General features: G+C 45.6%; 1 protein-coding gene across 1 annotated transcript; it reads left to right on the top strand.

Moving 5' to 3' along the window:
- Positions 1-31,122: 31,122 nt before the first annotated feature.
- LOC142678164 (vomeronasal type-2 receptor 26-like) lies at positions 31,123-69,852 on the top strand. Its single transcript, XM_075847423.1, has 6 exons — positions 31,123-31,323; positions 49,559-49,964; positions 50,154-50,386; positions 56,395-56,568; positions 56,821-56,944; positions 68,936-69,852. Exons 1-6 carry the CDS (start codon positions 31,123-31,125, stop codon positions 69,850-69,852), a joined length of 2,055 nt encoding a protein of 684 aa, XP_075703538.1.
- The last annotated feature ends 2,237 nt before the right edge of the window (positions 69,853-72,089 follow it).

Here is a 72,089-nt window from a genome sequence, read left to right as displayed (position 1 = left end):
AACTTCTGCTGCCTCCTATCCTCAAGATCCCTAACTCCTTTCATGTCTCCCTGCTGAAGCCCGTGGTTCTGAACCGCTACTCCAGGACTTCTAGTTCCGCAGTGGCTCCTGGCGGCTTGTCAGGGACTTTCGAAGTAAGAGAGATGCTGACCACCAAGAAAGTGGGAGGTCGTTTTCTTTGGTGGATTGGAGGGGATTTGGTCCAGAAGAGAGGTCTTGGGAGCCAGCCTAGAACATTGATGCTCCTATCCTCGTGAAGAAGGTTCTCTCCCGCTCTGGCCCCAAGAAGAGGGGCCGTAAGAGGGGGGATACTGTAACGTCTATGACCACAGCCCGTCGTTCTGACTTACCATCTGACGGCCGCGGCCATGGACATGTGAGTTCTCGGCGGCATCTCCCTCCAGGGAGACGCCGGCACTCACTTCCTGCTTCAGACTGTCTCCCGCAGGGCGTGCGTGCCTGCGCGTGCACGGCCTTAAAGGGCCAGTGTGCGCACTATTGCAGGAGATCTGCAATCAGTCCAGAATTCTGCTGGACTATAAAAAGGGCTCTGATCATGGTGAAGAACAGGTACCAATTGCCTTTGATTTCGGAACTGTTTGATTGCATACGGGGCATAATTTTTTTTCTAAACTAGACCTGCGGGGGGCCTACAATCTAATCCGGATTTGTCAGGGTGACGAGTGGAAGACTTCATTTAATACACGTGATGGGCACTACGAATACCTGGTCATGCCCTTCGGCCTGTGTAAGACCTGTGTTTCAAGAATTTGTCAATGACATTTTTCATAATTTCCTCTATGTCTGTTTTGTGGTGTATCTCAATGACATTTAGATTTTTTCCCCAGATCCTGTAACTCATCAGAATCAAGTCCTCCAGGTTTTGCTTCGATTAAGGGAGAATCATCTTTATGCCAAGCTGGAGAAGTGAATGTTTGGAAAAACGTCTCTACCCTTCCTGGGCTATATCATCTCCGACCAGGGCCTCAAAATGGACCCTGAGAAGGTAAAGGCTGTCTTGGAATGGCCACGCCCCCAAGGCTTAAGGGCCATACAACGCTTCCTGGGATTCACCAATTTCTACCGGCTGTTCATTCCCAACTTCTCTTCATTGACGGCTCCCATCTCTACCCTCACCAAAAAGGACATGAATGCCAAGGTGTGGACTCCGGAAGCAGAAGCCGCATTTAAAACCTTAAAAAATGCCTTCACATCAGCCTCTATTCTTCATCACCCTGATGTATCCCTACAGTTTTCGTTAGAGGTATACGTTTCCTCTGTTGGTGCTGGTGCACTTTTGTTCCAGAGAGATTCGAAAGGCAAGACTGTGGTATGTGGTTACTATTCTAAACTTTTTTCTCCCGCAGAGCGCAACTACTCGATTGGGGCTCTAGAGTAACTGGCCATCAAGCTGGCCCTGCAGGAGTGGAGACACCTACTAGAAGGCGCAGCTCATCCTATCCTGGTCTTCACGGACCACAAGAACCTGACCTACATCCAGGCGGCTCAGCAGGTGAATTCTCGTCAAGCCAGGTGGTCGATGTTCGTTGCTCGGTTCCAGTTCGAACTCCACTACCGACCTGCCGACAAGAATGTGAGGGCCGATGCCTTGTCTAGGTCGATTGAGACAGAGGACACTGTGGAGTTCCCACAGAATATTATTGATCCTTCCTGCATCTTCTCTGTCAACCCTCTGCAAGTTAGAGACATTCCTCCGGGAAGGACTTTTGTACGTCTGGCAGACAGAAGAAAAATCCTTCTCTGGGGTCACAGTTCCAAGCTGGTAGTTCACGCGGGTGCCCATAAGACCCGAGGCCTAATTACCCGTCAGTTCTGGTGGCCCACGCTGCCCAAGGACATTGTGGACTTTGTCTCCTCCTGTACGGTATGTGCAGCAAATAAAGTTGCCCACTCCAGACCAACTGGTTTGCTTCAACCACTGCCTGTGCCCGATGCCCCCTGGCAACATATTACAATGAACTTTGCCACAGATCTGCCTCTCTCTGCTGGATGCAGTGTGATCTGGGTGGCGGTGGATCGATTTTCCAAAATGGCTCATTTTGTTCCCCTGACTGGCCTGCCTTCTACTGCTCGACTGGCCGATCTCTTAGTTCGACACATCTTCTGTCTGCACGGCTTGCCTCTGCATATTGTCTCGGATTGAGGGGTCCAGTTGACCTCGAAGTTCTGGAGAGCACTCTGCAGTCTCCTCGGTGTATAGTTGGACTTTTCCTCGGCCTACCATCCCCAGTCCAATGGTCAAGTCGAGAGGGTTAACCAGATTATGGAGAACTATCTGCGGCACTTTTTCTCCAGGCGGCATGATGACTGGGTGCAGCTGCTCCTGTGGGCTGAGTTCTCCTATAATAACCATACTAGTGAGCTCACCACCGCCAGGCTGTTCTTCATCGTCTACGGCCAACATCCTCAAATACCTCTTCCTGTCTCTACTATGTCCCATGTGCCTGCAGCCGACTCTACCTTCAGGGATTTACTGCAGATATGGCAACAGACCCGATTTTCTATTCTGCTGGCGGTGTACCGCATGAAGAGAAAGGCAGACACTAGAAAACGAGAGCCTCCCCAGTTTCTTCCAGGTACGAAGGTCTGGCTATCAAATTTGCTGTCAAATTTGCTCCCAGGTTCCTCCGACCCTTCGAGATTCTGCTACATATTAACCCTGTGTCTTACAAACTTCTGCTGCCTCCTATCCTCAAGATCCCTAACTCCTTTCATGTCTCCCTGCTGAAGCCCGTGGTTCTGAACCGCTACTCCAGGACTTCTAGTTCCGCAGTGGCTCCTGGCGGCTTGTCAGGGACTTTCGAAGTAAGAGAGATGCTGACCACCAAGAAAGTGGGAGGTCGTTTTCTTTGGTGGATTGGAGGGGATTTGGTCCAGAAGAGAGGTCTTGGGAGCCAGCCTAGAACATTGATGCTCCTATCCTCGTGAAGAAGGTTCTCTCCCGCTCTGGCCCCAAGAAGAGGGGCCGTAAGAGGGGGGATACTGTAACGTCTATGACCACAGCCCGTCGTTCTGACTTACCATCTGACGGCCGCGGCCATGGACATGTGAGTTCTCGGCGGCATCTCCCTCCAGGGAGACGCCGGCACTCACTTCCTGCTTCAGACTGTTTCCCGCAGGGCGTGCGTGCCTGCGCGTGCACGGCCTTAAAGGGCCAGTGTGCGCACTATTGCAGGAGATCTGCAATCAGTCCAGAATTCTGCTGGACTATAAAAAGGGCTCTGCCCTCTTGATCATTGCCTGAGCGTGGTTGTGTACCTGAAGTTTGTCTTGCAAATGGTCTCCTAGTATTTTCTAGTTCCCAGTGTTACCTGTTCCTGCTGCCTGTACCCTGTATCCTGTGTTACCGTGTCTCTGTGCCGTCTAGAGTTGAAGTTGAGCTGTGTATTCCGCTGCATCTACTGGGTTACATCCACCGGGTGTCTACCTGCTGCCAGAGCCTTGTCTTAAGCCTGAATCACCGCTACTGTCTACATTGTCACAGGTACCCTTTCTGGACTATAGTCATTGTATTGTACCTGGTTGGCCAGCTGCCTTTCCGATACGCGGTACGGCCCAGTGGGTCCACACCCCGCACTGTGACAGTGACCATATAATGCATTTCAGCATGGGTTCTTAATTTTTTTGCCAATCTCAAGTGTTTTGTCATTGCTATCTGAAAATCAAATCAAATAAGCAATAGTTAAGTAAGCCCAGCGTAATGTAGGCGCAGCCGTAATGAAGGAAGCACATGACTAGGTGTTTGGGGGTTTTAGGCTACCATGTTTTAGGCTATTTTATAAGGATTAAAGGCTTAAGTGAAAGGGGCATGGGGCAAATGTATCTATATGTGGTGGGTGGAGAGTAAAGTATATAAGTCCATGCGGGGAAGAGGCAGCCCTCTTTCCCGCTGGACAACAGGAGAAATATTTGTCCTGTTATTATATCTTAAAAAAAAATAAAAAAATAATAATAATAATAATTTTACACTTACCTGAAAATGGACACGGCGATGGAGCTAAAAATGGCCAGGATCCGTGATGCAGCAATGCAGCACGGCGCAGGCTGGCTGGATTCATTGTTTGCCGGGGCTCTTCCTCCGGTTCCAGCGGCTGGAGAGGAGAGAGAGGGACGCAGCAGCGGGCGTTCCAGGCCTCCGGAGAGGCCTTCACTAGAGGTAACGCCTCGGTCTTGTCGGCGCCGAGGGAGCCCCTCCAGGGACCCTCCTCCTCCTGCTGGTCCGGAGCTGCACCCTGGCGACGGTCCGCGGAGGTCTGGGAGGAATCCCATCAGGCGGGCGAGACTGGAGGTGACAGGAGGGGGGGGGGCCGCGGCGGCCATCTTACTCCCTCCTGTCTTCAACAACAACGCCGGAAGTGGAGGCGGGACCGGATGTGCGCGCTGGACCGGATGCGCGCGCAGGACCGGATGTGAGGGCTTTCTCCGGCGCCGATGTTCCAGGTGCCGGAGGAGCTCTACTGACAGACGTCCGGACATCAGGCCCGACCCGCAGGAAGAGGCGGGCGGCCTCCAGATGGGGAGCGAGATCGCCTCCTGCCGGGCAGGGAGGCGTGCTGCGGCAGCAGCGACCGGAAGCACCCGGGCAGCTTTGGGTAGTGACGCCGGGCCCCATCCGGACGAGGGGGGGGCAGCGGTCTGCTATACATGCAGCAATGAGAAGAACATTTATTTTTGACAGACCTGCAGAAGGACTGGGACGGCAGGGCTGTCGGTCGGAGTATGCCACGCCACCAGCGGGTGGCAGGACCGTGGACGGGCCGCGTTCCGCTGGGCCTAGGACATCAGCGACCGGAAGTGCGGGGAGCTACGGGGAGCGTGGGGTGCAGGAGCACCACTCCCCAGGATCGTCAGGACCGATGCCGTGCTCATCCGGAGTGGTGGACGCGTCCGCTGGGAGGTCACCTCAGGGACGGCCGGGTGAGTCTACCACGGATGTGGTGTCGGGGATGTGTGGGGGGGATGTGGGGGGGATGTTGTCGATGTCTCAAATGCATTTGTTGTTTAGAGGGATGCAGGAATATTTTATGAGAGTTTTGACAGGTGTAGAGCAGTCGCCAGCGAGGGTATGGGGCACTGCTAGTGAGGCGTCTGCTAGTGCGGCAGGGAGTGCGGTTGCTAGCGAGGCGATTTCTAGTGCAGCTGCGGCAGGGATTGCGGGTGTTAGTGAGGTGGTGCCGGATGTGGGTGCCGTAGTGGCGGTGGAAAAAGCGGTTGATGCGGCGGCTGGTACAGCTAAGAAAGTGGTGGAGGATGTGCGTTTGGCTGACGCGGCTAAAGGCGATGTTTATGTGTGCTTTGAGGGCCCGCTGGGGGCGCATTTGAAGGTGGAGATTAGGGAAAAGATCTGGAAAGATGAATATGTGGAGATTTTTTCTTTGCTGCCTTTAGAGAAGTTTAATTTTGGACCGGTGGAAACCGGATGAAAGTAAGAAGGAGGAGGAGGAACGGCGGCGGTATCGCTTGATTCCTCGGACTTTTGCGAATTGGCTGCAGGCCTTCGCTATTTTGGCTAGTGTGGTGGGAGAGAAGGCGCCGGAGAACTGTTCGGCGCAATTTTGTTATATGGATTCAGTAGGGGAGGCGTATCGTGTATACGGTGGTAATGCATGGTTGCGGTATGACGAACAGTTTCGTGAGCGGAAGTCGGTGCGCCCGTCGTTGCGATGGTACCACAAAGATATCAGTTTGTGGATGCGTCTGATGTCTGCGCCAAAACAGGGGCAGCAGCCCTTTCGGGATGCGGCCGGCGGTCAGGGGTCAGCAGCGGGTCGGTCAGGATCCTCAGGAAAGGGGTGTTGCTGGCAGTACAACGAGGGGCATTGCAAGTTCGGCCCAGACTGTAGGTATAAGCACGAATGCTCCGGTTGCGGAGGCGCCCATGGTTTGTCCAGATGCTTCAAGAAGCATAAGGGTAGGCAGGGAGATGCTGAGCAGAAGAGGGGCGACGCCGGTGAGGGTGGAAAGGATGCTCCCGTTTTTAAGGGGGTATCCAAATAAGAAAGTGGCAGAGGTGTTGTTGTTAGGTTTTTCAGAAGGTTTTCGGATTCCTTGTATGTCGGCTGGACATGATGGGGTAGTCCGTAATTTGTCGTCTGCTTTGGCGCGGCCTGATCTGGTAACGGATAAGCTGCTGAAGGAGGTGGCTTTGGGCCGCATGGCGGGGCCGTTTTCCTTCCCGCCTGTTCAGAGTTTGCGGGTTTCCCCGTTAGGTTTGGTTCCAAAAAAGGAGGTGAATAAATTCCGCCTTATCCATCACTTGTCTTATCCGGAAGGCGAGTCGGTGAATGACGGCATTGATCTGGCATTGTGCGCGGTCAGTTACATTTCCTTTGATGCGGAGGTTGTTTGGGTTCGCAAATACGGGAAGGGCTCTCTGTTAGCGAAAACTGACATTTGGGCCGCTTTTCGTTTATTGCCGGTGCATCCGGATAGTTTTTGTTTGCTGGGATGTTATTGGCAGGAGGAATATTTTGTAGATTGTTGCCTCCCGATGGGCTGCTCCATTTCATGCGCTTATTTTGAGATGTTTAGCACGTTTTTGGAGTGGGTGGTCCGTCGGGAGGCGCAGGTGCAATCTGCCCTGCATTATCTGGATGATTTCCTGTTTATCGGGCCGCCGGGTACCTATGTGTGTGCAGGATTGCTACATACTATGGAGCGAGTGGCAAAGGATTTTGGGGTACCTCTGGCGCCTGAAAAACTGAGGGACCCACGACGGTCATTAGGTTTTTGGGAATCATGATTGATTCAGATAACATGGAGTGTCGCTTGCCTGATGATAAGTTGCTGGAGATGAGAGAGTTGGTGGCGAGTGCGCTGCGCAGGAAGAAGATCCAGTTGCGGGACTTGCAATCCTTGTTGGGGCATTTGAATTTTGCTTGTAGGATTATGCCCATGGGGCGGGTGTTTTGCAGGCGATTGGCAAGTGCTACCGCAGGGGTGCATTCCCCTCATCATTTTATTAGGTTGTCGGCGGAATTGAAAGCTGATTTGTTGGTGTGGGGGGAGTTTTTGCAGAGCTATAATGGGAGGTCGGTGCTCATGTATCAGCCGGTGTCTAGTGTGGACTTGGAGCTGTATACTGATGCATCAGGTGCATGCGGATTTGGGGCTTATTTCCAGGGGCAGTGGTGTGCAGGAGTTTGGCCAAAGGCATGGCATGAATGTGGTTTTGTCCGTAACTTGGCTCTGCTGGAACTGTTCCCGATTGTGGTGGCTGCGGAGTTGTGGGGGGATTGTCTGCGGGACCGGAGAGTGCGTTTCGTATGTGACAATCTGGGTGTGGTTCAGGCTGTTAATGCGCAGACAGCTAATTCTCCACCAGTTGTGCGACTATTGCGGCATTTAGTTTTGAGAGGTTTGATGTTGAATGCGCATTTTGTGGCAGTGCATATTCCTGGGGTGCTTAATGCTGTGGCTGATTCCCTTTCTCGTCAACAGTGGGACAGGTTTCGTCTGCTGGCGCCGGGGGCGGAGTCTCATGGTCTGCCTTGTCCAGAGCATCTGTGGAAGGTGGTGTGACAATGGCGATGTCGCTCGTGGAAAGGTCGGTTAGTGCGGTCACGTGGCAGAGGTACAGTGCGGTATGGCAGGTATGGTAGGCTTTGTTGGAAAATGCGCAGGCAGGTATTGCAGATCGGCCGGCGTGTTTATTGTATTATATAGGAAATGCGTACAGTGAGGGGTTGTCTGCAGCAGCGGTTGCGCGGAGTTTGTCGGCCTTGGCGTTTTGGTTTAAGAAAAAAGGTGAGGAGGACGTGACTAAGTCCTTTCTGGTTCGGCAGGCAATGAAGGGTTTCAGGAAGGGTTCCGCAGTTAGGGATCACAGGAAGCCGGTGTCATTTGAGCTGTTGGTAGCGATTTGTAATTTGTTGAGGGATGTTTGTGTTTCGGCGTTTGAAGCGCGGCTATTTACACTGGCCTTTTCTTTGGCGTTCTTTGGGGCGTTCCGGATATCGGAGTTGGTGGCGGCCAGTAAGAGTGTGGCAGGGGGTTTATTGTACGCTGATGTGGATTTGGATGGCTCCTGCCTTTCTTGTTTGCTTCGTAGATCTAAGACAGATCAGGAGGGAAAGGTTTTGTGGTGCGTTTGTATGAGTTACCAGGGTCGCGAGTGTGCCCGGTCCACTGTTTTCGGGAGTTTGTTGCAGTGAGGCCTGAGGGGCCGGCGTCCTTGTTGGTTCATTCAGACGGGTTGTCTTTGTCAAAATTCCAGTTTTCACAGGTGTTCAAGAAATGTATCCTGTTGTCTGGCAGAGGTGGAGCAGGTTTTAGCTCTCACTCTTTTAGAATTGGCGCAGCTATGGAAGCAGCTCGGTGGGGTTTATCCCCGGCGATGGTTAAGAAGATCGGTAGGTGGGAGTCAGACCGATATAGGTTGTATGTGCGGCCTCACTTGCTTTGAGGTGGTGGTGATAAGATGTGCTGGAGGTGGATATGGTGTTGTTACATTGCTGTTTTTGTGTTGTTTTAGGTGCAGGTCCCTGCTTGATTTGGATTATTGGGCACTCCTACGTGCACTGGGGAGGTGTGCGTGCAGATGTTCGTCCGGCCGGACGGCAGTTGGGCCTGGATCATTCAGAGGTTCAGGTCAGATGGTTGGGTCTGCGGGGCATGCTGTGGTGTAGATTGTTACCGGAGCTACATTTCTATGCAGGTTTGGACAGGGCGCCGGATATTTTGGTGGTGCACCTTGGTGGCAACGATTTGGGCATTCGGTCGTCCAGGGATTTGGTGAGGGATGTTAAGATCGATCTGTTGCGGTTGTGGTCGTCTTTTCCAGGAGTGGTGATCGTCTGGTCGGATATTGTGGCTCACAAGGTGTGGCGTCAGGCCCGTTCCGTCCATAGTCTGAATAAAGCACGAGCGAAGGTGAATAAGGTGGTTGGCAGGTTTGTGGCACGCAATGGTGGTGTTGTGGTGCGGCATAAAGAGTTGGAGGGCAGAGAGGTAGGTTTCCTTAGGGCGGATGGCGTTCATTTGAACGAGGTGGCTCTTGATATGTGGACCCTGGACATCAAGGAGGGCATGGAGAAAGCCCTGCAGTTGTGGAGGGACAATCATGTGTAAGGGGTCACACATGATTGTCGTGGCGGTAGGAGGAGGGGTCTTTGGAGGCACGTAATGGCAAGAAGGAGAAGCAACAATGGAGATTGTTGAAAGAGATCTCGGGGCGTTTAACCCTGGATAGTATTGGAGGGGCTGGGGAGTGGTTACCCAGCTGATATGGCATATATTCCTGATGGGCAGGGTCCCCAGGAAGGGAGAGAGAGGTCTTGGAGATGGTTGGTGCCCTCGGGTCAGGTGCAGAACGGCTGTAGGGTAAGAAGTCCAGACCTAATAAGGAAACGATGGAGTTTTTTATTTAATGACTGAAGTGCCTTCAAGGATCCTTTATCTGGAGAATGTTGGAAATAGAGCAGGATGTTATGATGGAGTGTTTATGATGTTTTTATGGTTATGCTATTTTATCGCATAAAAAGGTGTGTGTTTAATAAATGGCTGCTGTGGCCTTTACACCAAAATTCATGTGTGGTCTCTTATTGGGGTTTGGGGTGTAAGGTCGTAGATAGCGAAAGTCATCAAACATACCTTAAGTCAAGTAAGCCCAGCGTAATGTAGGCGCAGCCGTAATGAAGGAAGCACATGACTAGGTGTTTGGGGGTTTTAGGCTAGCATGTTTTAGGCTATTTTATAAGGATTAGAGGGTTAAGTGAAAGGGGCATGGGGCAAATGTATCTATATGTGGTGGGTGGAGAGTAAAGTATATAAGTCCATGCGGGGAAGAGGCAGCCCTCTTTCCCGCTGGACAACAGGAGAAATATTTGTCCCGCCCGCCCTCCCAGCAATTTTCTCCTGTTTATGGGAATTTGACGGTTGGGTTTTTGTCACAGTAGCGATTGCGGTAGGAGGAGGGGTCTTTGGAGGCACGTAATGGCAAGAAGGAGAAGCAACAATGGAGATTGTTGAAAGAGAACTCGGGGCGTTTAACCCTGGATAGTATTGGAGGGGCTGGGGAGTGATTACCCAGCTGATATGGCATATATTCCTGATGGGCAGGGTCCCCAGGAAGGGAGAGAGAGGTCTTGGAGATGGTTGGTGCCCTTGGGTCAGGTGCAGAACGGCTGTAGGGTAAGAAGTCCAGACCTAATAAGGAAACGATGGAGTTATATTAACCCTATTCCATAAATTGACATAATAATATTTCCGAGGCCTCAGGTAGGGGAGGCACATTGACATACTATTATATCAAGGCAATAACATGGGCACAGCCACTATGCCTGCACCATCACCCAGGTGTAATACACAGACCTCGTTCACAATTACATTTACACGGTACATGTAGAGGAATTGTATGATGTTTGGCATTGCCAACATGGTAATGAATGCGACTTCACATACTTTTCTGCACCGTATAAGGTATACTCCAGAATTGACATGTTTCTAGTAAGTAAAATCAGCCTACGATATATATCTGCATCCTCGATTGGGACTATATCGTGGTCTGACTGTCACGATGGGTACGTGGACCCACTGGGCCGTACTGCCTTGACAGTATGGCAGCTGGCCAACAGGACGCAGGTCACAGTCTATATTTCTTACAGTGTACCTGTGGCAGCTCGTATAGTAGCAAGACAGGCTCGGCTTGGACTAGGCAGCAGACAGACATCATGCGTAGTGTAGCAGGACAGGCGTGGTATACAGCACAGCACGACTTCAGCTCAGCATGGCACTTGACCAGGATAGCACGGGATACAGGTACAGGAAGCTGGAACGGGGAACAGTGGGAACTGGGAAAAACTAGGACACCATTTGGTTAGAAAAACTTTGGGTATGACAACAACGCTCATGAGGTGAGTGAGCCTGATGGCCCGCGGCCATGGACAGTATCCCCCCTCTTACGCCCCCTCCTCTTGGGACCAAAGCGAGAGAGAAACTTCTTCAGAAGGGTAGGGGCATTGAGGTTGTCCTCTGGCTCCCAGGACCTCTCTTCAGGACCAAACCCCCTCCAATTCACCAAATAAAAATTTCTTCCTCTTAGTCTCTTTGTATCCAAGATCTCCTTAACCTCGAAGGTGTCTGAAGGACCGCTGGAGGCAAACGCAGGGCTAGGAGTCTTGCTATAGCAGTTCAGAACTACCCGCTTCTGGAGCGAGACATGGAAGGAGTTGGGGATATTGAGGGTAGGAGGCAGCCGAAGCTTGTAGGTGACAGGGTTGATCTGCTGTAGGACCTCGAAGAGTCCGATTAACCTGCGAGCAAATTTGTATGATGGCACCCTCAGTCTTATATTCCTGGAGAACAGCCAGACCCTTGTGCCAGGGAGATATTGAGGATCTTTACCCTGCTTCAATCCTTTTATGGCTCGGGTAACCTCCATTTCAGTGAAAGGTAAAGTTAATGTAGAACAGTCCTCAGTCGAGAGGGAAGGGAGATTCAGGCCGCCCAGGAAATTGTCCATTTCCAGGGAAGCTGGTTGATGAGTCGTTTCATCTTCCTTAAGATTATATAGGCTATAATAGTAGTTTCCAAATTGTTCACTGATATCTTGGGGGTGAGTAATACGGACGCCTTGCTTGTCCATTAAAAACGCAGTTCTCTGCTTAGTGCTTCTTTTTTAATCATTTTAGCTAATAATGCACCTGGCCTGTTACCGTGAAGATAAAACCCAAACTGAATAGATTTGGATAATGTCATATAATGGGACATGAGTACGCTTTGGGGCTGATCTCTAAGATCTTTGATGCGGAGGGAAGTATCTTGAGTCACCTGTTTTTTATTAAGTGATTCCAATGTGTGCAATTGAGAAAGAATATCAGCAGATGTTTTTCCCTATGTTTCTTTAGTCTAGAGGCGGTCTGAATCCCCATTCCCCTCATGTATGCTTTATGAGCGTTCCATAAGGAGAAACAATTCTCAGAGGAAGGGGAATTCACGTCAAAATATAATTGAAGATGCGCATTCATTAGTTCCATTAGTTCCATGGTCAGGGGATGATCTAATACCAAATAGTTCAGTTTCGATGAAGAAAAGGGAGGGGAGGGAGATGTATCTAAGATATCTAGAGATATCTTTGCATAGTCAGTGTCATTGCCATGGCCGCGGGCCTGTCAGGCTCACTCACCTCCTGACGGCCGCAGCCATGGGTCTGCGAGCGCTGGCCCCAGACTCCTCCTCGCTCACTGCCGCTTACCTCGGCCGGGTCCCATAGGGTACGAGCGCACGCTCGTGCCCACTTTAAAGGGCCAGCATGCGCACCTGAGTTAATGTCAAAATTAGCCCATGAGCACTCTCGACTATAAGAAGGGCTTAGCTCCTTGCTCCCATGCCTGAACGTTGTTGTCATACCCAAAGTTTGTCTATGCAAATGGTCTCCTGGTGTTTCCCAGTTCCCAGTGTCCCCCGTTCCAGCTACCCGTACCTGTATCCCGTGCTATCCTGGTCAAGTGCTGTGCTGAGTTGAAGTCGTGCTGTGCTGTATACCACGCCTGTCCTGGTACACCACGCCTGACGTCTGCCTGCTGCCTAGTCCCAGCCGAGCCTGTCTTGCTACTGTCCGAGCTGCCAGAGGTACACTATACGAACTATAGACTGTGTCCTGCGTCCTGTTAGCCAGCTGCCATACCGTCAAGGCGGTACGGCCCAGTGGGTCCACGTACCCAACGTGACAGTACGCACAGGCCATGGACCCCGCTGGTCGATCCAAGACCAGGATGACGTCACAAGAGATGCGGACGGATATGCTAGACCTCCGGACTCGACAGGATCAACTCCTCCAGGCCTTGAACATTATCGCACGTCGGCAGGAGGTGCAAGCTGCCGTTCCTCCTACTACACCTCCCAGCAGTATTGATCCTCTGACTACACCTCCAGGCGGTGCTGATCCCCGATTTTCTTTATCACTTTCGGACCGCTATGATGGAGACGCAGGGACCTGTCGTGGATTTTTGAACCAGTGCCAGATCCACTTCAGCCTGTATGCAAGTGCATTTTCGTCTGATGGCGCAAGGGTCGCTTTCATCATCTCTCTCTTCACTGGTAGGGCCCTTGCATGGGCGAATCCTATCTGGGAGAGACAAGGACTAGAGACCCGTGACTTCCAGGGGTTCCTCCGGACATTTCGCACAGTGTTTGAGGAGCCTGGACGAGTCTCGTCTGCAGCCGCCTCTTTGCTGAACCTATACCAGGGAGACACCTCTGTGGGCGAGTACGCCATCCACTTCCGCACCCTGGCGGGAGAACTGTTGTGGATCAATGAGGCCCTGGTGGCTACATTCTGGCAGGGACTGTCTCCTAAGATTAAGGACGAGCTTGCCGCTTGAGATCTATCGTCTACCCTGGATGACCTCATCCTTCTGGCCGCCCGGATTGATATAAACCGATAGAATACCAACGAACAGGATACAATAAAACGTAGTGCTAAGAAAAGATAACCAGTAAACTGTAAAGCATAATTGCCAGCTGTATTGCATGCACTATATTGGATCCTAGGTAATGACCAAGATATACTTGGTGCATCGATCAATAATTGACAAGAGACTAAACCAAGAAAATATGATCGACTACGGCACACAATAATGAAAAAAATATATAAATTTTATTAAATAACAAACATGAGACAATTTAAAAGATGGAATGAGGAATAAGTCACACAATAAAAAGACGTCGCATCAATCAAAAGGTCGGATATGAGTGTTGTGTCAACATGTAAACAGTTTACATTATAGCAGCAATAGGGAATGCATATGATCACAGAGGAAACCGTGTCCAGTTGAGATCACAGCAAATAAGAGCCAGACATGTCCAAGAACAGCGATATAGTCAGTACAAAAATGAGGTACTAGTGATTGTAGCGATCTCTGCATAGGTGTGAGAGATGAGTATGGATCGCAGGAAGTTTAGATACACGATGTTACAGGACAGTGTAACATATCAAAATATCTTTGGAATCAACGGAAGGTAACCAGAGATGATAGACAAAACAAGGCAATAGCTGCTAGACAGAACAAAAGTTATGAAACATACCGGTGGACATGATGGAAGTGTGAGATGAGACGTCTGAACCCTATTGCCCGGATTGATATAAGGATCCGAGAATGGCTCCAAAAAGCTCGTTGGGAGGGAGATCTCCCTAGTCCGGTCCCTACTTTGCAGTAACCCTGCTGTCCTCAGATGCCGACCCTTCTAAGGAGTCCGTGAGGATGGACCAGTTTAAGCTATCTACCCAGGAGAAACAATGCAGATGCACCTCGGGACTCTGTCTATATTGTGGCCTCGGAGGCCATCTTGTGCGTCTGTGTCCCCAAAAGCCCCAAATCCTAGGATAGGTGGGAGAGACAATCTTGGATAAAGAAGGACTTTCATTTAAATTGTCCATTCCCGTGACCAAAATGTCCGGTGAAAAAAATGCATAGGGTCTCTGCGTATCTGGACTCTGGTTCTGCTGCTAATTTCATTCATAGAGACCTGGTGGATCTTCTACAATTACCCACTACTCCTCTGGAGAGGCCGTTGATGGTTGCATCTGTAAATGGGCTACCTCTGCCAGACCCAGTTGTAGCTGTGACCAAGCCACTGAGGCTCCAAGTAGGATCTCTTCACTCCGAGCTCCTCTTGTTCTTTGTCTTGTCCAAGGCCGTTAACCCCGTGCTACTGGGTCTGCCTTGGCTCTGACTACATGCCCCAGTCCTGTACTGGAACTCTGGAGAGGTACTCGAGTGGGGTCCCGAGTGTCTCAACCATTGCCTGGCACGGATTAGTTCGGCTCAGCCTCCTGTGCCTCGGTCATTGGCAGGATTGCCTGGTCATTATGTTGCATTTTCGGACGTCTTCAGCAAGAGAGAGGCGGAGATGCTGCCCCCACATCGGGCGTATGACTGTCCTATCGAGCTGATTCCTGGGGCATCCTTTCCCCGTGGTAGGATATATCCTCTCTCCTTGCCAGAGACTCTGTTCATGTCCGCCTATGTTAAAGAGAACTTGGAGAGGGGCTTCATACGGAAGTCTTCCTCCACGGCAGAAGCCGGGTTCTTCTTTGTCAAGAAAAAGGATGATTCCTTGCATCCTTGTATCGACTACCGGGGTCTCAACCAGATCACGGTAAAAAATAAGTATCCGTTGCCATCGATCTCAGAACTGTTTGATCGTATACGTGGTGCCAAGATTTTTTTCCAAACTAGTCCTGCGTGGGGCTTACAACCTAGTCCGAATTCGCCAGGGTGACGAATGGAAGACTGCATTTAACACCCGTGACGGAGACTATGAATATCTAGTAATGCCTTTCGGCCTGTGTAATGCCCCCGCGGTCTTCCAGGAGTTTGTTAATGGCATCTCCCGTGATCTCTATGTTTGTGTTGTGGTCTATCTTGATGACATCTTGATTTTTTCTCCAGATCCTATGTGTCATCAGAGATATGTCCGTCAAGTTTTGCTGCAGTTAAGGGAGAATCGCCTGTACGCCAAGTTGGAGAAGTGCGTGTTTGAGAGAGATGCGCTATCCCTCCTGGCCTACTTCGTCTCAAATCGAGGCCTCAAGATGGTTCCTGAAAAGCTAAAGTCCGTTCTGGAATGGCCACGCCCTCAAGGCTTGATTGCCATACAGCGCTTTCTGGGATTCGCCAATTTTTACAGACAGTTCATTCCAAACTTCTACTCACTAACATCTCCTATCTCTAATCTCACCAAGAAGGGCAGTAATGCAAAGGTGTAGACTCCTGAGGCAGAGTCTGCATTCAACAGCCTGAAGAGTGCCTTCACGTCAGCCTCCATCCTCCATCATCCAGATGTTTCTCGACAGTTCTCGTTGGAGGTGGACGCCTCCTCTGTCGGTGCTGGGTCACTCCTGTTCCAAAGAGGCTCCAAGGGCAAGTCAATGGTATGTGGATATTTCTCTAAGCTCTCCTCTTCCACAAAACGCAACTACTCGATTGGGGATCGGGAGTTCCTGGCCATCAAATTGGCCCTGGAGGAGTGGAGACATCTACTAGAGGGTGCAGCTCATCCCATCCTCATTTTTACGGACCACAAGAATCTCACCTATCTCCAGACGGCCCAACGGTTGAACCCTCATCAGGCCAGGTGGTCACTGTTCTTTACCAGGTTCCAGTTTGTGCTCCATTATCGCCCGGCCGACAAGAATGCGAGGGCCGGTGCCTTGTCCAGGTAATTTGAGACAGAGGACACCATGGAGATTCCACAGAATATTATTGATCTTGCATTGTCTCTGTCAACCCCTTGCAAGTTAGGGATATCCCTCTCGACTTGACTATTGGACTGAGAATGGTAGGCAGAGGAAAAGTCCAATCTCACGTTGAGGAGTCTACAGAGGGCTCTCCAGAACCTAGAGGTGAACTGGACCCCACGATCAGATACTATATGGTGCGGCAAGCCGTGCAGGCGGAAGATGTGTTGGATGAAAACATTTGCCAGTTGAGGAGCAGAAGGAAGGCCGGTCAGCACAACGAAGTGGGCCATTATTGAAAATCGGTCCACCACCACCCAGACAGTACTGCATCCCGCAGAGTGAGGCAGGTCAGTATTAAAGTCCATAGCTATATGCTGCCAGGGACCATCGTGCACAGGCAGTGGCTAGAGCAGACCAGCAGGTCTGGAGTGAGCGACCTTGTTAGCTACACACACTTAGCAGGAAGAAACCAAGTCCATGATATCTTTGGGCAGCGCGGGCCACCAAAAATGACGGGCAATCAGGTCTCGGGTCTTACGGGTATCCACGTGACCTGCCAGTCTAGAGCAGTGTCCCCAGCGGAAGATTTTCCCTCTGTCAGCCAGGTGCAAAAAGGTCATCCCCGGAGGATCAATCTGATCTTGGAGAACTACCTACGCCACTTCATCTCCAAGCAGCATGATGACTGGGTGCAATTTCTTCCATGGGCTGAGTTCTCATATAACAATCATACTAGCGAGTGCACAAAAACCACACCGTTCTTCATTGTCTACGGCCAACACCCACAAATTCTTCTCCCGGTTCCCGTTATGTCCGATGTACCAGCAGCTGATTCCGCTTTTAGATACTTCCTGCAGATCTGGCAGCAGACTCGATCCTCCATCCTACTGGCAGTCGACCGCAAAGGCAGACACGAGGAGAAGACAACCTCCAGGACCTGACGGTTTTACTAATTTTATTATAAAAAATATTCAAACGTACTAGCTCCAAAATTAGTTGAAGTGTTTAATAAAGCTACAATAACAGGATCCTTCCCAAAGAAGATGTTATCTGCCATAATAATTACACTCCCGAAAACCTGGATAGTCCCCAGACTCCCCAGCCAACTTTCGACCAATCTCACTCTTAAATGTGGACATAAAAATTTATGCCAAAGCACTATCCAACAGATTAGTTAACTTACTCCCTACTCTTATTCATGAAGACCAAGTGCGATTTATTGCTGACAGACAGGCACATGACAGTACACGACGCTACGTGAATTTTATTAATTGGGCTAGGACCCATCGAGTGCCTTCCGTTCTCCTTGCTCTGGATGAGGAGAAGGCATCCGACCGAGTCCACTGGGGTTACTTACACCCGATTATCTCAAAATTTTGTTTTACGGGATGGATTAAATCTGCGATTATGGCACTGTACTCTACTCCCTCTGCCAGAGTGTTAGCCTCCGGCTTCTTATCTACCCCATTCCCTATTACTAATTGTACTCGACAAGGGTGCCCACTATCACCCTTGATATTTGCTATGGTAATGGAGCCACTAACTGCAGCAATTAGACAGAATTTTTCCATACAGGGTATCCAAATTGGCCATGCCCTTCATAAAATTGGTCTCTACGCTGACGACGTGATACTTTCCTTATCGGATCCCTTATCCTCCCTTGTAGAAGCCCAAAAGATCCTAGATAAATTCGGGGACATATCGTACTATAAAGTTAATTGAAATAAATCACACTTGCTGAATGTGGGACTTCCTTTGGATATCCAAACTAAAATGTAGAGCTCCTTCCCCTTCCAATGGAATTCCCTCAAGATTTCCTACCTAGGTATTTTCCTTACTACTTCCACTAATCTCCTTTGTAAACATAGTTTTACTCCCCTTTTACATACCATTCCCCAACTACTGGCCTCATACTCCCATGCATGTACATCATGGGCGGGGACAATTGCAATCATTAAAATGGTGATCCTACCCATTATTCTATACCTTTTCCATACGGTGATACTCCCCATTCCTAACTCGTACCTGAGAGCTCTTCAGAGGATCTTGAAAATTTTTATCTGGGCGCACAGAAAACCCAGAATTAGGATGCACATGATGTTCAGACACTGGAAACAGGGTGGTATGGGTGTGCCAGATGTTCAGAGATACTACTGGGCGATTACCCTTGACCAATTAAAATTTTGGTGTACCCCATTGCCCTCAAAACAATGGCTCCATATTGAACAGATCATAGCGGATCGGACTCTTCTATCTCTACTAAGTGTTAACCCAAAGGCCTTTACTAAACCTTCTGCTTCCCTATGCCCTACTATCACAGCTTCTCTAAAGATTTGGAAAACCTATTCTTCCAACCTCCCCCTAACTGCTCTCACGCCCCTTAAGAATTTACCACTGACGTACCTAATTTCTGAGTTACCGGGCGTATCTCTGGACAACTGGATATCTTCAGGAATCTCTCATATACATCTGCTGTTTAGTGGTCTTACTTTGTTAGCGGTTTCAGAATTGGTGAAAGTATACTCTATACCAAAAAGAGATTTCTATAAATATTTATGTATTCGTCACCGATTTACTTCTTTGAATGTTAACGAGCCCTTATTCCCTTCTGTAGCTCATCGCCTTTATTTTGGCCCTGCTTCCCAGAAAAGAGGTATCTCTGTATTTTATGATGACCATTGTGCCCGCTTTCTCTCCAGCAAGCTTCCTTATTATGAAAAATGGGAGGGTGAATTACGTTCCTCCTTCTCTTTAGAAGATTGGTGCTCAACTTTCTCCTGGACTAAAAAAGTCCCCAAAGGGGTTAAACATTGAGAGTCCTCCCAAAAACTGTTGCTACGTTGGTATCTGACTCCTTCGCAAATTGTGAAATCTGATTCTGCATATTCGTAGTTGTGCTCCAGGGGATGCAGATGCAAGGGCTCATATTTTCACATGTAGTGGCAATGTCCATAGGTACACTCCTTTTGGATAAGGGTATTTGAAATTATTTCTCAAATTTCCTCATGTATTATCCGACCAGACCCGGCCATGGCCTTAAGCTTCCTTAGCATGCACGCTATTCCATTAGCATCCCAGACAGTGTCTAGTCATATTATCATTGCGGCCCGCCTGCTGATGCCAAATCTCGGAAACTTAACGCCACTATTTCCACTTCTGAAGTTATTAGCCAGGTGAATGCCTCCTTTATGATGGAAGGTATGTATGCTCTAACGACACAACAGCTACCTAAAATCATATCACTCTGGGAACCGTGGAACAAATATTTGCCTTCCTTAGGCGGGATTCACACGACCGGGTCGTTCCCGAGCCCGAGTGTCGGCCGGTAAAATCGGCCATTTTGCCCGGCCGGTTTGCATAAAGTTATGCATCCGTGCCGGGCAGATCCGGACAGTGACATCAGCGGCAGCTCCTGAAGGGGAATCCCCATGTGTTCGGGGATTCCGCTTCAGGAGTTTCCCCTGATGTCACTGCCCAGATATGGACAGAGACATCAAGCGCTCTGTCCAGGAGCGGAATCCCCGAAAACACGGGGATTCCGCTCCTTCAAGGAGCTAAAGTGCGGCTAGCACATAGCAGAGCGGGGAGATACCTCCCTGCTCTGCTATAGTGGCGTCGCTGCAGTAGTAGCAGCCGCAGCAGCTGCTGCTACTACTACTAGCGGCGCCATCGAAGGTGTCGCCGAGCCAGGGTGCTTTTAACAAGCAGGGGAAGGGAGCCAGCGCAGCGCTCCCTCCACCTGCTGTACACCCCGGCCCTGCAACACAGTGTACAGCGATGCCATTCGTCAGAATGGCATCAACTCCTCCTCCTCACATGCACTCTGCGCTGTGAGGAGGAGGAGATAGAGCGCAAGCGCCGGGAAACCCGGCCATCACTCGGAACACATTCCGGTGATGGCCGTGTAATACCCGGCCCCATAGACTTCTATGGGAGCCGGGCGGCCGGGTGTCCGGGCAAAGATAGAGCATGTCCTATTTTTTTCAAAAAATCGGTCGTGTGAATAGCCCCATTAGGGGTCTATTATTCCTAATGCAGCCGGGTGCCGGCCGATTTATGAACGGCCGGCACCCGGCCGGGAAACCCTGCCGTGTGAATGAGGCCTTACCCTCGTGTTCTCATCCTGTACCCTTAGTAACTCCCATTGTTTGATCAAAACTCAAACAGGTTTGAATTGATCATCCTACATTGTGGTTGCTGGACTCATGCTGCTATTCCCTAAGTTCCACACTTCACTATGTTTCTTTTCTTGGGAAAAGCAGCATTGCTGTAACCATATGAAACTACTAGCTCTTTAACTTTCCACATGTATATTGACTTTCTAATATCCCACAAAAATGTATACTTGCTTGGTTCATGCCACAATTTCTCTTTTTAGGACTGCTAAAGCTCTTTGATTATGCTATGTTCTGGATAGACAATGTTTGTTTAACTTAGTTTTATTCACTTACTTTTATTGTATTTTTTTTTTTTTACTCTACATCACGATGTGTATAATGTGAGACGTGTTTAATTTGTATACTTATACTTTACTTGTTCGTATATTCCTTTGCAGTAATTGGACCGAACCCTAACTAAGTAATAATTATTGTCCACATTTTGATATATTGCCTTATTCTTTAATTCTGTATTTCCTAACAAACTTAATAAAAATTTAATGTTGAAAAAAATCCAAGGTGGAGTCAGTGTGATGGCATGGATGGTGGAGGCAGTGTGATGGCATGGTGGGGGCAGTGTGATAGTATGGTGGGGGCAATGTGATGGCATGGTGGGGGCAGTGTGATGGCATGGTGGGGGCAGTGTGATGGTATGGTGGGGGCAATGTGATGGCATGGTGGAAGCGGTGTGTGGAATGGGCATGCATGGCTGCCTGGCACTGGGTCAGTAGGGTTTATTGAAGATGTGGCTGAAGACAGAAGCAGTCGGATGAATTCTGAAGGGTTCAGGGATTTACTTTCTGCTCAGATTCAACCAATTGCAGCAGGTTGATTGGACGTCGCTTCACAGGACAGATGGGCAATGACACAAAGCATACTGCGAAAGCAACCCAGGAGTTTATAAGGCAAAGATGTGGAATATTCTGCAATGTCCGAGTCAATCACCAGACCTCAACACAATCAAGCTGCATTTCACTTGCTTAAAACAAAACATAAGGTAGAAACAGCCACAAACAAGCGACAACTGAAGACGGTGGCAGTAAATGCTGGGCAAAGCATCACAAAGGAGGAAACCCAGCGTTTGGTGATGTCCATGGGTTCCAGACTTCAGCCAGTCATTTTATTTCTGGTAATGTTAATTTGTTCAATTACTTTTGAGCCCCTGAAATGAGGCGGCCGTGTAGAAAAATGGTTGTAATTCCTAAACGTTTCACAGGATATTTTTTATAATTAAACCTGAAACTCTAAACTTAAATTGCATCTATATACTGGCAAAAGAATAGGCAGCACTCCGCAGATATAAGTGAAAAAATAGGGGTACTTTATTACCCTAGTGCGACTTTTCAGCCCCGTCCACTAGGGCTTTTCTCAAGCTTTATGTTATCTGTCCACTTCATGTTGCTTGGTTCTATCTGCTGGCTATTCTAAATAAAGAATAATTTTTTTTGCATTCCACAAGGACCGCCGATACTTTCCTTCTGAATATTGTTTCTTTGGCGTGGAGATCGCTGTTTACTTCGTGCACCTGGGAGGGTGAGCTGACATTTGTTCTCTTATTTACTCCTATTTCGTAAGAGCTACATTCTTAAAACCATGATAACTATCGCCAATCTATATGCCCCAAACACGAAACTGTTTAAATTACTTAAGTTAACAGTTAATTTACTCCATCAGTTAAAAGAGGGAGTTCTAACAGTTGGCGGAGACCTAAATGTTGCTTTTGCTCTCATTTCACGCTCTTCTCCTTTCTCTTAAGTAAAATTACGTAATCTTAAGTGTATCCTTGCAGACGTGCATCTGTTAGATGTCTGACATGTCCATAACCCTGACTCTCGTGACTTTACCTTTTTCTCCCAAGTTCATGGCACACATCAACGTTTGGACTACCTCTTTGTCCCTGACCAGCACCTATAGGCTGTCGGTTCCACTGATAAAGGCCAAATCACTATTTCAGACCATGCACCTATCTCGCTGGTATTTCATTTCGGAGACCTCCCAGCGAGGATCTGGACATGGAGGCTTAATGACAAGGTGATAGCATCCATACACATTAGCTCAAACAGCGGATAAACTTGAGGAATTCTTCCAACAAAATGACAGCCCTCCGGTCACTACACCTATTCTCTGGGAGACCCATAAGGCCTTCACTAGCTTCACTAGAGGCGAGTTAACTGCACTGGGCTCCTGACTTAAGAAAATGAGATCCAAAAATGTTGATCACAGCTATAGAGAAACAGTCCACTTCTCCATATTATCAATCTGACCTTACATCCCTCAGACAAAAATGTAAGAATATATTGAATATTAACACTAGTGCCGGTTAGAGTGGGTGTCAGGTTGTCTAAAAAACTCCTTATTCTAACTAAATGGAAAAATGTTGCGCCCCCCAATATTGATCAATGGCTTACAAATTACATTAAATATGTAGAATGAAGGAGTGGGCATAGTAATGTATTGAAGATTTTGCAACTATGGTTGGACTTCACGATGACCTAAATTACTTCTGTGTTGCATATATAATGTATTGATCTACATGAGGGTCCTAGCTCTTGATACATGCCTCATTGTCAAATTTGACATCTGGTTCATATCTCTATTCTGCTGCTCATGTAGCAACTGCCTGAATCTTGCTATTACATGCCCACCATCCACTTAATTAGTGTACATTATTTATTTTCATGTTTTATGTTTCATAAACACTGCCTAATGGACCCATACTCTCCTCTGCGGTAAAGAAGAAATAGTGATGGAGATGGGTCTTCTAGATTTTTTTCCTGAGGTTATTAGGTATATTGCCCTCCAACATATGTGGATCTATCAAGAAGGTAATTTTTTTTAAATGTTTTTCAGTGTAATGCGCGTGATCGCCGACCGCCGGCATTCTTTACTTACCGGCAGCCGCGACCACAGGACACTTGCCGGCGTCTCCCTCCCCAGAGAGGAGCACCAGTAAAATTGGCTCTGCCTAATCCAAACTCGCCCTGGACTTTAAAAAGGGCTCTGCCCATTTCTTCCTTACATGAGCATTATAGCTATTTCCTGTATCCTGTTTTCCCATATCCTGTATCCTATATCCCTTATCCCATATCCAATAATTATGTTTAGTGTCAGTGAAAAGTCTAGTGCCTGAGTCGAGTTCACCATCTGTGCCCGGTGCCCGTGCTGGACCGAGGGTCCAGGCAACTACACTACATCGGTGTCAAGTGTCCATGCCAAGCCAAGTGTCTGTCAAGCCAAGTGTCTGCCAAGCCAAGTGCCTACCAAGTCAAGTGTCTGTCTGCTAACTCTTCTATCCAGGTACGCTTGTCCTAGAGACTATCTTGCAACTATGATTGGACTTCACGATGACCTAAATTACTTCTGTGTTGCATATATAATGTATTGATCTACATGAGGGGCCTCCTTGCCAAGGATTGAGTAGCTACTACTCCGCTATAGCCGAGCCGCCTAGTGGGTCCATATACCCCACAGTCGTGACAGTACGCTCAGGCCATCTATCCCGGTGGTCAACCCAAATCTGAAGTTCAGTTAATACAAGCAACATGCGTGATCTCCGAGCATGACAAGTTCAACTTCTACTCGCTGTTAACTCCATAGTTACCCGTTTGGATCCTCCACCCGTGGCTACTTCCTCTACTCCACCTCTTGTTAACTCAGCTGCCTGTTCTGTGTCTGGAATTTTGTTGCCTCTACCTCCTCGTTATGATGGGATTCAAAGACCTGTAGAGGCTTCATAAATCAGTGCAAGATCCACACCAAGTTACAGGCTCATCTCTTCTCCTTTGATGAGGCCAATCCCTGGCATGGGCGAAACCCACCTTGGATCGAAAGGGTCCAAAATGCTCTAATTTGCCATTGTGACCAGCGCCGAAATTTCAAAGACCCCTGTTGTACCCTGGAGGAGCCAATGCAAGTAGACAGATTCAGACTGTCTAACCAGGATTGGCAGCGTAGATGTTTGAATAGGTTCTGTCTGTACTGTGGGCACAAGGAACATTTTGTGCCCCAATGCCCTCAGAAGCCGGGAAACTCCAGCACCCAGGGTTAAATGAAGAGATAATACTAGATGAATCGGTGCCGACTACTAAATACTCTCCCAAACATTCTATTCCTGTGTCTATCTTCACCGGTGAATGATCACACTCTGTTCCCACGGACTGTTGGGATTACTCACCGCCTCAAATTGTCTGTCCAAAAGAAACAATGCAGATGCACTTCAGGATTCTGTCTGTATTGTGGCCTCGGATGGCCATTTTGTGCGTCTGTGCCACCAAAAAACTCCTTTGCCTATGCTTGGTTGGAGAGACAACTCTGTGCGAAATGGCGCTACATAAAAGACTCTCTCCAAAATTGTCCTTCCAGGTGACCATAGTGTCCGTTGAGAATACGCACCGGGTCTCTGCCTACCTGGACTCCGGATCCGCGGCAAACTTCATCCAACAGAACCTAGTGGATCAGCTCCAGTTTCCGACGGCTACCTTGGAGACACCCCTGTGTTGCCTCGGTGAACGGTCTCGCTCTGCCCGATCCCATCATGTCTGAGACCAAGTCACTGAAGCTCCAAGTGGGAGCCCTTCATACTGAGCAGATTACATTTCTTGTCTTGCCCAAAGCCGTCAATCCGGTGTTGCTGGGCTTGCCCTGGCTCCGGCTTCATGCCCCGGTCCTGGACTGGAATTCCGGAGAGGTTCTCCAGTGGGGTTCCAAGTGTTTCCACCTCTGCCTGTTACAGGTTCATCCTGTTCTGCCTCCAATGCCTCAGTCGTTCACAGGACTACCTACTCATTTTTCACAGTTCGCGGACGTCTTTGGCAAGAGGGAGGCTGAGATACTTCCCACTCATCGGGCGTACGACTGCCCAATTGAACTGGTTCCTGATGCTTAACCTCCCCGCGGAAGCGTATACCCTCTTTCCTTGTCAGAGACTCAGTCCATGTCAGCTTATATCAAGGAGAATCTGGAGAGGGGTTTCATATGAAAATCCTCTTCCCCGGCGCAGGGTTCTTCTTCGTAAAGAAAAAATACGGATCTCTCCGATCCTGCATTGACTACCGTGGTCTCAACCAGATCACGGTCAAAAACAAATACCCTTTGCCACTGATCTCGGAATTATTTGATCGTATACGAGGAGACAAGATCTTCTCTAAACTAGACTTGCACAGGGCCTACAACCTCATCCGAATCCGTCAAAATGACGAGTGGAATTTTTCAATGATATCTTCCAAGGTATCCTCTATGTCTGTATTGTAGTCTATCTTGATGACATTTTTGATCTTCTCCCCAGATCTGACGACACATTGAAGGCATGTCCGTCAAGTCCTGCTGCGATTAATGGGGAATTGCCTTTTTGCCAAGTTGGAGAAATGTACTTTTGCGGGCCATACAGCGTTTTTTGGGATTCGCTAACTTCTTCCGGCAGTTTATCCCGTAATTTCTCTTCACTGACGGTCCCCATCGCTACACTTACTAAGAAATGTATGAACGCCAAGGTGTGGACTCCAAAGGCAACATCAGCATTCAATAGCTTCAGAAATACCTTCACTTCAGCCTGAATCCTCCATCATCCTGACGTGTCTCGACAGTTCTCGTTGGAGGTGGATGATTCTACTGTTGGTGCAGGTGCACTTCTGTTTCAGAGAGGCTTCAAAGGAAAGGCAGTAGTATGTGGCTATTACTCGAGACTTTTTTCTTCTGCAGAGCGCAATTACTCTATTGGGGATCAGGAGTTACTGGCCATTAAATTGGCTCTAGAGGACTGGAGACGTGTTCGAGGGCGCAGCTCACTCCATCCTGATATACACTGACCCAAAGAACCTCATCTATCTCCAGTCGGCACAATGGCTAAACCCCCTTGAAGCCAGGTGGTTGATGTGCTTCAGACGTTTCCAATTTGTGCTCTGCTACCGTCCCGCTGACAAAAATGTGAGGGCTGATGCCCAGTCTAGGTCGTTTTAAACTGAGGACACTGTGGAGTCCCCTCAAAGTATCATAGACACATCCTGCATTGTCACTGCCAATCCTTTGCAAGTTACAGACATCCCTCCGGGGAGGACTTTAGTTTGGGGTGCGGATAGGAGAAGAATTCTCTGCTGGGGACACAGCTCCAAACTAGCGGAGCACGCTGGGGTTCGCTAGACTCAAGACATGATAACTCATCATTTCTGGTGGCCCACGCTGCCCACAGATATTGTGGACTTTGTTTCTTCCTGTACATTGTGTGCTTCCAACAAGGTTGCTCGCTCCAAACCTGCCGATCTGCTCCAACCTCTGCCTGTACCCAATGCCCCTTGGCAGCACATTGCAATGGACTTTGTCACTGACCTCCCGCCCTCAGCAGGATGCAATACTGTCTGGGTGGTGGTGGACCAGTTTTCAAAGATGGCACTAATCCAGCCTACCTTCTGCTCTTCGACTGGCAAATCTCTGTATTCAGCACATCTACCGCTTGCATGGCTTGCCTTTTGAGATCCTGCATAAAATTAACCCAGTCTACTATAAGCTTCGGCTGCCTCCTACTCTCAAAATCTCCAAATTCTTTCATGTGTCCCCCCTGAAGCCTGTGGTCCTGAACCGCGACACTAAAACTCCTGGCCCTGCAGTTGCTTCCAGCGGTTTTTCCGATGTTTTCGAGGTAAAGGACATCCTGGACTTCAAGAAAGTTGGAGGAAGAACTTTTTATTTGGTGGATTGGAAGGGGTTTGACCCAGAGGGGAGGTCCTGGGAGCCAGAAGAGAACCTCAATGCCCCTACTCTCGTTAAGTAGTTCCTCACTCACACTGGCCCCAAGAATAGAGGGCGTAAGAGGGGGGTTACGTTTACATCCACGGCCGCAGACCGTCGGGATTACTCACCCCTCGATGGCCACAGCCATGGTCTTGGGAGCGCTGGTCCCCATCTCCTCCCCAGGAGACGCCGGCACTCACTTTCGCTCCGCTCTGCTGTGTCCCGTAGGGTGCGCCTGCACGCTTGCGCCCAGCCTTAAAGGGCCAGTGAGCGCACATGTAAATCATCAGTAATTAGCCCATGATCACCCTGGACTTTAAGAAGGGCTCTTCAATTTTACTCCTTGCCTGAGCGTTGTTTGTATTCCTCTGTTAGTCTTGTAAATGGTCCCGTAGTCGTATCCTGTTCACTGTGTTCCTGTGCGCGTCTACCCATATCCTGTATCCTGTACTTTATTTGTTTCTGTGCCATCACTGGTGTGAAGTCGCATTGTGCTGTCTATTACGCCTGCTGTGTTACACCACATCTGGTGTCCTCCGCCACGTTTTACAAAACCTGCTGCCCAGGTGCTGTCTGTGCCTAGCCGTTACTACTGTCTGGACTTCGTACACTGTTGTTTGGCCAGCTGCTGACACCCTACGGTGGTGCAGCCAGTGGGTCCACACACCCACAGATCGTGACACTATCTCCACTTGGCCACAGTTACTCTGGAGAAACATATGGCGGTTACTTCTGTAGATGGACAACCTATGTCGGGCCCTATCCTGTCTATCATGAAACCTCTGAGACTACAGATAGGAGTCCAGCATTCAGAACTAATAGCTTTTTATGTCCTTTCCACAGCTATTAACCCCATTCTGCTAAGATTGCCATGACTTCGCTAACACGCTCCAGTCCTTGATTGAAATTCCGGAGAGGTCCTCCAATGGGGACCCTGATGTTTTCACCGCTGCCTGCCTCTGGTTCATCCTGTTATTTCTCCACAGCCTCAGTTACTCTCTGGACTGCCTCCACAGTATGCTAATTACGCGGATGTTTTTAGCAAAAATGAGGCAGAGGTCATTACTCCTCATCGTCCCTATAACTGTCCTATCGAGTTGCTCCCTGAAGCCTCACCACCTGGCGGACAAGTTTATCCTCTCTCCATGACGGAGTATGTCAAGGAGACCCTGCAGAGGGGGTTAATCAGAAAGTCTACTTCTTCAATGGAAGCTGGATTCTTCTTCCTGGAGAAAAAAGATGGATCACTTCGACAATGCATCGATTACCGTGGGTTAAACCAAATCACGGTCAAAAACAAGTACCCCTTGCCGCTTATCTCTGTGCTCTTCGACAGGATTCGTGGAGCCAAGGTATTCACTTAGTTGGATCTATGCGGGGCTTAAAACCTGATCCGTATGTGCAAAGGTGACGAATGGAAAACCACATTTAACACCTGAGATGGTCACTATGAGTATCTCGTAATGTCCTTTGGCTTTGTAATGTTCCAGCAGTGTTTAAAGAATTTGTGAATGACATCTTCTGTCCTTCTGTATGTCTGTGTGGTGGTGTATCTGGATGACAGGATGACATCTTGATCTACTCATCTGATCTGACGAGTCTTTAGAAGCATCTACGCCAAGTCTTGTTGCGGTTAAGGGGGAACAGCTTTTACGCGAAACTCAAGAATTGCATATTTGAAAATAAATCCTTGCCCTTCCTGTGCTATATTGTCTCTGATCATGGTCTGAAAATAGATGCAGAAAAAGTGAAGTCCGTCTTAGAGTGGCCATGTCTTCAAGGTCTCGGAGCTATACAGAGATATATTGGATTCGCTAATTTTTATCGTCAGTTTATACCAAATTTATCGCCACTTACTGCTCCCAAATCAGCTTTTACCAAGAAGGGAATGAACGCTAAGGACAGGACCATCAAAAATCAAGCCCTCAAATGGCTTTACTAATAAAAAAAAATAAAAACATCGAAATGCAATGATTCAAAAACTAATAAAATGGCTCTGTCCTTAGAGGGGTCTAAAAAAAAATGCAAGAAAGACACTTGTGTTCTTAAAAAAAAGGACATGTAAAAAGTCATATTGGTATACAAAATAGTTAAAAAGCTATTACCAAGTTACCAGAGGTTAACCAAGATAATAGTCACATCTATAAACTGTAAATGTGACTTCATTTTTTTACATGGATATTTTTAATTTAAGTGGAGCCGTCTAAGAAGAGACACTATGAATAAACCTGTCTCCATCCACTGCTCAGACTATATAAGACTATGGAGAATACACGCAGCACAGAAGATCAGCTACACGGAGGCCGTGTTGTGTGCTGTGCAAGATCCGGAATTAAATCCAATCCTTTCTTATCCAGCAATGATCGGTCAATCTCTCTGTATGACAATATTATGTCTCAGTGTTATTTCACCATCGCAGTGCCAAAAAATAGGCAACAGTCCACAATGTTCTATCAGGAAAATATATCATCTATTTAATATCAAATATGTGCAGGACGGAGACCTGATCATCGGTGGGATATTTACTGTGTGTTATTATACGCGACACCTGATCAGTAAATCGGAACATTCTCTTTATTTCTGTGGCCTGTAAGTACCTTATTTACCCATATCTGTGTTTTGTGTATTTCTCAGATATCGAAATCATTATCAACACACATATCTAAACTTTTACTTTTGATGTTAGTAAAAGTCTTGATACATGATAGATATTAGATTATCTTTGGAGTGTACTGAGACTTAAAAAAATGTCAATCTAAAATCTGATTCGCAGTGATTTCATGTCCCCTCCCGAAGATAAAAGGAGAATTCTGTCAACTGATATTGATACGTACGGTATATGCTTAATATATGTCATAATTAATTGATTGATGGAGGTCCAACCAATGTGGACCTTCTTTGTCCAGTGTGGGGTTCACATGTCCCCTATTACCCCTATAAACAGTAGCCTGTGTCATTTGCCCATACTGATGAACTAGAAATAAATTACCGATCCTGGTAACTTGACTAATCTTCCGGTTATAAACCCAGCATTTTATGAATTGTTTTTATCTTTTTGCATAAACATTGATGCCTTTAGTTCGGCTGCAAAGAGGTCGGGTCTGTAAGACTAGATGTTATGTATTTCCTAAATGTTATGTCATGTAGGGGCTGTACTATTGTGCGATTACATGGGCAATGTATAACACAATGATATAGGTTTATTATATGTTATATCTGCATAGTTGTGTGGTGTTTTTTTTTTCTTATTGGGATTGTTTAAAAGGGAGAACATAAGGAACTTGAGAAAGAGAGGATGAAGAAGTGGAAAAAGACAAAATGGATGAGAGCTAGAAAAATATATTAGAACTAGGGATAATCCAATTTCCTGAAATTAATTTCGGTCCAAATAAATTTGCCACGAATCACGAGTCCCCCGATAGCCCTGTCAAACAAGGCCATCGGGGCACTTCCCACAAAAATGAAAAAAAACCATACTCACCACCACCCCATGTCTTCTGTAGCAATGCGTCTCTGCCGGCAAGCGAGATGACGTAGCTGTCCCATGTGACTGCTGCAGCCAATCACAGGCCGCAGTAGTCACATTAAACAGCTACATCATGACATAGTTTTCTCCAATGTGACCGCTGCAGCGATCACATGGACAGCCATTTTTTCACCCTCTCTCAAGGACGTTTCTGTAGCTACGGAAGACCAGGTGAGATGGTGAGTATAGTATTTTTTTTTAATCTCCATTTACCCTTATTCTTTCTATCTGTGGCCAACATTTTGACTAGTCGTGCACCGCAAACCTCAAAAGTTTTGGATTTCTTCTAATCTGACACTTTTTGGGAAATTCTGACATTCCCAGAGTTTAAATGAAAAGGAAAGACAAAGGTGCTGCCATGAAAGTGTGATATTAATAATGCAAGTCAAAAAGTGTAATGACCTCAGTATATTTTCTCCAGGCCTCTACCTCGCTTCTACAGATATCTCATGGCCTTTATTTTTGCCATTGATGAGATTAACAAGAACCCTGAAATTTTACCAAATACGACCATGGGATACCACGTGTATGACTCGTGTAACAATGTGAATAAGGCTATAGATAATGTTCTACACATCTTGTCTGGTCCTGGAGTAACAATTCCCAATTACTGCTGTGAGAAGTTTGGAAACTTGGTTGGAGTTATTGGAGATCTGAATTCAGATATATCTTTACATATAGCAGAACTGCTAAACATTTATGGATACCCACAGGTAAGTCCTATTACTACAGGAATGCCAAGGCCAGGCATTGAATTTATATTTTTAAACTATAAAAATAAAAAACAACCTAATAATTTCACTTCACTGATCCCGATCCATTCTTGCGTTTTCATATTCTCAAAATCCAGGGTCCTTTTTAATTTGAAAGGACACTTAATGACGAGGTGCCGTGTGATGTGACGTCACTGTAATGAGTACAATAGAATTTTTATTTTTGCAAAATCTGATAAATTTTTTTTTAACTACATTGAAAACTCTCTAACATTGGGTATATACCAGTGGCACATGTTAGATGTGGAGAGAAGCCCACCCTCAAAAGTTATATGCAGACTGGGCTTATGGAAGAGTGGGGACATTGTGACTGGCATGAAGCATAGTGGCTAAAAATTTAGGCTTTATATCTTACAAAAAGGGCATAGTATGGGGGGAATTGTGGCTGGCATAGGGACCATTGAGGGCATTGTGACTGTCATGGGGTATTGTGGATTTCAAAAGAGCATTGTGGTTGTCATAAGGGAATTGTGGCTGTCGCGGGGGCCTTGTGATGGAGAATTTCGACTGTCATGGGGATTTTGGGGCTGACAAATGTAGCATTGTGTCCCATCATGGGAGGTAACATGTGAGGAGAAAAAAGGAGTAGGTCATAGCTGGAAAAAGCTTTCCCACTGATCTGGGTCAGATAAAAAAAGACCTGTTTGAGGGCAGTTTCTCCCAACCTCCCCCTGCCACCCTTACCAGTGACAGATGGGTTGCCATGCCCATCTACCATCAATCATTGCTGCCATTAATCACTTCTGAGAAGAGATGTAGGAGCTGGGGGGAAGGGGTGCAGGCATCAAAAAAATCCAGCGACACATAACTATTCTTTGATGGCTTTATCTTAAGTAATGTCATAACCAGGTCATGGCTACACTTAAAATCTCTCAAGAAGACAGTATACGTTTTATGCATAAAAACAGTCTTAAAGGGGTTGTCTGCCCTAAATAATCCATATTTTTAGATGGGTCATTTGAACATAAGCTGATTACATAGGATTCACAGTGTGACCGGAATGAAGTGACAGGAATGAAGGGGAGCAGCTCTCGTACGAGTGCTGCGGCCCCTTCAAAACAGCTGATTGGCGGGTCCCGGGAGTCAGACCCCGCCAGTCAGGGATAACCTTACCTTCCTCTTCGGCCGCGGCGGGAGTTCTGTAGTCTCGATGCTGTGCGCGGCGGCATTTCGCTGTGACGTCATGCGCTGCGCACAGCGCTTGACGTCAGGACCTCCGCTGCGATCCGGAACCAGGAAGGTAAGTAAAGTATGTTACTATAGTAACAGGGGCCCGCGGCCCGAGTTACTATAGTAACTTTTTATTGATGTGGTGCGGGGGCCGTGGGCCCCCCTGGCTTCGGGGCCCGGTCGCAATTGCGACCGCTGCGACCCCTATAGCTACGCCAGTGGCAACATCCCCTGTGCCCAACTACATGGTTGTCATAAAAACACACAGACCTGACAGGCCTGATTTCTATCAATACCCCATTAATGGCTCCCTGTCGCCTGAATGCACAGGTGCTAAGTGAGAGGAGAGACACTGATCCCTTATACCCTCTATGCCTTACATGTGTAGTGTCTCTGAAGCTCATTTCTGTTTATAACTCATATTTGGAACAGCCAGATTTATTTTCCTTATTAGCTGACCCGCTCAGTGGCTCAATCTGCACATGTACCACCTGTGTCTCTAAACGGACTATTACTTTATTGTCAAGTTACAACACCAACCCTATTTGTGGGTCACCTGCAAATGCACTGTGTACCAGATTTCTCCAGCGGGCTTCCATAATCTGATATTGGCCCACCTGAGTCCAGACATTGTCTCTACCCTTGACATCACTTGGGTGCCAAATCCCCTCTCAGGATTATACTTCATTTTGGTGCTCCATACATCTTCATTCATAGCTACTTGACTTCCAGCTATGGCGCCTTTCGAAATCGCAAACCAAATCGGCCGGTAAGCTGGACCAGTTTCGTAAAGTGGACGCCTTGGCTTCTACATCTTCTAATATGCAACCTGTTAATCCTTCTTCAGCGGATTTGAATCAGTCTACCTCTGCCGTCAGACTCTAATACGAATACATTGAAGGTTCTGGTAGACATCCATCCATGCCAAACCACCTTGACCACATGCAATGGGGAGATTATAGTGAATATTTCCCTCTTATGCCAAGATGCGCAACACACTAGAGAAAGAGTGACGGAGGCTGAAAACAGAGTCAGTACCCTGGAGGACCAAGCCCCACCACTCACTAGACATCTTGGAGATGTTGAACAGGGCCTCGCCAGACTACATCAACATCTGGAAGATCAAGAGTAGAGATGAGCGAACCGGGACAACCGAACCCGGTTTTCGGTCCGAACATCGGGAAAAGTTCGGTTCGCACCGAACTTCCCCGGGTTCGGCCGAACCCGTTTTGACCGAACCCGGTCAAAAATATTATACAAATCGGCAGCCACTTGTCTCTATCAATTACTGATAGAGAAAAGAGGCTGCTGATTAAAAATAAAATAAAAAGCATTTCATACGTACCCGGTCGTTGTCTTGGTGACGAGTCCCTCTTCTTCCTCCAGTCCGACCTTCTTTTCTGACGCGGCAGCCTGTGATTGGCTGCAGAGGCCTCTGCAGCCTGTGATTGGCTGCAGAGGCCTCTGCAGCCTGTGATTGGCTGTAGCGGTCACATGGGCTGTATCGTCATCCAGGAATGTCGGGCCGGATGTCGAGAGGGACGCGTCACCAAGGCAACGGCCAGGAGACCAGACTGGAGGAAGCAGAAAGTTCTCGGTAAGTATGAACGTCTTTTTTTTTTACAGGTTGATGTATATTCTGATCGGAATTCACTGTCCAGGGTGCTGAAACAGTTATTGCCGATCAGTTAACTCTTTCAGCACCCTGGACAGTGACTATTTACTGACGTCGCCTAGCAACGCTGCCGTAATGACGGGTGTACACATGTAGCCACCCGTCATTACGGTGCCTCATGCACACGACCGTAAAAACACCCGTTATTACGGGTCGTAATTACGACCCGAAATAGCGGGCCCATAGACTTCTGTTAGCCACAGGTACCTTCCCGTTTTCTCACGGGAAGGTGCCTGTGCCGTTAAAAAGATAGAACATGTTCTATTTTTTTATTTTACGGGCCGTGCTCCTATACTTTATAATGGGAGCACGGCTCGGAAAAACGACCGGCTGCCCGTGGCCGGCCGTGCTCATCTCCTGAAATACTCTGTGCTGCCTTAAACTCTGTGGACAGGTCAGGATCCTGTTTCTTTTAAATGCTGCTGGGGAACCCGCTCGATCCACTATATAAGGCTGCGCTACAGTGCAGCATTTAAAAGAAACAGGATCCTGACCTGTCCACAGAGTTTAAGGCAGCACAGAGTATTTCAGGAGATGAGCGTGTGGATCTTGTGCGGGGTGGTGACTTGCCAATCATGTGAAGGTGTTATTGAGGACAGGAGTGGAGGAGAGGTAACAGACTGAGCTACGTAATGGTAAGAGCAGAGTTCACAGCAGCACAGAGTATTTCAGGAGAGGAGCGTGCAGATTCAGTGCTGCTGTGAACTCTGCTCTTACCATTAAGTAGCTCAGTCTGTTAACACTCCTCCACTCCTGTCCTCAATAACACCTTCACATGATTGGCAAGTCACCACGTAATGGTAAGAGCAGAGTTCACAGCAGCGCAGAGTATTTCAGGAGATGAGCGTGCAGATCTTGTGCGGGGTGTTGACTTGCCAATCATGTGAAGGTGTTATTGAGGACAGGAGTGGAGGAGAGGTAACAGACTGAGCTACGTAATGGTAAGAGCAGAGTTCACAGCAGCACAGAGTATTTCAGGAGATGAGCGTGCAGATTCTGTGCTGCTGTGAACTCTGCTCTTACCATTACGTAGCTCAGTCTGTTACCTCTCCTCCACTCCTGTCCTCAATAACACCTTCACATGATTGGCAAGTCACCACCCTGCACAAGATCCGCACGCTCATCTCCTGAAATACTCTGTGCTGCTGTGAACTCTGCTCTTACCATTACGTGGTGACTTGCCAATCATGTGAAGGTGTTATTGAGGACAGGAGTGGAGGAGAGGTAACAGACTGAGAGCTACGTAATGGTAAGAGCAGAGTTCACAACAGCACTGAATCTGCACGCTCATCTCCTGAAATACTCTGTGCTGCCTTAAACTCTGTGGACAGGTCAGGATCCTGTTTATTTTAAATGCTGCACTGTAGCGCAGCCTTATATAGTGGATCGAGCGGGTTCCCCAGCAGCATTTAAAAGAAACAGGATCCTGACCTGTCCACAGAGTTTAAGGCAGCACAGAGTATTTCAGGAGAGGAGCGTATGATTGGCTGCAGAGGCCGCTGCAGCCTGTGATTGGCTGCAGAGGCGGTCACGTGGGATGAAGCGTCATCCCTGGAGGCCGGCCTTCTGACGTCATCCTGACGTGCGTGAGCGCCACTACAGCCTGTGATTGGCTGCAGCAGCGACATGGAAACATCATCGCTGGAGGCCGGACAGGAAGAATGTAAGTATGAACGTATTTTTTTTTATTACATTAAAATTTTATTTTCCGCGCGCCGAGCATGTACTGTCAAGGTTGCTGAAAGAGTTAGTGCAGCCCATTAACTCTATCAGCACCCTGGACAGTACCATGGTCGGCGCACGGAAAAAACAGGTTCGGTCAGAACTAGTTCGGTCCGAATCAAACTTTTTCGTGAAATTCGGCGAACTAGCCGAACCAAACTTTTCATAAGTTCGCTCATCTCTAATCAAGAGAACAGACTAAAGTACCTTCGCTTTATTGGCTTGCCAGAGGGTAAGGAAAGCTCCTCTTCTGAATCCTTCCTGGAAAATCTTCTCTTTACCACCTTTGGGAGGGAGAAATTCTCAGTTATGTTCGTAGACTAAAGGACGCATCGTATTCTATCTAAACCCCCACATCCAGGGCCTCCATTCATCGCTAAACTCCTCAACTACCGAGACGGGGACACTATCCTTAAACTCACAAGAGAAAAAGGATAAATTCCATATGCTAAATCACTTTCTTCTTTACTATGCCTACTGACCTAATATCTTTCTTAACATGGAATGTGAGAGGTCTTAATGACCGAATTAGGAAAGCTCCTGTATTTCGATATCTGCAAAAAACATGACTGTGATATTATGTGCCTTCGGGAGACCTACATGACGGATGACAAGTTCCGTCTTTTAAATAGACCTTAAATTGGTTGATCATATCATTCACTAATTTGGTCAGTGGTGTCTCAATATTGATCAAACGCTCTGTCCAGTTTCACCTGTTAGAGGTGTAGAGGTGACTTCGGACCCAGACAGTGTATTTGTTCTAATACACTCTCTTCTTTTTTTATCATTTGTAACCAGTCACCCGTCTGTGCCTAGTATGTGGTTGGGTGACTTCAATTCCTCCTGGGATAAGCATTTGGATAAATTCCTCCACCCAGGCCAATATCCTATATCTCCAGCTCCCTCCTCCCTCCATTTTCTTCTTTTAGAATTTAATATAACGGATGTGTGGAGAGCTTGAAATCCTTATACCCGACAGTATTCTTGATTAACCCCTCAGTTTCAGGCCTTATCCCGTATCGACCTAATGCTAGTACACATTTCCCGCCTTACAGCTGTAGACTTAGTAGAGTATCTCCCCAGGTCCATTTCAGATCATTCCCACAGCTGTCTACGTATTAAACACCCAAATATACCCCCTAAAATCTCGCTGGAGATTGAACCTCTTTTAGTTAAAAATTCTCCCCATCTGAATATTTCCAGACTAAATGGCATCAGTTTTTTCTTGACAATGATGGCAATGCTTCTTCTTTAGTTGTGTGGGACTCCTTCAATGCATATGCATGTGGAGCACTTTTTGTGGCGATTAATGATTTTAAGAGGGGTTTGGCGCAAAACAAACTCCAATATATCAATGATCCGACTGGAGATCATAAATCGGAATGGCTTTGCAAGGTTTGTTTGTACCACACATCTTTACATAATTAGGCACAGAAAAGAGCTTTCTTTTCCAAACAATCATATTATGAACCCAGTGGAAAATGTGGTAAGCTTTTAGCCTGAACCCCCTGTGACATCACTGCTGGAGGTCTCAGATGGTACCCAGTCCTCTGACCCACAGGTAATTTTATCCGCCTTTTGCTCATACTATGAAACATTATATTCCCCTCACACCTCAGCCTCATGTGTAGAAATTGCTGAATATTTAGAGCAGGTGACTGTTCCTTCACTGTCGTCTGCACACAGGGATTATTTAGATGGCCTCATTTTGGTGCAGAAAATTCTGGAGTCCATGGCCTCCTTCCAGACATCTAAATCACCCGGTAGTGATGGCACCACTCGCTGAAATGCTCAGACAAGTACCCTGTATTATAAGTTTTAACCTCTCTCTCCTACAATAAAAGATCACCACGTATGCTGCTGATACCCTATAATATCTCGCTAACCCTGGGCTTTCCCTGCACGTAGTACTTTCTATAATGACAAATTTTTGTTCAATGTCTGGTTTATCCCCTAATTGGTCTAAGTCCCATATTTTACCATTAGATATATCGGCCCCTGTTGCCTCGGCATTCTCTACCCCACTCCTTTGGTTCAACTTTATTACATATCTTGGTATACATATTTCCAGAACAGTTTTTGAATTTGAAGCATTAAATATCACCCCTTTAATAGTTTTTCTATGCACCAAGATTGCCAGATGGAACCAATTGCTCTTATCTACAGCTGCAAGAGTGAGTTTAGTTAAAAATACCCTTATGCCTAAAATTTTTTATACATTCTTCAACAGTCTCCCATATACAGTGAAGGGAATAAGTATTTGATCCCTTGCTGATTTTGTAAGTTTGCCCACTGTCAAAGTCATGAACAGTCTAGAATTTTTAGGCTAGGTTAATTTTACCAGTGAGAGATAGATTATATTAAGAAAAAAGCAGAAAATCACATAGTCAAAATGATATATATTTATTTGCATTGTGCACAGAGAAATAAGTATTTGATCCCCTACCAACCATTAAGAGTTCAGCCTCCTCCAGACCAGTTACACGCTCCAAATCAACTTGGTGCCTGCATTATAGACAGCTGTCTTACATGGTCACCTGTATAAAAGACTCCTGTCCACAGACTCAATTAATCAGTCTGACTCTAACCTCTACAACATGGGCAAGACCAAAGAGCTTTCTAAGGATGTCAGGGATAAGATCATAGACCTTCACAAGGCTGGAATGGGCTACAAAACCATAAGTAAGACACTGGGTGAGAAGGAGACAACTGTTGGTGCAATAGTAAGAAAATGGAAGACATACAAAATGACTGTCAATCGACATCGATCTGGGGCACCATGCAAAATCTCACCTCGTGGGGTATCCTTGATCCTGAGGAAGGTGAGAGCTCAGCCGAAAACTACACGGGGGGAACTTGTTAATGATCTCAAGGCCGCTGGGACCACAGTCACCAAGAAAACCATTGGTAACACATTACGCCGTAATGGATTAAAATCCTGCAGTGCCCGCAAGGTCCCCCTGCTCAAGAAGGCACATGTACAGGCCCGTCTGAAGTTTGCAAATGAACATCTGGATGATTCTGATAGTGATTGGGAGAAGGTGCTGTGGTCAGATGAGACTAAAATTGAGCTCTTTGGCATTAACTCAACTCGCCGTGTTTGAAGGAAGAGAAATGCTGCCTATGACCCAAAGAACACAGTCCCCACTGTCAAGCATGGAGGTGGAAACATTATGTTTTGGGGGTGTTTCTCTGCTAAGGGCACATGACTACTTCACCGCATCAATGGGAGAATGGATGGAGCCATGTACCGTCAAATCCTGAGTGACAACCTCGTTCCCTCCACCAGGACATTAAAAATGGCTCGTGGCTGGGTCTTCCAGCGCAACAATGACCCGAAACATACAGCCAAGGCAACAAAGGAGTGGCTCAAAAAGAAGCACATTAAGGTCATGGAGTGGCCTAGCCAGTCTCCAGACCTTAATCCCATCGAAAACTTATGGAGGGAGCTGAAGATCCGAGTTGCCAAGCGACAGCCTCAAAATCTTAATGATTTACAGATGATCTGCAAAGAGGAGTGGGCCAAAATTCCATCTAACGTGTGCAAACCTCATCATCAACTACAAAAAACGTCTGACTGCTGTGCTTGCCAACAAGGGTTTTGCCACCAAGTATTAAGTCTTGTTTGGCAAAGGGATCAAATACTTATTTCTCTGTGCACAATGCCAATAAATATATATAATTTTGACTATGTGATTTTCAGTTTTTTTTTTAATATAATCTATCTCTCACTGGTAAAATTAACCTAGCCTAAAAATTCTAGACTGTTCATGTCTTTGACAGTGAGCAAACTTACAAAATCAGCAAGGGATCAAATACTTATTTCCTTCACTGTACCTCCCAGCCCATTTATTACAGCATATTGAAAGTATTCTCCCTTCTTTTTTATGGAATAATGGTAGATCCCAGGTAGCTAGCCGGTGTCTATTTGCCCCATCGGATGAGGGTGGTGTGTCTCTCTCTCACCAGTTTTAAATGGTACTATATAGCTAGTGAATTGTCTCATCTGGAATGGTGGTGCACGGCCGACCGTGTGAGAGTCCAGACCCTACTTATTTCACCATTCAGTGTCCATTATACTCACTCTTTGCATATTTTGTTTTGTGGCCAGGTACATACCGGTGGAAACTTATGTAACCCTCCGATCCTGAACCAGGCCTTATTGGTGTGTCCAGAGCATGTTTTATTCCACTGCCATCACTAGGCACACACCCTTATGGCACTGTAAAGCACTCCCAGAATTATTGCAGCTCTCTTTTGATATTCCCTGGCACAAGAATGGTATTTGGTATCTCTCTCACATGTATTATGATTCCGGCACTAAGACATTCCCGGAGTTACAAGAGGAATTTACGCTCCCCTCCTCCCAACTGTTCTCATATTTGAGAATCAAACATGCTCTTGAGACTCTTGAGTCCATTGTTGGTAGTATGTTATCTCACAAGAAGTGATTATACCAACATAGAAACTGTCCTCTCAAATGCACCAAAATTTGGGACAGATGGCTTCTGTCCCATGCCACTGTCTATTTCTCTAAAACATGGATTCTTTGACTTGCCCCGGAACCCTTAATCTGTTTTCTGCCACGGATGTAGCTCCTGCTTGGCCCACTATCACGTTGGGATCAAGGACCCACTGGGCCGTACCGCATTGGCGGAAATGCAGCTGGCCAACTGGGTGCAGGTAGCAGTCTATAGTTCGTGTAGGTTACCTGTGGCAGCTCGGACAGTAGCAAGGCAGGCTCGGCTGGGACTAGGCAGAAGGCAGACATCAGGCGTGGTGTAGCAGGACAGGCATGGTATACAGCACAGCACGACTACAGCTCAGCACGGCACTCGACCAGGATAGCACGGTATACAGGATACAGGTACGGGAAACACTGGGAACTGGAAGACACTAGGAGACCATTTGCATAGACACACTTGGTGTACGACAACAACGCTCAGGCATGGGAGGAACGGGCTGGGCCCTTCTTATAGTCCACGGTGCTCATGGGCTAATTAAACATAAAAGTCCCTTTAAGAGCGGGCGGCGGAGGTGAGTGGAAGTGAGCGCTGGCATCTCCTGAGGAGGAGACTGGGGCCAGCACTCGCAGAACCATGGCTGCGGCCGTCAGGAGGTAAGTGAGCCTGATAGCCCGTGGCCATGGGCATGGCACCCATATCCAGTTTTCCCTTCTCTCATTCCATTACACACTGCACTATACAATTTCACCTTCTATGCTGTAGAGATACTGGTCCTGTTTTTCCGCTGAATGTTACCTGTCTTATTTATGTTATAATAATTTACATTTGTATATGTGGAAACTGTTTGAGTTTCTCGTTAACTAGTAATTCTTTACATTGTGCCTTAGGCCGAGATCGGCACTGTGCACTGGTTCATAAATACTTGGGGAGTATGTAGTTACCAGATGCCCTGCCCGTTTTATACAGCTTTATATGCTATTATTTTGTACCACATTTCTCTGCTTAGTAACTCTTTCATGGTTCTAACTGATTGCACTTGTGATTCCACTGTCGCATTGCTATATTGATTTACTGTGTTCTTTTGTACTTACAGTTGATATGCTGTTTACACATTTCAATACTCTGTATGTAATTCTGATGTATTACACTAAACTTTACTTGTGAATTAAAAGCCTTATGTGCCATTTTGCTGCACATTTAGCTATTTCATCCTTTAAACACCAGCAGGTTTGTGGACCCACTATGCTACCCCACCGATTTGGCTTAGGGCCACCTCTGAGCGCATTGTCTAAGAAGCCTCACCGGTCTTCACCCTTTAATAATAACCCTCAATTCCATTCATCAGTTAATAAACATCAAGCCCTTTTTTTAAATGCTAGTAAATTATCTGCCATTACTACCTCTTAGGGTAGGGCAGGGTCAGCATCGTCACTAATAGGGCTGTACTGGGTCTAGTAAGACCCGGCAGCAGTCTCTGTCACTAACGGCATCCGGTGATCATGTGACCAGTCACATGAACACCGGGAGTAATAGAGACAGTGGCGCGGCCGCTGCCTCTATTCCTAAACACAGCGTTCATTGAGCGCTGTGTATAAGTGATCAGAGAAGACAGAAGCAGCGAAAGCTGTTTCTATCTTCTCCTCAGGGTCCCCGGCAGTCGCTGACAGCTGGAGACCTGACATTCAGCTGCCCGATCGCTCAGGCAGCAAGTGAAAACCCACGCCGTAAAAAGTCTATGGCGCGGGTTTTAAGGATGCTGGCCGTAAAATCACAGCCAGCAGTCGGGAACCAGTTAATGCACTCTAATGAAAAAAAATTTTATTACCACATGCGGTATTGCCATACTCGGAAAAAAAAAATTCTCCTTTATTCCTTGTGAAAATTAAAAAATGCAATATTTTAGTGGACAAAAATGTTGATATTTATTTTCACGACCTAATTTTACTAAATTCTGCAAAAAAGTGTGGTGTCAAAATGTTTGGGGGGTTTCCACTGTTTTGGAACCACAAGATCTCTTCAAACCGGACATGGCGGCTGAAATATATTTAAAAAAAAAGGAGGCCCCAAAATCCACAAGGTGCTTCTTTGCTTCTAAGGCTGGTGTGTCCATTACCACACTAGGGCCACATGTGGGATATTTAAAAAAAAAAAAAGTTCAAAATCTGGGCAATAAGTATTGAGTTGTGTTTCCCCGGTAAAACTTTTTGTGTTACAGAATTTTTTTTTTTTACAAATGGAATATATAAATTTCACCTCTACGTTGCTTTATTTCTTGTCAAAACGCCTAAAGGGTTAAGAAACTTTCTGAATGAGGCTTTGAATACTGGGGGGGGGGGGGGGGTGCAGCTTTTAAAATGGGGTGATTTATGGGGACTTTCTAATATATAGGCCCCTCAAAGCCACTTCAGAACTGAACTGGTGCCTAAAAAAATAGCCTTTTGAAATTTTCTTGAAAATGTGAGAAATTGCTGCTAAAATTCTAAGCCTTGTAACGTCCTAGAAAAATAAAAGGACATTCAAAAAACTCTTCAAATATAAAGTAGACATATGGGAAATGTTAACTACTTACGTTTAAATTGAGAAAAATGCAAATTTTTGCAAGTTTTCTCTAAATGTTGGTGTTTTTCACAAATAAATATTTTATTTATTGGCTAATTTTTTTCCACTAACATAAAGTACAATATGTCACGAGAAAACATGCACACACTCTCTTGGATAGATAAAACCATTTCAAAGTTACCACACAAAGTGACACATGTCAGATTTGAAAAAATCGTCTGTGTCCTGAAGGCCAAAATACCTCTAAGGCGACTTTTTTTTCAAGCGGAACAAGCTCAATTCATCTAGCCTTTCATTGTAAGAGAGGCATCTCTTCCCATTTAATAATCTATGTGCCCGTCTTGAACCCTCTCCAGCTTTGCTATTTACTTTTTACAATGTTGAGCCAAAACTTGAATCCCATATACTAATTGTGGCCTTACAAGGGATTTATAGAGGGTAATATTCCATTAAATGCCAGGTTTTTATTTCTCTTTTTATACAATCTAAAATCTTATATGCTTTTGCAGTTGCTGCTTGACATTGAGTACCGTTGCTAAGATTGCGTAACCAGAATACCCAAGACTTTCTCTAGTTATCCCAAGTTTTATTCCATTTAATGGGTTTGCATAAATGCTATTTCTGCAATTTAGGTGCATTACTTGATATTTCTCAACATTAAAATCAATTTGCCATGTTCTTGCCCATGCTGCCAGTTTATCTAGATCTTTCTGTAATATTTTACAATCAAGCTAAGTTTTAGGTATCCTACAAAGTTATGTATTGTCAGTAAAAACATACACATTACTATAATTTCCATCCCCAAGGTAATCAAATGAGAGATTTAAAAATAATTGGGCCTAACACTTTAGAATAAGGTTGTGATGTGAAAAAAAGTGTAGTGTGAATAATGTACTCACGGAATGCACTGTACTGTATATACCTTACAACATCACAAATGGGTCGCTTTGGACAAGAAAATGGTTTGCTTCTGTTTAAATGTAATATAATAACTTTTTGTATAATTGCTTATAGTAATCGTGAATGACTTATTGCAAAGTGTTTATTTAAAGAATCTTGTTAACACTTTTCTTCTTATCGTCAGGTGCTACAAAATGTAACCCCTTAATGACCAGCCTATTTTAGACGTCAATGACCAAGCCATTTTTTACGTTTTTCCATCGTCTCATTCAAAGAGCTATACACTTTTTATTTTTGCGGCGACATAGCTGTTTAAGGTCTTGTTTTTTGCGGGACAAGTTGTCATTTTTAATAGCACCATTTTGGGGTACATAAAATGTATTGATTAACTTTTATTAACTTTTTTTGGGGGGGAATAGAAAAAACACTTTTTTGCGTCCTAAATCTACGCCGTTTACCATGTGGTATAATTAACACAATAACTTTATTCAGCGGGTTGTTGCGATTGCAACTATACCAAATTTGTATAGTTTTTGTATGTTTTACTACTTTTACACAGTAAAAACACTTTTTTTTCAAAATTATTTGTTTTTGTGTCTCCATATTTTTTCGCCGATGCAATTGTAGGAAGGCTTTTTTTTTGTGGGACGACTTGTAGTTTTTATCAGTACCATTTTGGAGTAGATGCGACTTTTTGATCACTTTTTATCACATTTTTTTTTAAGGCTGGAATCAAAGAAAATAGCAATTTTTGCAAGTTTTTTATTTTATTTTTTACGACGTTCACCGTGCAGGTTAAATTATGTAATAAGTTTATAGTCAGGGTCGTTATGGACGCGGCGATACCAAATATGTGTAACTTTTAACTTTATTTTGTTTGTTAATAATAAAGCAGTTTGTAAGGGGGAAAAAGTGGGTTTTTCATTTTTTTTTTACTTTTTATTAAACTTTTTTTCACTTTTTTACTAGTCCCACTGGGGCACTTCACTATGCGATCCTCCGATCGCATTTATTATACACTGCAATACTTCTGTATTATGCCTGCGGCATGACCTATCAGGCATTCACCACAGGCAGACCTGGGGGCATTTATTAGGCCCCCGGCTGCCATCGGAGATACAGACACTCAGCGATCTTATCACGGGGTGTCGGTGGGATGAGCGGGAGCTCCCTACTTCTCTCCAAAACCACTCAGATGCGGTGCACGCTATTGTGCACCGCATCTGAGGGGTTAAACGGGTGAGATCGATACTAATATAGATCTCACCCGGCAGAGTGGGGACGCCCCCAGCCCTCAGCTACCTCTGGTAGCTGAGAGCAGGGAGATTTGACAGCTCCCTGCTCTGTTTACTTATTCCGATGCCGCAACGTAAAAAGTCTATGGCATCAGAATAAGGCCCGTTAGTGACCGACGTAGAAACACTATGGGCCGGTCACTAACGGGTTAAGGTTTAAAATCTACCTACATTACCTGCTTGTTCAGTGTCTGCACAGACCTTTCTCTACCATTCTAACATGTGTATTTTTTACACCAGGCTCTCTATAGCAATATGCTGTAGGAAAAGCTACCTAATCCTCTGCATTATTAGGGTATGTTCACACGGCTCATTTTCAGCCGTTTTTCGGGCTGAAAATGGCTGAAAAATTGGAGGCAGAACGCCTCCAAACATCTGCCCATTGATTTCAAAGGGGAAAAACGGCGTTCTGTTTCGACGGGCCATTTTTTTATGCAGCCGTTTTGAAAAATGGGCGCGTAAAAAAACACCCGCAAAAAAGAAGTGCATGTCACTTCTTGAGCCGTTTTTGGAGCCGTTTTTTATAGACTCTACAGGAAAAACAGCTCCAAAAACGGCCGCTAAAAAAAACGGCTGAAAATCAGGGGCTGTTTTCCTTTGAAAACAGCTCCGTATTTTCAGATGTTTTTTGTTAAGCGTGTGAACATACCCTAAAATCTCAGCTCATCTGTTATGGGTTTATCTGTTGACTGTTTCCAACAGCAAACAAATATATGAGACTATAGACCTTAGGCTTCATTCACATCTGCGTCAGGGCTCCGTTCTGACGTTCCGTCAGAGCTTTCCATTAGGGGAACCCATGAACGAAACCCTGACTAAAACAAACGGAAGCCATAGATTTCCGTTTTCATCACCATTGACTAAATCAATACCGTAGTCGACTGTGCTATTCATTCCATCAAAACAACAGAACCCTTAAACAACGATGACAAACAAAAACCATTTGCACCAGATCCGTCACCACTGAAATCAATGGTGATGCAAACGGAATCCTATGGTTTCCATTTGTTTCAGTTTGGATTCCATTCATGGGTTCCCCTGACGGAAAGCTCAGATGGAACCCATGAACAGAGCCCTGATGCAGATGAGAACAAAGCCTCAGTTATATAATGCAGTAAAATTTTTAGTGTTTTTGTTTTGTTTGTTTTTTTCTAAACTTTATTCAGTATTCAATAAAAAAGTAGATAGCAATTAATAGCATTTGTACCAAATCAAGTCAAAAAGTGGAGTTAAGGAGTTAGAGGCAGTGTATAACCATGTTCTTGTAGTTTTAACCATAGTGACCATATTAAGAGAAAGCGATCATGAGTTCTGTAGGAACAGCTCAGTAGTTCTTTGAAACTATATTACATATTTAGTTTACTTAACCAACCATTCATAGAGAGTTGGAGGAGCAGATTGCAGCCAATGGAGGGGAATTAAGGATTTAGCTTCCACTATTAGGTGTGTGGTTAAACTGCGCGCAGAAGGGTTGAATCCTGTATCCGACTTAGCTAAAATGATCATGGACAATGAGAGAGATAGGGTAGTTAAAGAAGGAATTATCTATTTGGACAGTTCTATTTGTTTCCAGAAAGGATCTATCAGGGACATCACCACCAAATACACCGTGTTCCAAATTATTATGCACATTGGATTTAAGTGTCATAAACATTTAATTATTAGTTTTTCAATGAAACTCATGGATGGTATTGTGTCTTAGGGTATGTTCACACGATAGCAGGCATTTACGGCTGAAATGACAGCCTGTTTTCAGAAGAAAACAGCTGCGTCGTTTCAGCCGTAAATGCTCCTCCTCGTAATATACGAGGCGTCTGTGACGCTCGTATATCTTGAGCTGCTCTTCATTGAGTTCAATGAAGAACGGCTCAAATTACGTTGCAAAGAAGTGCCCTGCACTTCTTTGCCGAGGCAGTCAATTTACGCGTCGTCGTTTGACAGCTGTCAAACGACGACGCGTAAATTACAGGTCGTCTGCACAATACGTCGGCAAACCCATTCAAATGAATGGGCAGATGTTTGCCGACGTATTGTAGCCCTATTTTCAGACGTAAAACGAGGCATAATACGCCTCGCTTACGTCTGAAAATAGGTCGTGTGAACCCAGCCTTAGGGCTCTTTGGATCATTGTAATCAATCTCAGACACCTGTGATAATTAGTTTGCCAGGTGTGCCCAATCAAAGGAAAACTACTTAAGAAGGATGTTCCACATTATTAAGCAGGCCACAGATTTCAAGCAATATGGGAAAGAAAAAGGATCTCTCTGCTGCCGAAAAGCGTGAAATAGTGCAATACCATGGACAAGGTATGAAAACATTGGATATTTCAAGAAAACTTAAGCGTGATCATCGTACTGTGAAAAGATTTGTGGCTGATTCAGAGCACAGACGGGTTAGTTCAGATAAAGGCATAATGAGGAAGGTTTCTGCCAGACAAATTAATAGGATTAGGTGAGCAGCTGCTAAAATGCCATTGCAAAGCAGCAAACAGGTATTTGAAGCCGCTGGTGCCTCTGGAGTCCCGTGAACCTCAAGGTGTAGGATCCTCCAGAGGTTTGCAAGTGTGCATAAAGCTACTATTCGGCCACCCCTAAACAATGCTCACAAGCAGAAACGGTTGCAGTGGGCTCAGAAATACATGAAGACTAATTTTCAAACCATGTTGTTTACTGATGAGTGCCGTGCAACCCTGGATGTTCCAGATGGATGGAGTAGTGAATGGTTGGTGAATGGCCACCATGTCCCAACCATCAGCAAGGACGTCAGCAAGGAGGTGGCAGAGTCATGTTTTGGGCTGGAATCATGGGAAAAGAGATGGTAGGCCCCTTTAGGGTTCCTGAAGGTGTGAAAATGACCTCTGCAAAGTACGTAGAGTTTATGACTGACCACTTTCTTCCGTAGTACAAAAAGAAGAACCGTGCCTTCCGTAGCAAAATTATCTTCATGCATGACAATGCACCATCTCATGCTGCAAAGAATAACTCAGTGTCATTGGCTGCTATGGGCATAAAAGGAGAGAAACTCATGGTGTGGCCCCCATGTTCCCCTGACCTCAACCCTATTGAGAACCTTTGTCGCATCCTCAAGCAAAATATCTATGAGGGTGGGAGGCAGTTCACATAAAAACAGAAGCTCTGGGAGGTTATTCTGACATCCTGCAAAGATATTCAAGCAGAAACTGTCCAAATACTCACAAATTCAATGGATGCAAGAATTGTGAAGGTGATATCAGAGAAGGGGTCCTATGTTAACATGTAACTTGGCCTGTTAAGTTTTTTTTTTATTGAAAGAGCTTTTGATTTCTGTAAATATGACCTCCTGATGCTGCAAATTCAACAAATTACCATTTTAGTTCTCTTTACAACCTTTAAAATGTTTTGATCTCTGTTGTGCATAATAATTTGAAATAGTGCATTTTGAGTTTTTTACTTCTAAAAAAAAATGTGTTATCATTAGGAGATTTGTTCAATAAAATTTGCGTTATACTCCAACGGTTGATGGCTTGAAGATTATACTGACTGTCATTTGCATCGACTATTTAGAAAAATCGGCGAAAAATATCATTTGCATAATAATTTGGAATGCAGTGTATGCAAGAGGGAACCTACATTGTTCTGACAACGCCAGCAGAGGTTTTGAGGTCGATAAATTGTCTGCAAAAAGGAATTTAGGTGTTTTGTAGCACCGTGTCAAAAGTTTATAATGGTTCCCCTGTCACCTAACACATGGGTAAAAACCATGTGAGTGGCGTAGTATAAAATACATATCAGAGTCAGAGAGGGTAAGACAGCAGAAAAAATGGCTTCCTGGACACAGGCTGAAGTACAAAATTATTATATAGTCTAGATATTTGCCAACAGGTTAAAGGTCTAGCTACTAGTACTTTTTTAAAGTCTTCAAGCGGTCAATTGGGCACTTAAGATTTGAAAAGGAGAGAACTGCTCTTCACAAAATGCTGGTAATGTAGGAAGCAGCTAAGGAAAGACCTGAAGGAGTCTTCATCAGGCAATTTTCTCTAACCAAATAGTTCATTAAGGGAGAGTGAGTTCAGCTGATCCCACATGGTTTGGTAAGCCTTGTTGCCTTGTCCAATAACCAGGCGGATGAGTCCTATTAGAACACAAGTAGAATGGGAGTTTCATAGTACGCCAGGTGAAACAAGGTCCTATTAGTAGGGGATCAAACCAAACACACTATAAGTTTTTGGGAATGGATACCATAAGACTGAAGGGAAGGATGGACCATGACTCGCATTCGCCAGTGAGACCATGACCTTGTTCTTACTGGGGTTGACCAATGCCAACCACCTATTCAGCTGAATGGCTTTTGTAATACATTTGTACATTAATCATTAATCAGTTTTCTTTCATTGTTACTTTGTTATTCAGATCAGTTATGGTCCAGTGGATTCTATTGTGAGCGATTTAAAACGTTATCCATCTTTGTTCCAAGCACTTCCCAATTATCGAACCCAGTGTCTGGCAATTATTCAATTACTCAGACATTATAACTGGACATGGATCGGTGTTATTGCATCTGATGATGATGTCGGGGAGAAGCAGAGCCAGGAGATGAAGACAATGGCTAATAGTTATGATATCTGTATTGAGTATATTATTAAAATTTTAGATACATGGCACAAAATAAAAAATATTGCTGATAATTCACTAGAGATATTTAACAACTCAACTTCACAAATTGTAGTCATTTGTGGTAAAGTTTCTTTAGCTGTTATCGATTTTATTGAGAGAGAAGACAGTAATGGCCATGAGAAGACATTCATCGTACCAGCAGGTTGGATTTCTCACATGATAATTTCCAAAATCAGAAAATCATCGTTTCACGGAAGTCTGATATTTTCACCCCCTAATAAAGAGATTCCAGTTTTGAATAGATTCCTACAAGATATCAGCCTAATAAATCGTCCACATGACTTTTTACTAGAGTATATCTTAGCATATTATTTTGATTGCTTAACCTCAGATCCAACAGTAAACAGGCTCCTGAAGTTTAGTTTGTTTCAACTTCATGAATGCAACAAAACGATAAAATTAGGTGAACTGGACGACAATATATACTATACTGAGAGTTTTGGAGTAACTTATCTGGTGTATAAATCTGTCTATGCCATGGCATATGCTGTACATGAGATGCAATTGTATATGCAAAGAAATACCGAAGACAAATACAAGGACATTCAAATACTTATGCAAAAGGTAAAAAACTCCACTTGATATAAATAGTTATAATTCAGTTCCAAGAAATGTTTGTAGCCTAAACCTAAACTTTGGCCACAGTAATTACCACATTGAATCTACATTAAGCCTTATTTCGGATGTTGCCCTGAGGGTTGGTGCCCCCTTTCCCCATACAGTATGGCTGTTAGGGATATGCCATCAATATGTTATTGGTGCCAGACTAACTGGGACCTACGCTGGTCACAACCAGGGCTGGTTTTAGTGTGGCCCTGGACAAAGTTAAATGTGGGGCCCAAAATGCTGAATTACTGTATCAATAATGTAGTTATTTCAGGCGGCGTTGTGCAGAGAACTGCATCTCTGATTTTGAGCGCGTCCAGTAGTGTTGCATGCCTCAAAGCATATGACCCACGTCTCACAAAAAAAATAAAATAATATATATATATATATATATATATATATATATATACAGTTATTAAATCATACCACTTTATCAGATGAAATATTACCTGCATACAGTTACTGTACACAAGTCACTATTATAAGACCAATATTACCAATAATAACAACACAATATAAGTTCCAAATAATACCGCCACAACATAACCACGTAGTGACGGAATAATATCCCCATACTGTTACTGAATAATACCCCCATACTGTTACTGAATAATACCGCCACACCTTAACCACATAGTGACTGAATAATACTCCCATACTGTTACTGAGTAATACCGCCACACCATAACCACATAGTGACTGAATAATACCCCCATACTGTTACTGAATAATACCACCACACCATAACCACATAGTGACTAAATAATACCCCCATAATGTTACTGAATAATACCACCACACCATAACCACATAGTGACTGAATAATACCCCATACTGTTACTGAATAATACCGCCACACCTTAACCACATAGTGACTGAATAATACCCCATACTGTTACTGAATAATACCTCCACACCATAACCACATAGTGACTGAATAATATCCCCATACTGTTACTGAATAATACCTCTACACCATAACCACATAGTGACTGAATAATACCCCCATACTGTTACTGAATAATACCGCCACACCTTAACCACATAGTGACTGAATAATACCCCCATACTGTTACTGAATAATACCACCACACCATAACCACATAGTGACTGAATAATATCCCCATACTGTTACTGAATAATACCTCTACACCATAACCACATAGTGACTGAATAATACCCCCATACTGTTACTGAATAATACCGCCACACCTTAACCACATAGTGACTGAATAATACCTCCATACTGTTACTGAATAATACCTCCACACCATAACCACATAGTGACTGAATAATATCCCCATACTGTTACTGAATAATACCTCTACACCATAACCACATAGTGACTGAATAATGCCCCCATAGTGTTACTGAATAATACCGCCACACCATAACCACATAGTGACTGAATAATACCCCCATACTGTTACTGAATAATACCGCCACACCATAACCACATAGTGACTGAATAATGCCCCCATAGTGTTACTGAATAATACCGCCACACCTTAACCACATAGTGACTGAATAATACCCCCATAGTGTTACTGAATAATACCTCTACACCATAACCACATAGTGACTGAATAATACCCCCATAGTGTTACTGAATAATACCTCTACACCATAACCACATAGTGACTGAATAATACCCCCATAGTGTTACTGAATAATACCGCCATACCATAACCACATAGTGACTGAATAATACCCCCATACTGTTACTGAATAATACCGCCACACCATAACCACATAGTGACTGAATAATACCCCCATACTGTTACTGTATAATAATACCGCCACACCATAACCACATAGTGACTGAATAATACCCCCATAGTGTTACTGAATAATTCCACCACACCATAACCACATAGTGACTGAATAACACCCCCATACAGTTACTGAATAATACTGCCACATCATAACCACATAGTGACTGAATAATACCCCCATACAGTTACTGAACAATACTGCCACATCATAACCACATAGTGACTGAATAATACCCCCAGTTACTGAATAATACCGTCACACCATAACCACATAGTGACTGAATAATACCCCCATACTGTTACTGAATAATACCGCCACACCATAACCACATAGTGACTGAACAATAACCCCCATACTGTTACTGAATAATACCACCACACCACAACCACATAGTGACTGAATAATACCCCCATACTGTTACTGAATAATACCACCACACCATAACCACGTACTGACTGAATAATACCCCCGTACTGTTACTGAATAATACCGCCACACCATAACCACATAGTGACTGAAAAATACCCCCATACTATTACTGAATAATACCTCCACGTCATAACCATATAGTGACTGAATAATACCCCCATACTGTTACTGAATAATATCCCCATACTGTTACTGAATAATACCTCCACACCATAAACACATAGTGACTGAATAATACCCCCATACTGTTACTGAATAATATCTACACACCATAACCACGTAGTGACTGAATAATACCCCCGTACTGTTACTGAATAATACCGCCACACCATAACCACATAGTGACTGAAAAATACCCCCATACTATTACTGAATAATACCTCCACGTCATAACCATATAGTGACTGAATAATACCCCCATACTGTTACTGAATAATACCGCCACACCATAGCCACATAGTGACTGAATAATACCCCCATACTGTTACTGAATAATACCTCCACACCATAACCACATAGTGACTGAATAATACCCCCATACTGTTACTGAATAATACCTCCACACCATAACCATATAGTGACTGAATAATACCCCCATACTGTTACTGAATAATACTGCCACACCATGACCACATAGTGACTGAATAATACCCCCATACTGTTACTGAATAATACCACCACACCATAACCACGTAGTGACTGAATAATACCCCCATACTGTTACTGAATAATACCACCACACCATAACCACATAGTGACTGAACAATAACCCCCATACTGTTACTGAATAATATCTACACACCATAACCACGTAGTGACTGAATAATACCCCCGTACTGTTACTGAATAATACCTCTACACCATAACCACATAGTGACTGAATAATACCCCCATACTGTTACTGAATAATACCACCACACCATAACCACATAGTGACTGAACAATAACCCCCATACTGTTACTGAATAATACCACCACACCATAACCACATAGTGACTGAACAATAACCCCCTTACTAATACAAAAAAATACCACCTCACCATAACCACATAGTGACTGAAAAATACCCCATACTGTTACTGAATAAAAATCACTATATAAAGACCAATTTTACCACCATGCCGTTACTATATTGTGGTAGATGCCAGTTATACACAGGAGCTCTGCAGACGATATAAGAGATTACAGCACATTTATATCTAGTGACTCAAAGGTGATGTCTTCTTTCATTTGAGTCGTTTACTTTCCCTTTTTTTCTCCATCCGGCCCAGACAACGGTGACGACTTATTCCAGCCTTGACTCGTCCCTGCAAAATTTGACACACAGACATGTTAGTTTCTCGCTTTTCCAGCATCCTCACAACCTATACCTCACCCTCTAAACAAACTCTTAATCCTCAGTGCCCCAGATGGTAATAATGATCCTTTAGTGTTCGACACAATAAAAGTGCTCCATCAGTAATCGTGTGCCAATGTAAATAGTGCCACAGTATTCCCTGTAGATAGTGCCACACACAGCCCCCCCGAGATCATGCCACACACAGCCCGCAGTAAAAAGTGCCACATACAGCCCCCTGTAGATACTGCCACACACCCCCTTGTAGATAGTGCCACAAACAGCCCCCTTGTAGATCATGTCACACAGCCCCTCTTGTATATAGTGCCACACAGCCTCCCTCTTGTAAATAGTGTCACACAGTCCCTTGTAGATAGTGGCACACACAGCCCCCTTGTAGATCATCTCACACAGTCTCACTCTTGTAGATAGCGCCACACAGTCCCCTTGTAGATAGTGCCCCACACCCCCTCTTGTAGATAGTGCCCCACACCCCCTCTTGTAGATGGTGCCATACAGCCCCACAAACAAATAATAATAGAAAAAGTAATCACCTAGCCCCGTTCCCGTAATGTACGAAGCTGCTCCACAGCCCCGAGATACCGAGACGGGAGCCTTGCATAGGCTGCTGTGATCCAGTGACATCATCGCGCTGGCCAGTGCAGGGCTTTTTTATTCAGAGCATCTTATTGGCTGCAGGCCTAACATATGTAACAACAATCTGCATGCATCATATGTCCTAGAGGGAACTAAACTAGCAGATTCACTTGTTGAGTAGGATCTGGGTGTACTTGTAGATAATAGACGAAAAAACATCATGCAATGTCAATCAGCTGCTTCTAAGGCCAGCAAGTTATTGTCGTGTATTAAAAGAGGCATGGACTCACGGGACTGGGATGTAATATTACCACGTTACAAAGCATTAGTGAGGCCTCATCTGGGATATGCAGTTCAGTTCTGGGCTCTAATTCATAGAAAGGAGGAAAAAATACAAAGAAGAGCAACAAAGCTAATAAGGGGCATGGAGAATCTAAGTTATGAGGAAAGATTAAAATAAATAAACCTATTTAGCCTTGAAAAGAAGAAACTAAGTGGGAACATTTATATATGAATGACCCATACAAGAAATATGGTGAAATCCTATTCCATGCAAAACCCCCTCAATAGACAAGCGGGCACTCCCTTCGCCTGGAGAAAAAAAGGTTCAACCTGCAGAGACGACGAGCCTTCTTTACTGTGAGAAATATGAATCTATGGAATAGTCACCGCAGGAGCCGTCACAGCAGGGACAGTAGATGGCTTTAAAAAAGTCTTAGATAATTTCCTAGAACTAAAAAATATCAGCTCCTATGTCAATGTGTAGAATATTTGTTTCATTCCCACCTTTTTCTCATCCCTTGGTTGAACTTGATGGACATGTGTCTTTTTTCAACCGTACTAACTATGTTACTATGTAACTATGTAACGTGGCCCGTAGCCTAGTGAATGGCGGAGCAGGTAGTTGCTACGCCAAAGAATTCAATTGTAACTGCATCCTGAGGACATATATACAATTCAATATGGCAATCATTGGCACCGGCACCCCTGCGGTGCTAGCGACGACAATGGGCATGACCCCCTTATGTCGCGGGCCCAGTAGCAGCCGCTATGGTTGCTATTGTAGTAGTAGTACTGCCACTGGGCAGGGGGCCCTGGGAGGATGGGGGCTCTGGGCAATTGCCCAGTTCCCCCCCTAACGCCTGCCCTGGTCACAACAAAGAAGTCGCAGCACTTGATGGAGCACTAAGACAGCGTATAAGACTGTGTATAAGAAGGACATTGCTGAACTAGAATGGGTGCAAAGGGAATGGGTGGTGCAGTACAAGAAAGGTTATCAAACTTGGGTCTAAAAATACGCTTAAGGGCGATCTAATTACAATGTACAAATATCTTACTAATGATATTTTTACACCTAGGCCTTTAACAAGCACAAGGGGGGCATCCTCTATGTCTAGAGGAAAAAAAGGCTTCACCATCATTAGACACGTGGATTCTTTACTGTGAGAGCGGTGAGACTTTGGAACTCTCTGCCACAGGATGTTGTGATGATTGATTCATTGAACAAGTTCAGGAAGGGCCTTGATGCCTTTCTTGAAAAATATAATATTACAGGATATGAGTACTAGATTCTGGAGATGGGATGTTGATCCAGGGATTTATTCTGATTGCCAGATTTGGAGAGAGGGAGGATTTTTGTTCCCTAATGAGGCCATTGGCATCAACCTCATGGGGGTTTTGCCTTCCTCTGGATCAACACGATAGGATTATAGGTTGGACTTGATGGACCTGTGTCTTTTTTCAACCTTATCAAATATGTAACTATGGTACATTAATAAAAATTAGGAAAGATATAAAATTTCATGCAATTTGTATTTTATTCTGCTAGTTCCTAAGAAGAGTCCATTTCCGAGATCCCTTAGGAAAAGATATTAATTTCAATGAGAAAGGAGAAATGTCGACACTCTATTATATCCTTAATTTTGCATGTGACAATGATGAGATGTTTGAGTTAACAGATGTTGGATATTTCAATGCATCGTCACCTGAAGGGAATCAGATTGTATTTCATCATCTTAAAATAATATGGAAACATAGCGATGTAAGATTTATATTCTTCTTTTGTATATAAATATAATTATGCAATCTTCATATCTGTCTTCTTTTAATAAGAGTTGAAAAGCCAGGAATGTTTTATGTACTTCATTTAATATAGAAATCCAATTGATCTATCAGTTTACCAGTTATAACTTACCATTGGTCCCTAATTTTATTTTGCTTTGACACATCTCCCGTTTCTGATTATGTGTAACAGATCCCAGTGTCTACATGCTCTGAACAGTGTCCTCCAGGTTACAAAAGAATTTTAAAGCCAGGAATTCATAAATGCTGCTTTGACTGTATGAAATGCTCCGAGGGACAAATATCCAATGAAACAGGTAAAAAATGTTCCCGAACTTGTGGAGTTAGGAAGTGTCTGCCCCCAGACATTTCCAACCAAGGATCATGTTTTTGAGCAGTGATACTTCTGAGGTTGCTAATATCTTTTATAGGAAGTGCAAAACCAGATAAGATGTATCGCATCTCTTTAGGCTGGATTCACATGAGCATGTTCGGTCCGTAAAGGACGGAACGTATTTCGGCCGCAAATCCCGGGCCGAACACACTGCAGGGAGCCGAGCTCCTAGCATCATAGTTATATACGATGCTAGGAGTCCCTGCCTCGCTGCAGGACAACTGTCCCGTACTGTAATCATGTTTTCAGTACTGGACAGTAGTTCCACGGAGAGGCAGGGACTCCTAGCGCCGTAAATAACTATGATGCTAGGAGTCCGGCTCCCGTTAGTGTGTTCGATCCAGGACTTGCGGCCAAAAAACTATCTGTCCTCTACGGACCGAACATGTTCGTGTGAATCCAGCCTAATATGTCACATACACTATATGGTCAAAAGTATGTGGACACCTTCCAGACGCAACAAAGAATAGGGGATTTTTAAGTGCCAAGCGCTCCAGCGCTCTATGACACCGCTCTTTGAGTTTGCGTGGTCTTCCGTGAGTGAGATGTTGTTAATCCTAGATGCTTCCACGTTACAAAAAATAACACTAAAAAATAACCAGGCTAAATCTAGCAAATTAGACATTTCCCGAAAGGTTTTGTGCCATCCCTTGACTGTGCCTTGATTAAAGTCGCTGAGCTGTTCAGTACGACCCATACTACTAACAGTGTTTGTCTATGGAGATTGCATGGCTGTGCACAGGGTCGGGCTTTGGGGTGTGCGACCTGAGCAATCACACAGGGAGCATAATGCCTGCAGGTGGAAGGTGGCGGTGCGCTAGCTCCCTTCCCCTGCTTGTGTTTCTGAAGCGCACAAGCCCGGCGACTCTGCAGCTGCCTTTCCGCCCAGGCGCTCCTTCTCTACTCAGTGGCATAACTACCACTGTAGCAGCTGTAGTGGCTGCTAGCATCATCACCGGGCAGGAAGTAGCCTGTGCTGCCCACAGGGAAGGACCCCCTGTAGTGTCCATGGCCGCGGGGCGTCGGTTCTGCTCACCTCCTGACGCCCGCAGCCATGGATCTGTAAGCGCTGGTCCCCGTCTCCTTTCCAGGAGACGCCAGCATTCACTTCCGCTCTGGTCCGCTGTGTCCCATAGGGTGCGCGCACATGCTCGTGCCCGCTCTTAAAGGGCCAGCGCGTGCACATGTAGGAAATCATCATCATCAACACACATGATTTCCTGGACTATAAGAGGGCCCCAGCCCGTCTGATCCTTGCCTGAGCGTTGTTAGTTATTCCAAAGTCTGTCTTGCAAATGGTCCCTTAGTGTTTCCTGTTCCAGTTGTTACCCGTGCCCTGCTACCTGTTCCTGTATCCCGTGCTGTGTTATTGTTCCTGTGCCTACTAGTTGGAGTTGTGTCTACTGCACCTTTGTCATCTGCCACGTCCAGAGGGATTCGCAACATGTGGCGCAACCTTCGGCATCTGTGTCATCCGCCACATCCTGTGTCATCTGCCATGTCGAGAGGGATTCACCATGTCTGGGGAAACCTGCGGCACCTGCTGTCATCCGCCACATCTGGCGTTACCTGCTGCACCCATCTCCATCAGTGCCAGAGCTGCGGCCACTGTCTGGACTATCCAGGTACCCTTGTGCGGGACTTTGTATTGCTGGGGTTCTCTGTTGTTTGGCCAGCTGCCTCCCCGCTATGGCGGTACGGCCTATTGGGTCCACAAGCCCACAAACTGTGACACCCCCCATGCCCGGTGGAGCGGCTAGCAGCCGCTACGGGCTGCTACCACTGTAGGGATGCCACATTTATTAGTATCTACGTCCTTAGGATGCAGATACTATTGAACACTATGGCAGAGCAGGGAGGTATTGAACACTATGGCAGAGCACGTCGGCCTACGCAAGGACCCTGTCGGCGCTGTGTAGCAGCTCAAATTGTCATGGGAACGGGGCATAGGTGAGTACATTTTTTTTGTTTTATTTGTTTGGGGGGCACTGTCTACAAGGGGGAAGTGGGGGGCTGTATGGGACTGTCTACAAGGGGGAGGTGGAAGGCTGTATGGCGCTGTCTACAAGAGGAAGGTGGGGGCTGTTTGACACTATCTACAAAGGGGAGGTGGGTGGCTGTATGGCACTGTCTACAAGGGGAGGTGGGTTGCTTTATGACACTATCTACAAGGGGGAGGTGGGAGGCTGTATGACACTGTCTACAAGGGGGAGGTGGGGGCTGTCTGGCACTATCTACAAGGGATCTACAAGGGGGAGGTGGGAGGCTGTGTGGCACTGTCTACAAGGGGGAGGTGGGGTCTGTATGGCACTATCTACAAGGGTGAGGTGGGTGGCTGTATGGCACTGTCTACAAGAGGGACGTGGTGGGCTGTATGGCATTGTCTACAAGGTGGAGGTGGTGGGCTGTATGGCACTGTCTACAAGAGAGAGGTGGGGCTGTATGGGACTGTCTACAAGGCGGATGTGGGGGGCTGTATGGGACTGTCTACAAGGGGGAGATGGGGAGCTATATGGGACTGTCTACAAGAGGGAGATGGGGGGATGTATGGGGCTGTCTGCAAGGAGGAGGTGGGGGCTGAATGGGACTGTCTACAAGGGGGAGGTGGGGGGCTGTATGGCAGAATTACAAGGGGGCTGTATGGCACAATCTACAAGGGGGCTTTATTACACAAGCTACAGGTGGGCTGTATGGCACATTCTACAGCCTATGCCTGTATGGGGGCACAAAAGGGGCATTATTTTGTGAGGGGAAAATATACTGGGTGGGGCACTACAAAGTGCATTATACTTTTTTATGGGGCATTTTTTTTATGATAGGATAAGGCACCGAAAGGAAATTTTGCATTGGGCGCCATAGATCCTAAGGCCGGCCCTGGCTGTGCATTTCATTTAATGCACCTGTTTGCAATTGGTGTTGCTGAAACTCCTAAATTTAATAGTTAGGAGGAGTGTCCATGTACTTTTGGCCATATAGGGAACATGTATTACATAATATTAGCCTTGGCTGTCTCATAATGATTAAAATAGTAAACATTTGTTCATTCATTTCAACCAGGGGGTGGGTGGCTTGTAGGGAAACCGTGTTTACTCTTACACATTCAGTGGAACCAAAATTCCTACTGTAGGTCCTAGGTGACTGATGATCAAGATTCAGCTAAGTATTATCATACATTTATATAACTCTTCATGTCATTTTGCTCCATGAAATCATCTTAGCTCCACTGACATTTTTGCTGCTGTCCTACTTGCTAAGATTCTCCATGCCCTTCATCAGGTTTGCGGCTCTATTAAACTCTTTATAATTTCAAAGCATCCTATTTATATACTAGCACCCAGAAATGAAAACATTTGTAAAATATGACCTAAAGCAGAGGCATAGCTAGGTTCTCCAGCACCCGGGGCAAAGATTCAGTTTGGCGCGCCCCCCCCCCCAACCTCTTTCCCGACATCTCCTTCCCCCTTGCCATGTTTGTTTTCTCTACCAATCGACGTGTCATTTATTTTTATGTAACGCGAGCATAAAAACAATTGTACATTTCACAAGCAATATGGTTCTATACACAACACCAGAACCAAGCTCGGTACATATATACAGCCCCAGAACAACGCTCATTACATATATACAGCACCAGCACAAATACAGCTCAATTTAGTGCAACCCCTGCCGTATAGGTGTGTACGGCGTAAAACTACAGCTCCCAGCATGGCCCGAACAATGATAAGGATATGCTGGGAGATGCCGTTTCACAAAAAATAAATCCTATCATAATCATACGACCCATCATCTCGCTGCAGATCATACAGTGACTACAGTGCTGATTAGAGGCAGAATAAACATTTACATTAAGTGACTCACCGGTGACGTCTCAGATTCTAGTTCTTTTTCTCCATCCGGTCCAGACCTCTATGGTGGCTTCTCCCGGTCACAGCCCATTTCTGCAGTTTGCCGCTCACATGTCTTCAGCTTCTCACTTTTCCAACATTTCTGCACCTATAAATAAATATAAAGTTATCATTATACCACACACTACGCCCCTAAATATAATAGCACCATACACTGCACCTCTAATTATAATAGCACCATACACCGTGTCCCATACACACACACACACACACACACACGGTGCCCCCTGTAGATAGTGCCTGCCATAGAGCCCCTGTAGATAATGCCCCCATACAGACCACCCCTGTATAGTGTCCCACAAATAACTCCCCCTATAGTGCTCTACAGATAGCCCACCCCTGTATATAGCCCCCTGTAGATATAGCCCACCCCTGTATATAGTACTCTACAGATAGCCCAACCATGTATGTAGCCCCCCTGTAGATATAGCCCACCCCTGTATATAGTGCTCCACATATAGTCCACCCCTGTATATAGCCCCCCTTGTACATATAGTCCACCCCTGTATATAGTGCTCCACTAGATAGTCCACCCCTGTATATAGTGCTCCACAGATAGCCCACCCCTGTATATACTATATACAAGGGTGGGCTATCTGTGGAGCACTATATACAGGGGTGGACTATATGTACAAGGGGGCTATATACAGGGGTGGGCTTTCTGTGGAGCACTATAGGGGGAGCTATTTGTGGGATACTATATACAGGGGTGGGCTATATCTACAGGGGGACTATATACAGGGGTGGGCTATATCTACAGGGGGACTATATCTACAGGGGGACTATATACAGGGGGACCATATCTACAGGGGGACCATATCTACAGGGGGACTATATACAGGGGTGGGCTATCTACAGGGGGACCATATCTACAGGGGGACCATATCTACAGGGGGACAATATCTACAGGGGTGGGCTGTATCTACAGTGGTGGTCTATATCTACAGGGGTGGGCTATATCTACAGGGGTGGGCTATATCTACAGGGGTGGGCTAAATCTACAGGGGTGGGCTAAATCTATAGGGGTGGGCTAAATCTACAGGGGTGGGCTATATCTACAGGGGTGGGCTATATCTACAGGGGTGGGCTATATCTACAGGGGTGGGCTATATCTACAGGGGGCTATATACTATATAGCTCCCCCTGTAGCTATAGCCTACCCCTGTATATGGTGCTCCATAGATAGTCCACCCCAGTATATAGCCCCACTGTAGATATAGTCCACCTGTATATAGCCCACCCCCTGTAGATATAGCCCCCTGTAGATATAGTCCCCCTGTATATAGCCCACCCCCTGTAGATATAGTCCACCTGTATATAGCCCACCCCCTGTAGATATAGCCCCCCTGTAGATATAGTCCCCTTGTATATAGCCCACCCCCTGTAGATATAGTCCACCTGTATATAGCCCACCCCCTGTAGATATAGTCCCCCTGTATATAGCCCACCCCCTGTAGATATAGTCCCCCTGTAGATATAGTTCCCCTGTATATAGCCCACCCCTGTAGATATAGCCCCCTGTAGATATAGCCCCCTGTAGATATAGCCCACCCCCTGTAGATATAGCCCGTCCCCCCTGTAGATATAGCCCCCCTGTAGATATAGTCCCCCTGTATATAGCCCACCCCTGTAGATATAGTCCACCTGTATATAGCCCACCCCCTGTAGATATAGCCCCCCTGTAGATATAGTCCCCCTGTATATAGCCCACCCCCTGTAGATATATTCCACCTGTATATAGCCCATTCCCTGTAGATATAGTCCCCCTGTAGATATAGTCCCCCTGTATATAGTCCACCCCCTGTAGATATAGCCCCCCTGTAGATATAGCCCCCCTGTAGATATAGCCCACCCCTGGAAATATAGCCCACCCCTGTAGATATAGCCCCCCCTGTAAATATAGCCCCCCCTGTATATAGCCCACCCCTGTAGATATAGTCCACCTGTATATAGCCCACCCCCTATAGATATAGCCCCCCTGTAGATATAGTCCCCCTGTATATAGCCCACCCCCTGTAGATATAGTCCCCCTGTAGATATAGTCCCCCTGTATATAGCCCACCCCCTGTAGATATAGCCCCCCTGTAGATATAGCCCCCCGGTAGATATAGCCCACCCCTGTAGATATAGTCCCCCTGTAGATATAGCCCCCTCTGTAGATATAGCCGTCCCCCCCTGTAGATATAGCCCCCTGTATATAGCCCACCCCCTGTAGATATAGCCCCCCTGTAGATATAGCCCCCCGGTAGATATAGCCCACCCCTGTAGATATAGTCCCCCTGTAGATATAGCCCCCTCTGTAGATATAGCCGTCCCCCCCTGTAGATATAGCCCCCTGTAGATACAGCCACACTTCTATTGCAATTAAAAAAAATAAAAAAATATTCAAACTCACCTTATTCCCGCTCCCACGCCGTCCGGCAGCCATGGAGACCTGCTCTCTTCTGCGCAGGTCTCCAGGGGGTTGAACACAGCGTCTATGAAAGGCGCTGATTGGCTGGGCAGGAAGACTTTCCCTGCTAGTCAGTCAGTGCCTTTCATCGACGGAAGCGTCACTGGTACAAAAGGTACCAGTCGCTTCTTTCGTGGAGAGGCGCAGAATGGCCGGGTACGGAACGTGCCCGGTCATTCATTGCTTCTAATTGTACCTGTGTCCTTGCGACACAGGTACAATTATAGTGCAGGAGGAGGGGGCGCTGGCGCCCCCCTCTGAGCTGCGCCCGGGGCACATGCCCCGCCAGCCCCCCTAGCTACGCCCCTGCCTAAAGTGGTTAAAATGATGAGCAAAACTTAGAAAAAAAAATCAGTATTGCCGGAAAAGCAACCAAACAGAGCTCTTTCACTTCTTAACCAGCTCTGGAAATATTAAATCAGCACTATAAATGGTTTCTATTGGCAACAAGGCCAGTTTTTACCATTACAGTCGTGACATATTTGTCCCCAATATTTTTTTAATGAATTCTCTAACTATCCATTCCATGGTAAAAGGAATCTATTGCTCCCTGTATTTGTTGTCACAGTATGGTGTCTACATTATCTCAACTATTGGCTGTTGCCTCAATGACCCATTTTTCCCAACATCCAGGAAAGATTAAATAAAAAAAATAAAAAATATATATATATATATTGGATATGAATCATCATGTGACATGTCTTACATAAGAAAATAAAATTTTACAATTGAATCTTGATTACTAGTATCATATATATAGGATATTTATTAATACAAAATGATGTCATGACCATAAATTAATCTCTGCATGTTGTGCTGGAACCTTAGACAATGTTTCTAACAATTACTTTTATTAAAATCATACATGGTTAACATCATACATGTACGGATGTAGCCATCTTTATCTTGACTCTGATAACTTGCTGCAGCGTGATATCACACAACAAAAGCTATTGGAAAGTCATAAAAAAAAGTCAAGATAAAGGATCTTCCCACTGTGTGTTTAATGCGTTAAAAGTCAAGGTAATGATGGCTACATCTGTACAACAGTAAGGCCCTGTTGACATCTGCGTCGGGCCATTCTGTTATTCTGCTCAGTCAGAGGAGCAGTACAAGGGAATACCGGAAGCAACGCTTCCAATGCACCACGGACGCCACCGGCGGCTGTTGTAACTCAATGAATTTAAAGAGGCTCTGTCACCAGATTTTGCAACCCCTATCTGCTATTGCATGAGATCGGCGCTGCAATGTAGATTACAGTAACGTTTTTAATTTTAAAAAACGAGCATTTTTGGCCAAGTTATGACCATTTTTGTAGTTATGCAAATGAGGCTTTCAAAAGTCCAAGTGGGCGTGTTTAAAGTAAAAGTCCAAGTGGGCGTGTATTATGTGCGTACATCGGGGCGTGTATTATGTGCGTACATCGGGGCGTTTTTAATACTTTTACTAGCTGGGCGTTCTGATGAAAAGTATCATCCACTTCTCTTCAGAACGCCCAGCTTCTGGCAGTGCAGATCTGTGACGTCACTCACAGGTCCTGCATCGTGTCGGCCACATCGGCACCAGAGGCTACAGTTGATTCTGCAGCAGCATCAGCGTTTTCAGGTAAGTAGCTACATCGATTTACCTGCAAACGCCGATGCTGCTGCAGAATCATCTGTAGCCTCTGGTGCCGGCTCGTCTGACACGATGCAGGACCTGTGAGTGACGTCACAGCGTGATCTGGCAGAAGCTGGGCGTTCTGAAGAGAAGTGGATGATACTTCTCATCAGAGCGCCCAGCTAGTAAAAGTAGTAAACACGCCCCGATGTACGCACATAATACACGCCCACTTGGACTTTTACTTTTAAACACACCCACTTGGACTTTTGCAAGCCTCATTTGCATAACTACAAAAATGGTCATAACTTGGCCAAAAATGCTCGTTTTTTAAAAATAAAAACGTTACTGTAATCTACATTGCAGCGCCTATCTGCTGCAATAGGAGATAGGGGCTGCAAAATCTGGTGACAGAGCCTCTTTAAAGAGATCTTGTCACTACCCCATACATGTGCAGCTGAGTGCACCATGTTATAGGTGCTACTGCACAGACACTGGGGCACTTGAATCACATGGTCAGCCTCCGCAGTTCTGGAGATATCGGTGCCGGCATTATTGGCGCCCGATATGTAAATTATCTCCTGCACCATCAGTAGGGTGTTCCTGGACATGGAAAGGGCAGGGGGCGTGATAGTCAGCGCTCTGTCACTGTCCAATCAACTGCGGACAATGTCAGAGCGGCTTCAGTTGTGTGATCTCTCGAGTGAGAGATCACACAGTCTTTTCATCACTGGCTGACAGGAGAGGTGGAGAGCTTAATTTCCTCGGCAGTGGCGGCAGCGTCTTTGCTGTGGATCACTGCTGTGTGTGCGTGTGTGAGCGCTCTTGTAATGTCTGTGGCTGCGGGCCGTCAGCTCTATTCTCCTTCTGACAGCCGCAGCCACGAGTCGGCAAGCGCTGGCCCCAGCCTCCTTCTCAGGAGACACCAGCGCTCGCTTCCACTCACCTCAGCCGGATCCCGTAGGGTGAGCGTGCACGCTCGTGCCCGCTCTTAAAAGGGCAGCGCGCGCACCGGACTTCTGATGAACTTTGAACCCGTGAGTACCCTGGACTATAAGAGGGCTCCAGTCCCCTGCTCCTATGCCTGAGAATTAGTTGTTGTTTCCCTAGTTTGTCTATGCAATGGTCTCCTAGTGTGTTCCTGTTCCTGTTCTCAGCATTCCATACTATCGTGGTCGAGCACTGTGCTGTGCCTAAGTCGTGTCGTGCTGTATTCCACATCTGACCTGCTTCACCTCGCCTGATGTCTACCTGCTGCCTAGTCCCAGACGAGCCTGCCTTGCTTCTGTCCGAGCTGCCACATGTACCTATACGAACTATAGACATTGACCTGCGCCCTGTTGGCCAGCGACCTTACCACCAAGGCGGTATGGCCCAGTGGGTCCACAGACTCTTCGTGACAGTACGCTCAGACCATGGACCCCGCTAGTCGATTCAAGACTATGACGACATCTCAAGAGATGATCGCTATGATGGAGAGGCAAGTACCTGTCGTGGATTTCTGAATCAGTGCCAGATCCACTTCAGCCTGTATAATATGACATTTTTGTCTGATCGCGTAAGGGTCGCTTTCATCATCGCTCTCTTCACTGGCAAGGCTCTTACATGTGCGAACCCTATCTGGGAGAGACAAGGACCAGAGACCTGTGACTTTAAAGCCTTCCTCCGGACTTTTCGTATGGTGTTTGAGGAGCCTGGACGGGTCTCATCTGCAGCGGCTTCTTTGATTAACCTACGCCAAGGATACACCTCCGTGAGTGAGTACTCCATCCACTTCCTCCCCCTGGCGGGAGTGCTGTTATGGAACAATGAGGCCCTAGTGGCTGCATTCTGGCATGGACTAGCTCCTAAAATTGAGGACGAACTTGCCGCTCGAGATCTGCCGTCTAACCTGGATGACCTCATCCTTCTGTCCGCCCGGATTGATATACGGATCCGAGAATGCCTCCAAGAGGTTCGACGGGAGGGAGTCCTTCCCAGTCTGGCTCCTGCTTTGCAGCAACCCCTGCTGTCCTCAGATGTCGATCCTCCTAAGGAGTCTGTGATAATGGAAGCTATCCACCCTGGAGAGACAACGCAGACGCACTTCTGGACTCTGTCTTTATTGCGCCTCGTGGCCATCTTGTGCGCCTGTGTCCCCAAAGATCCCAAAGCCTGGGGTTGCTAGGAGTGACAACCTTGGGTAAGAATGGACTTCCGTCTAAATTGTCCATACCTGTGATCATAGTGTCCGGTGAGAGAACGCATCAGGTCTCTGCGTATCTGGACACTGGATCCGCTGCTAATTTCATCCGTAGAGACCTGGTGGACCATCAATTACCCACAAATTCCACTCCTGGTGCCCGATAATTCTGAGTTACCAGTGGCTGACTCCGCTTTTAGAGACTTCCTGCAGATCTGGCAGCAGACTCGATCCTCCATCCTAATAAATGACCGCATGAAATGGAAGGCTGACACAAGGAGAAGAGTACCTCCTCAGTTTCTTCCTGGCACAAAGATCCGGCTGTCTTCTAGGAATATCTGACTAAGGGTGCCGTCAGGCATTTGCTCCCAGGTTCCTCGGACTCTTCGAGATCCTGCAGCAGATCAACCCTGTCGCCTACAGGCTTCGGCTGCCTCCTACCCTCAGGATCCCCAACTCCTTCCATGTTTCCCTCCTGAAACTGGTGGTTCTGAACCGCTATACCAAGACTCCTAGCCCTGCGGTTGCCTCCAGCGGTCCTTTGGACACCTTTGAGGTAAAAGAGATCTTGGACACCAAGAAAGTGAGAGGAAACACTTTTTATTTGGTGGATTGGAGGGGGTTTGGTCCTGAAGAGAGGTCCTGGGAGCCAGTGGAGAACCTCAATGCCCCTACTCTTCTGAAAAGTTTCTCTCTCACTCTGGTCCCAAGAAGAGTGGGCGTAAGAGGGGGGATACAGTAATGTCCGTCGCTGCAATGGGCCGTCAGCTCCAATCTCCTTCTGACAGCTGCAGCCATGAGTCGGCAAGCGCTGGCCCCAGCCTCCTCCTTAGGAAATGCCAGCGCTCGCTTCCACTCACCTCAGCCGGATCCCGTAAAGGGGTAGCACGCGCACCGGACTTCTGATGAACTTTGAACCAATGAGTACCCTGGACTATAAGAGGGCTCCAGTCCCCTGCTTCTATGCCTTAGCATTGTTGTTGTTTCCCTAGTTTGTCTATGCAATGGTCCCCTAGTGTTTTCCTGTTCCTTTTCCTGTTCCTGTTACCTGCATTCCATACTATCCTGGTCGAGCACCGTGCTGTGCCAATGTCATGTCGTGCTGTATTCCACGTCTGACCTGCTTCACCTCGCCAGACGTCTACCTACCAGCTGCCTAGTCCCAGCCAAGCCTGCCTTGCTGCTGTCCGAGCTGCCACAGGTACCTATACGAACTATAGACATTGACCTGTGCCCTGTTGGCCAGCTGCCTTACCACCAAGACGGTATGGCCCAGTGAGTCCACAAACCCTTCTTGACAGCTCTCCTTTTCTCTCCCGCTCCTTTCAGCCAGCGATGATCTTGAGAGAGAGATCCCACAGCAGAAGTCGCTCTGACACTGTTCGCAGCTGTTTGGACAGTGACAGAGCGCTGACTATTACGCCCACTAGCCCTTTCCATGTTCAGGAACGCCCCACTGACAGTACAGTGGCTAATTTACATGTTGGGCGCCAATAATAACATCACCGATATCTCCAGAACAGTGGAGGCGAGACAGGTAATTCAAAGTGCCCCAGGGTCTGTGCGGCAGTGCCTATAACATGGTGCACTCAGCTGCACATGTATGGGGTAGTGACAAGTTTCCTTTAATGGGTTCTGTCTGCAATCTGTCGGTTGTGTCCATGGTTTTACTGGAAACGATAGCGTAGAATGCTGCTTTATTGTTTCTGGTGATCTTTCCTGTCTGTTAATAAATGTGCTCCTGTGTTTAGATTTAAATTTTTCCCATTTTTTCAGACAGTGTATCATGCAACAAGTGTCCAGAAGATCAATGGCCAAATGACTTGAATCAGTGCGTACCGAAAATTATTGAATTTCTGTCCTACAAAAATGACCCTGCAGTTCTTATAGTATCCATAGTTTCTGTGTTATGTTCTGTTAAGACATCTATAATCTTGGGGATATTCATTCTATTCCGAGACACTCCAGTTGTCAAAGCCAACAACCAAAACCTGAGCTTCACTCTCCTGGTTTCTATCATGTTGAGTTTCCTTTGTGTATTTTTGTTCCTGGGTCGTCCTACACATGTCACCTGTATGCTTCGTCAGCCTTCATTTGGGATCATCTTCTCAGTGGCTATCTCTTCTATTCTGGCTAAAACCATCATGGTCTACACGGCCTTCAAAGCCACCAAACCTGGAAGTCCCTGGAGAAAAATGATTGGTGTAAAAATTACAAACTGTGTGGTCTTCTTCTGCTCATTTCTTCTGGTTTTACTCAGTATTATTTGGTTATCTACTTCTCCTCCATTCCCAGAAAGGAACACTCACTTATATAAAGACAAGATTATATTTCAGTGTAATGAGGGGTCAATGCTGGCCTTTTCCATTCTCCTGGGCTATATGGGACTACTGGCCGCTGTTAGTTTTATTGTTGCGTTTTTGGCCAGAAATTTACCAGATAGTTTTAATGAAGCTAAAAACATCACGTTCAGCATGCTGGTTGTCTGCAGCGTCTGGGTGGCTTTTATCCCGGCCTATATGAGTGTTACTGGAAAAAATACCGTTCTTGTCGAAATATTTGCTGTAATATCGTCAAGCGTTGGCATTTTGGGCTGTATCTTCGTCCCTAAATGTTTTATAATCCTGGTAAGACCTGATTTGAATTCAAAAAGTAGTTTTTCAAGGCAAATACAAGCAAAAACACAAAATTAATATATATATATATATATATATATATATATATATATATATATATATATACATTTATTTATTTACTTCCATGGATGCTGTACATAAATCTTCTAAATTAGATACCCATGTATAAGGAAAACATAGTAAGAAGTCGATAACATCCACCCAGGTGTAGAAATGTACCAAAAAAGTGTTCATTCTAATAATTAAAAAAAAAACAACAACATTTCAACCCATGCAGGGGTATTTTACAAGCACCATAGTGTGAACAGAGCCATCAATAAATAAGTGTACAATGTAATGTGTCCACCAATGGTAACAACTTCCCTCCCCTCCTTAGTCACCCACAAGGGGCATCACATATGCACTTAATCATTTTATCTGGTATATACAGTATGTGTTTCCATATATACAACATAATACAAAGCGCCAATGTGGAGACAAGCAGATACATCCCGGACTAAGGATTCCCAATCTTTATTGCAGGCTAGTTGGTATCTCACTGAGCATGCGCCGGCGTCCTCCGCTCATCAGTGTGCATGTCCGAGTGAACCCCAATTGTGTGGGCGGCGTCATGGTTACCTTGCAACAGCGCTCGGCTTACTGCTGCCTCACTGACCCAATTCTCGCCATATTGTAATTTCTATACAGAAACCCATTTAAAGAGACCCATGGAGTTAAACTACACAGTAATGAAGATCCTCTCTCTAATAGTTAACAAATAACCAATGCATGTTTTATATAGTTGAAAGTTAACGGTGTATTACCCGCGTATCGGCGAGCTTCAGCCTTCTGTATTACATCGTAACTGGAAGATATGAACTTATATACTGTACAGTAGGTATACTATATTGCGACCTTACATGTCAACATACTATATTTACTAGAAGGTAATGCTACGAGCGCTTGTCTGCATCTGACCATTATATACATAGCCGTCTGAACTTTTATCATACAGACAGATTCCTAATCTAAAGAACGGCTAGTTTCTTCAGACATTGGAACCACTAGGGGCTCCCATGGAATTTTTCTATGGTTGGGGTTTTTGTGTTGCATTAATATGATTAAAGGGGCGTTTTGTACACATCCGTACAGCAGAAAAGAATAACGGATACAACATCAGTAAAGAACCATTTCTGGAGTTGCCTGATGATTTGACTTACACATTGCTGTTTTTGAAAAAACGCATTTTTGATAATTTTTTAAGCAACCTCCTTCTTTTAGGCCATGTTCCAGTTCAGCATTCTCTATGTGTGGTATGTTTCATATTAAGACTGCATTAAATAGCATATGAAGGGATACCATGAGGTTCCTAGAAATTTTGCAGCCTTGGATACTTTTCAAATATTCCCTGACTTTTCTGCATTGTTTACCTGGGATATTCTGCACAACCTAAAGGGAATCGTTTATGAAGCCGTACCAACGGCGATACGCGTGGGGTCTCAGCCCCACTTCTGCCCTCACAGGACCCGGCTTCTGATTTCACTAGTCTGGTGTGGTAATCCTCTTTCTCCCATTTTGCATATTGTCTTATTATTTATTCGCATTGTCTTTCTACACTTTATTTGACATGGCATTATCAGTTACTCAAATACAGACTTTTTTCCAGGTGTCTCTTTTTTAGTGACATTTTCCTGGTGAATTCATAGGGCAGAGTGGGTGTCCCCTTGGCACATACATTGAGGATGGAGACGTGTTCTCTTTTTCTGGTTTTAACTGTTTTTAGCTGTCTTTCCTTCTGAGTAATTTTGTCCTCATTGTTTGTATTTTTTTCATGTATATTGTAATAAAGTAATTATATTTCTTTTTGGATGTGCGACTCTAGTGGAATTTGTATTTTCTGTTGTTTTAATGCAACCTAAAGGGATTGTGACATAAGAAATGACATTGTTGAATTCAAGTTTTAATGTTAAACATGTTTTTAAGAATTTGTGTTAATTTTTTTTCATAATTTTAAATTATTTACTTTATTCTAAAAAATAATCCTAAAATCTTGCAGTTTTTAATCTGGCATCTGAGGCTCATAATAAACTGACAATTCTTGTTCAGCAAAGATCACTTCTCTGCATTCACCTCATTATCATCACAGGCAGGATTACACTGACAGGTAACACCTCCATATAAATAACACAAGATCCACCATTCATAATAGTCTGACCCTTCCTGTTCTGTAGAGCTCACTTCCCAACAGTCATCTCATTATCATCACAGACAGGATTACACTGACAGGTAACACCTCCATATAAATAACACAAGAT

The sequence above is a fragment of the Rhinoderma darwinii genome, chromosome 1 (assembly GCF_050947455.1).
Source record: "Rhinoderma darwinii isolate aRhiDar2 chromosome 1, aRhiDar2.hap1, whole genome shotgun sequence".
NCBI lineage: Eukaryota > Metazoa > Chordata > Amphibia > Anura > Rhinodermatidae > Rhinoderma > Rhinoderma darwinii.
Note: the sequence above shows the minus strand (reverse complement) of the source record. Positions and strands in the feature narration are given on the sequence as shown.

Excerpts from the sequence above, each read along its gene's own strand:
- LOC142678164 (XM_075847423.1), top strand. The coding sequence starts at position 31,123 with ATGGGATACCACGTGTATGACTCGTGTAACAATGTGAATAAGGCTATA. Across the intron at positions 31,324-49,558 it reads ACATTTATGGATACCCACAG|ATCAGTTATGGTCCAGTGGA; the intron begins GTAAGTCCTATT and ends TTTGTTATTCAG. Across the intron at positions 50,387-56,394 it reads TTCAAATACTTATGCAAAAG|TTCCTAAGAAGAGTCCATTT; the intron begins GTAAAAAACTCC and ends TTATTCTGCTAG.